We start from the raw sequence: 56,072 nt of genomic DNA, 5'->3' as shown, positions 1-56,072 counted from the left end.
GTTCTGAAAGGCAGGCCAAGGCCATACATTAGCAATCTGATGGATTTGTGGAAATACATTACCCCCTTTCTACATCTCAATCCCCAGTTTATTTTCTCTCCTGGAGAGAAACATCTCAAGTTATTTGGCCTAAAGTGATGGCAGCATGCTGTTCGATACATCTCCCTGATAGCTCAGATGGGGTTGTCTGCATACCTGCAGCCAAAACCTACGTTTAACGTCACAGCTCTTTGTGGAGAGTGAAGGTTTCTCAAAGGTGATGAATTAAGAGCGTGGTAATGTTCTTATGGGCTCTCTGGGGTTTCTTCTTGTCAGACGATGGTGAAGAGAGGGTCTAAGAATCAAAATAAGGTCAAATAAATATGTATTATAACAAAAAAAATAATCAATACAACATGTATATTTACACCATGCCAGATTCTTTTGTTAAATGATTCTGCTTCCAATGGCAGAGCTAACTAAACACAGAAATTTGCAGACTTCGCTAGGAGGCCTTATAGCTCACAATATGAACACATGATATTCAGGCAGTCTGAATATGATATGTGGAGTGCTAAGGCAGTCTGAAGTTTGAGCCCTGCTTCATTAATTTTTTGGCAGCAGTATCCCTGCAAGAGAAATGTTCAGCATGCCACATTTGGCATTGTACACCCCCTCTTATTCAGTGATTTAGCCTAGCAGAGAACAATGTTAAAGCAACAAAGGTAAAAAAAAATATAATTTCTTTCATTATGATTTGCTAAAATTATATTCCATCAAGATTTGCTTTATGAGCTTTCTATTTTTTCCTTAGTCTGATACAGATAAGGTGAAAACAAAGCTGCTTTAAATTTGGAGAAGAACCCGATACGCCTACACCTTTAGACAGGCCATTTCTAATTTCTAAATAAGAACCACATTCCCTCCATTCTAGTCGGCTGCTCTTAAGGTTCCTTGATCTTCAAACCTAAGCTGAACAATTACAGGAGGAAAATGCAATGCGACGTGCTCCTTTCAACATTTCCAGGAAAACGGTTCACCTTAGGGGAAGCTTCTTTTATTAGTAAAGTGGAACGACACCACTTATGATCATATGATAATGGTTTGGAGGTGTCGATTTGTTTTTAAGGGTTATGATGTTCATAAATGCAAGTAAGCTGATCACTATTTACACTCAACACGACTACACTCAGGCTTACACTTAGTAAAAATACACTATGCTACCAGAATCACATTGATATCGGCAGATTTTCGATCTAAAACACACACACACACACACACACACACAAAAAAAGAATATATATAATATACATACATACATACATACATCATCTAAACCGCTTATCCTTCTGGGTCGCGGTGGGGTGCTGGAGCCTATCCCAGCTGTCACTGGGCGGAAGGCAGGATACATGTAAAAACGGCTGCATTTTATTAATTCTACTGCATTTGTAATCTTATACAAATAAGTGTTACATGTTTCTGTAATACTAATTGAAGCGAATTTAGTTCCAACCATTACATTTTAGAAACGTGTGTCGGAATCAGCAGATAAGTACATGACAAACATCAGCATTGGCCCACTATTCCCATAGGCACCCCTACATAGGAGGCCACAACGTCAAGCCTTCTTAGTCTTTGAAGTGTTCTCAATTTAGAACAGAGGCAGACAACAGTAAAACTTACAAAGAAATATGAAGCATTCTAACCAAGAAGATTCAGCTTAATAACTGATGCGTGTCCCTCCTGGAGAATATTAAAATCTTGTTACCGTTCCCCCTCGGGGGGAAAATGGTATTAGTGACATGTGCATTGATGATTTGCGTTTCATTGTCAGTAACTCTACACCGCACTAAAGCAATCCAGTTCCACGTTGGACCCAATTCATGTTTGCATTAGAGCTACAAGCTTATGGATGTGCTGACAACTAGCGGTCCTCTCGGAGATCCCCGAAGTGTTCCTCTGCAATGTGGAAACACAGGTTTCACTGCTCTTGCCCCTGCCGTTAGGGGGTTACTTAGAGGGCAAAGCAACTATAGCGTTCCGGTGTTCTGAGAAAGGACAGTCCACACAGCTGTGTGCGGGGTAAATGCAAAACAAACATGCCTTGCACATGCTTCCCCTCAGCTGTCATGGCTCTTCTTTCAAAGTCCCACACTGCACCGGGCCTGGCTCACTCCCATGGCTAAATAATCGACTCTCAGCGGCGATGAGTCCCTGCACAGCCGTACTTTCAGGCAGTCTTTTTAATTAACGCCGGGACATCTGTGGATATGGATTCTGTGACAGAACAGAGCTGTCTGTGCTCAGTGTTAGTCTATCTTTGACTGGCAGGGGAAGGGGGGGTTTAGGAGCTCAGCCACAGAAGCTCAGGTCAACACTAATATGGCTGTGTTCTATTTCATAGAGGGTCGTCTATTGGAATAAACTCAAACCTCTACTGCAGACTAACAGAGGTAGGACAAGTTTAGACTGTAATGATGCTACATTTCAGGAAAAAAAAACACAAATTGTTTCTTAAAACACAAAACTGACAACTATAAAACAGAGACTGTATGGGTAAAGATAAAAACACAAATGGACGCATTGATTGTCAGACAAAAGCCTGCAGATGTCCCAAAATACGAGCGGTGCCATTTGAAGTCCATCTCTGTGCGGTCCCTTGTCACTTCTAATACTACTGAAGCAGGCATATCCAAGTACTAGAATAATATAATGCTTTTTGTGTGTGCGCATGTACAATTTTCTTTGTGCATTAATTAATTTTTGTTGTTTAGAAACACCCTTGAAAAATGTAACTAATATGTTGTAAAGTATCCTTGTGAGGAATTTAATATTATTTTGTGTGACTGAAGGTTCTTGTTAGTGTTAGTTCTATGGTGGGTTTTGGGATTAAATGTGAGTTTTTGGTATGTAAATGAACATTACAGAAAGTTCTCCAAAGCTTCAAGCTAAATGTATGGCATTTTAAATAATTATTTACTTTCAAGCTTGTTAATGTTCTATATATATTGTGTGATTTACAACAGTAAGTTATTGCACTTACGTTTTTTTCAGAATTTGATTTTTTTTTTTGGTTATTACAGATCTGGGTACAATATCACTATTAAACAGCTCATACTCAAGTTCCAAAATTTGATGATGATTTTTTTTTTTTTAAAGATCTTTTCCCATTGTTCTGGATCTCGTCAGGTCAGGTTAAAATATTTATGTTGACAATGAAAGCCCGTCTTACACAACACTGAGTGCGGCCATAATTACGCATGACTCAGCAACAAATCATACCATGTTTCCAAAACTCTCCAAGGCTCTCAATGGTTTTGTGCAAGTTATTTTGCCCCAGGACAATTCCCCCTTAAAATTGGCAGACTATTTAAAGATTCTGGTTTGTGAATCGCCATCCATTTTCAAAGCCTGTCCACCATCCTTATTCCATTCATAACTTAGGGTAATAGACGCCCAACAGAGAAGAAGAGACAGTGTGATTCTGACTGTCTTCCAGCAATGGGAAAAGAACAGACCTTTAAAATCTGACCATTTTAGGGTAAAGGAGATCTGTTTTCATATAAGTGTTTTATTTGAGAATTTGTGTGTGTGTTTTTTTCCCTCTAGATACTGATCAATAAAAAAAAATTACGTTTAACATGCTGACTGTTCTGTTTTGGTGTATTGAACCGAAGAACATTCTTTCGGGGCTCTCCCTACAAATACTATAAATAGAACATAGCTGACTACTTAAAAGCAGTTGAGATCGGAGAGCCTCCAAGAATCTCATACTAATTGAAGTTGACAAAAATACTAACTTCACCCATTTGAGCTGGTCACACTGTACAGCGTGGATTAAGAAGAGAATATTAATAACACATGACGAGTGAGCCTTAACAGTAGTGGACCCGAGTGCACTGCCCATTCACAAACAGCTCCCACCCAAATACTGAGACATTCACATTAAACACTAAGGTCTTAAATAAATGCATAGTGCGCTCTTTCGCACACAATTTTCACGAAGCAGACACGTTCAGAGCACAGCAACTGTAGCACTCCCACCGGGGCTTCCCTTGGGCTAAATAACAGACACTTCATAAGGAAGGGAGCTGCAGACAATCTGGCTCTCACTATGTAATTGGTCATTTGCTGACATTTCCAATACTCTACATGTTGCTGAAACCTCCTTACCAGATTCTCTCTTACTTTGTGAAGGAAGAGTCAGAACAGGAATACATTTCTCTTCACAAGCTCACTCCCCATAGAGATGAAATGCATTTATCTCAGACACACAGGCTCCTGCCTTTAAATCACTCACATCTGCTCCATCCCTAGACAACAGAAATGACCATGAAAAAAAGAACAGCTCAGCTTTACAATGAGATTAGACCACACAATCTCAATACATCATCAATTATATGTTTTAGAAATCCCATTTATTACACGAAATAGACCTTAAAATAAAAAAAAATAAAAAAAACAACAGGACAGTGTAAAGAAACCCAACATCTATTTAACAAAAAAAAAGTGATATGCACTCGTATTTTCAACAGGTCCCTATTAAAAGATGTTCTTTTATGGTCCAATCAGATTCTACCAAAGAACATTCAACAGAACATATGGTTTAGAATATCCCAGTCCAGTCACAAAAAGAAGTGTGTGGACTTCCTACTTGAAACAGACGGAAAAACTGCGGTAGATAAAAAAAACCCTTCCAGTATTCAGCATGTTCATAGACTAAAATGACAGTTCAAACATAAATATAAAAATGTTGCGAAAGACTCATGACTAGTGTTTACTGCACAAGTTTACTGTTTACTGCCATGTCCCTCCCCAAACACCTCAACATTTTCAGTTTCTTAACCCCACAATGTCCTAAATGCATATTCTTAAAAACAGGTTTAACTGTTAGATAAATTACACAGATATATTACCTTACTATTTCTGAACACATCATATAAATACTGGCAACAGTATCTCTGATAACAGCCAGGCTACTGTTTATCTGTCTGTGCCTCAGAACTGTTTTAAATGACTACTAGGAACCCATCCATCATGATTTTTTAGATCCTGTGTGGTTGTCACAGTGCTAGCCTTGACAGAAACAAGCGAGTATCTTCCAGTCTTTCATGAAATATGCGGGACAAGCCAACAGACAACGAAGAATTATAGAAATTATTCTCACCATCAACTCTGTACGAACCAAACGGAGAAATAACATGAGTTTAAAATTTTGCTACCTCGCCCACAATTACTTCTTCCATGATGTATGTCCAACTTATTGAATTATATTCAATGTTAATATCCTCTTGTATTTACTAATTACGGTAAGATGACTCAAGTATGATATTCTGTTTCAGACATTGCTTAGATGTTTTATTACAGTTCAGTTTAGTATATCATCGCTGTTTAAAAATAGCCTCTCCATTTTTGCTGTTTTTGTTTTGTTTTTATGTAATTTATCAGCTTCCTGCTTGCACAGTCCCACAAAATTTCATGACAACATGTTCCGAAACGGCTTAAAATACAATCTTGTTACATGAACTCAATGAAAGTTAAGAATGTTTTTTCCTTCTCCAGTAAAGATACTTCTTTGGAGACGTGAGGTTGTTCCGATCGCAATCATACAGTTACTTGCTCTCTATGGGAATCTAAGAAAAAAAGTCACCATGTTTGCTCCCAGTTAAAGTCCGTAGCACTGGTTTTCAGTGAACCCCAACTTGCCCTGTCAACCGCATCCAAGATATAAGTCCACTGTTAGTCAGTTCAGCTCACTGCTCCTCCCAGTTGCCTTAGAAGTCCGTCTTCAAGAGAGAGGACGTGGATAAAAACAGCACATTTCCTTGTACCACATAATCAAACAGAAGAACTTCACTCTTAAAGAGTCAATATCTTACAGAGAGAGAGGGAGAGAGAGCGAGAGAGCGAGAGAGAGAGAGAAAGAGAGAAAGAGAGGAAGTCAGTGAGTGCTAGAGCATCTGCAACCTGGCTTATAAGCCAAAGGCATAAAGAACAGAGGCAGGGTCCTGTCATAGGCTGCCGATGTTGGGGAAACTCTTGAGTTTCTCAGGGAAGTCGTCCTTATACAGCACGGGATCAGCACGATGTTCCACGACCTTGAGAGGCATGGTACCAAACACAGACGCAAATTTGTTTATACACTCAGACCTGAAGAGAAAGAAAGATAATCTTCATGAATCAAAAAAATGAGATACATGTACGAATAAAAAAACTGCCCTCAATAATTCTTTGAAGCAGCCAGCAGAGAAGAGCTTAAGACTGACATGTTTACTACTTTAAAGCCTCAGTCATGAGGATGCATTTAGTTTTTTAGGTTGCTGATATCCGATGAACAGTAGAAGCAATACCATCTTGGATTTGCTTGTTCTAAACAGATTTCAGCACACATGTAATTTATCTAGGATGTAAAAGTAACTCTAGACCTGTTTGTCTTATGTACACACATTCAGTTGTTTACATATAATTTGGCTCTAAGAATACGCTGACAGGTGCTTTTAAGTCATTAAGATCATGGAGAGTAACATCAGTAAATCGAAGTGAAATAATGACTGTGCATAATATTGACCAATAATTAGTAAAATATGGACCGTGGGTGGAACACCAAGCGTGAGTACAGGCTACTGGGGATCAGAACTACCAAATTCTTGGCATTCTCTGAGCTGTGCAGAGCCCAGCTTTTATGGCAGGAAACGTATTCAGAGTGAAAAGCACGACCAAAGAGACCTCATCAATCTCCCCTAAGACTCAACTCAAAGAGCTGGATGGTCTGTGAAGCCACGCTCTATTACTTATACTCTTTATTCACTCCCAAGGTCAAGCGCTCGCTCGCAGGCCAGCTGTGACTCGACCATGCTTTTCAGCGCCACTTTCAAGGGTTAAAATGATAATTAGTCTTCCTTCTTCAGGGACTGTTTTTCAGGTAAGTGAAGCTAACTAGCTAGACAGCTGTTTAGGCAAAGTTGGTTCCTTTCTATTGCCAGTTGGTAAACTCGACTGAAAAACAAGAAGGGTTATGTGAATGACTCAAGGGTTTCTATGAGGCACATAAAAATAAAACATTTTCCATTTCATTTATCAAATGCCAAATGATATAAAGTGCTGTGATATCTCTGCAGTAAAATTTCTCAAATTTCTATGTAGTTCTATGCACGTTTTGTCCACTCTGGTATATTCTTAGTTTAGTAGAACAGAACAGACACATGAAACAAGCTATTTTCTGTGCTCTGGCATAGCGTGAATCTCTCAGTGCTGTTCAGACTAGAGCTTGGCACGCAAGCCTAGCCTGTCTTGGATGGAGAACTTCTTCACTCTCTGGCTGCTGGAGGCATATCTCTCCTGTGAAGGGCCACAATGAGGCGATTGTTGGTGAAATACACAATGTGTTTCAGATGTAGGCGTAAGCCATGCCAGGGCCAGGGAACTGCCAGAGCTCGCTTTGTCCTACACGCAGAGAGCCCAATTCATACTGTACCTCTCCACCATGTGCGTCTGGTCCAAGGACAGCCCGTCTATCGCTGTGCACTCTGGACACTTGAATTTCTTACGAGGGGTCACCTACATGGAAAAATACAAGGCAAATACATTTTTACTTGTTCTTTGTCCACTTTGTGCTTCTGAAGTTTAGATGAATGAGTGTTTGTCACAAGTTACCAATTTGACACCATATGTCACTGTGCAGAAGCCAGAGACACTCTATATATAATTTCCCATCAAAGCAGCCAAAAGTTATTCATTTTTCAGGAGAATCATAAGATAACGAACTTGCATAAGGACGGGGAAGGCCAAAGGAAAATAACTGAGAAAAAACACAGCAGTTATGCAGAAGATATAGAGAAATGGGACTCCTAACAACAACGCAAGACCTGACAGACGACCAAAAAACTGTACTGAAAGCTTTCATCTTTGAGTAATATGAGAAAATCAGTTCAAAAAAAGTTCAATTCGCTGTTTCAGATCTGAAAACATCCACAGGTGTTACTATCTATCCCTTCCACTGTGAGAAGACAACTTGACACTCTGAGTTTGAATGAATGTGTAGCTGTCAAGACACAGTCAGTAAGAAAAGGAAAAAGACAAAAAAGCAAAGTTTCCAAATCAAACAAAGAAGCTGCTGATGTGCAACAATGGACTGACTATCTCACAGTCCAGACCTCAGCATCGTTCAGTGTGTTTGGGACTACTTGGCTCTCATCAAGCAGAAAGTGCAATGAACTTCTAAGACTGAACTTCGGAGGTGGAAAAAAAAAAAACAGCACATTTATTTAAAAATTAAAAGCAAGTGTCCTGAGAAGAACTCAAGCTGTAATAAAGGCAGACACACCAAATCTTGATAAGTCTGATATTATATACTTTTAAAAACATGCTTTTTACATTTTTGATGATACTACAAAAGTGAAAAACTTGTACTTGACTGGTCATCTCTGACTTCTGCAAAGTACTGTATATAAGTCTTTTAAATATTCTGATAATATTCCTGATTATAGATTGAAATGTCATGACGCACTCCTGATAAAGCACAGCACTATTACACTGACACCTGTGTATTAGTAATGAGCAGAAGCTAGCAGTGCTGTGAGTTTGTGTATGTGTCTGTACCAGGGAGAGGGAAGAGATGGCCTGATGACAGGCTATATAACTCAGATGTAATGAGAGAGAGGTGTGCCCTTGTGGCCAGGAGAAACTGTTATACTCCTTAGAATGATGATGTATGACCTGCCTCATGCTCCACATTTGAACACATACACAAACATACCTAATAAAATGGCATTCTGTAAAATATGACCAGGGAATTGGTCCAGGAGGAGGTGTGCGAAACACAGTGATGATGGGGTAAGGGGGCAGAAAACTTGTGATCTGACTGACTTGCCAGAATGCACAAGCTCTGGTGAGCTTAGGAAAACATACTGAACAGAAGAGAGGCAGCCAGTGACACCCAGATAACAGAGGTTAAGACTGGGTCTTTAAAGGGCGTTCTGCACCTGGACATAGTCACAGTCTGGAGACTGGGGGACGGGGGCGAGAGCCGATCAGAGACACCGGCGCACACTATCAGAACGTCTGCATTACTTAACTAACCACTTGTTCCCCACACCTCATGACTGTTTTTGTAAAATACAACATTGTTGGCTGTAAAAAAAAATATATTAATTTAAAAAATAAAGATAAATTGAACTGAGACATGTATACCTTTATGGGAGCCTTTCCTGTGATGTTGGCCACAAGGAAGTTCATGGCAATATCTTCACAGTTCATATGAGCATCTACCCAGTTCTTAATGTCACCTGGCATCTTGTATGTGTACAGGTAATTGAAGTACTGAAAGAGTACAGCAAGTACAGCAATATTATAAAATGAATCAGTGAAAGTACAAAGGATGCTGAATCTGTTCTCTACACAAGTACAACATCTATGCTAAAGTGGATTATCTCATTAAACAAAGAGACAGAGTGTCATTTTGATGAACGGATGCTCTCACAGAGGGCTACATAGCAGAGAGGGTGTTGTGTTACAATGAGATAACCCTCCACCTCTGAGTAATACTGAAAAGGGACAGAGAAAGAACAAGATGCATACAGGGAAGCCGAGACTGTGCAAGACTGTGCACTGGTGTATGTATGTTTGTGTCCTGTACACCTTAAATGACTTTGGGCAATATCCAGACCACCAACAAGCATGCAAACTACTTTACCTTATGGTAGAACGCAGCTCCAGTCAACACCATTGACACTTCATTAGTCCATTCAGACTCATACTTCCACTTTCCCATTTCGTGGTCCCACAAGTGTAGTCGACCAGGGTACCCCACCAGTCGGTCTGGGAATTCACGCCACACCTACAGACACAAATATCAAAATAGATACAGAACAACTTGTAGAAATAAAACTAGCCACTGTTTTAGACAAGTCACACCTCCAAACAGCAACAGATCACAAAATCACAAGATAAATCTGTGAGCTTTCTAATATCAAAGGCTGTCTGGCACACCGCGAGTTTATGATAGAGAAATCCTTGAATGTCACTGCAATGTGACACAGGAGCTTGCCTGGAAAGCCAGACACCCCTATCTCAAACTGCCTACTATTTCATACAATTACCCATAAATTATGCTCAATTCTCTCAATAGGGCATAAATGGCTGCAGGTGAGCTGCATGCAAGCCTGTAGCTACCGTCAGAGTAAGCCAAGCCTGTCAACAACCCTCACACATCAAAACCCTTGTCAGAAGCCTGCATCTATGATTGAATATAAAGGATCTAGAGGTACAGGGGGATTTAGAGTTCTCTTGGATGGGTTTATACTATGGAAAAAGGTTTAAGAGCACTGCATTAAATGCTACAGTCCCCTTTACAGGGCTTAAAGCAAGGAAAATTTCTGTGCCTGAAATGTGTTCAGGAGTTGGGAGAAAGTACGGAGGGAAGGGGTTTCATGAAATGAAGAAATTAATGAATTGAATATGAACATGTTTATTAACAAAACAAATGAAATGTGGAAACAAAACTATTAATTGCTGTACTTTTTCGAAGTAGTGGGGTCATATGACACTTACTGAGCCATAGTGTAAACAAATGCTTTTTATTAACAAAGAACATAAGTCTCTTTATGACTGTGTATGTATGTATATATATATATATATATATATATATATATATATATATATATGTACACAACCATAGTCTTGCTATGTGACAGTTAAAAAAAATATGCAAGAATATTTTCCACAGACATAAATTTAAGCAATATGCCACAAGAGGCTGTGCATTACTGCGGTCTTATCACAGGGAGGGAGGTTAATAAGCATGACACGAAGCGGAGCAGAAGAACGTTTGCCCGTAACTGTATAACGCGGTCATTTTATGATCTTTTTCACTTTTGTCGTAATATTTTCACTTTAAGTACTTTTTGCTTACCGAATTACCACCACAAGTCTTCTTCCCAAGGTGGGGCTGAACCTCAAATGACTCCCTGCTTCCTACATAGTCCACTATGTAGGAATTTAAATACTGGCTTCTGCACATCAACAGTGCATAATATAGCAAAAAATAGCCATTTGGGATTCAGCCACATCCATACTTGAATAATGCACTATTTAAATGCACAAGCTTGAATTTGAAAACTTCCAAAGCACACTATTTAGGGAGCACAGAGCTGTTTGAGATGCATGGACGTGAGCCATTCAGCCTTTTATGCTGCTGTTTTACAGTGAATCATATCGTAAGTACTTCAACTGAAGCCTGTGATAATAATGATGGAGTTGTTCAGCATGTCTGCTATCTTTTAACCTGTTGGCCAGTTGACCAGCATGGTTCTAGTTAAATTAAATAATAATTAAAACAAACGTGTCAGGCTGTCAGTTTAAACAGAAATGGGTTCTTATTTCATCAATACACTCGGTGGCCCAGGCGAGCAGCAATACAGTCAAAGATTATTCCATTAACAGCACAATTTTTCGTGACATCACGCAGAAATACAGACTTCAAGTGTTGTGAAGTGGTCAAAGGTGTGCATATATCGGGTATTTCACAACAGCTTCGAACACGACTCAGAAAATTTGATTTTAGAATGGGAACTATTCGTTTTAATAATGATCTATTTTTTTAATCTAAAACGGATCCAGCCTCGAGACGGAATTCCGGCACAGTGCCGGAGAGCTTTAAGCCATGCCTTTAGTATTATGTGCAACCCTGGTAATAAAATAGGTCACAAAAATATGCCTTTGATGTTCATTAGCCTGTTGTTCATCAGTTCATCGTACACCAAAGTAAAATTATTTAAAGAGAAAAAAATATTGCTATTTAATACTTCCTGCCCAAACTTTGCCAAGATAACATGACTGAGTCTAGCTGAATGAGATGGAATAAAACACAGGGATCTGACAACATTTAACTCTCTTCAGTACACGGCAGAGATTTTAAGTTAAGTTATCCTTTATTAATCCCACAAAGAGAAAATTCACCTCCACATTTAACCCATCTGTGCAGTGAAACACCCACATACACACCAGTCAATGCACACACTAAGGTGCCCTAAGCGCCCAGGGAGCAGGTGGGGGTTAGGTGCCTTGCTCAAGGGCACTTCAGCCAAGTCCTGCCAGCTCAGGGATCAAACCAGCAACCTTCTGGTCATAAGGCTGGTTCCCTAACCTCTAGCCCACGACTGCACCAACTTTCAGTGAAGTTTAAGTCAGGATTGCTGAGCTTGTCTGATGGCCACTGAAAATGTTATTCTACTATCAGAGAACCATTTTTGCGTGCATTTGGAGATATGCTTTATACCAGGGGTGTCCAATCTTGTCCGTAAAGGGCCGCTTCAGGTTTTCACTCCAACACAGCAGGAGGTCACCTAATGAAATGAAGACTAACTGATTAAACAAGTAGAGTCAGGTGTGCTCCAGCTTGTTTGGAGTGAAAACCTGTAGCCACACCAGCCCTTTGCGGATACGACTGGACACCCTTGCTTTAGACCACTGTCCTGCTGGAAAGCTTTCAGCTGGTAAGCCTTTTAAGTAGTAAACTGGTATAAAAGTAGCACAACTGTAGATTTAGACACTTGACCTCTGGATGCATTCAACTCTTCCAAACGTCCACCTGTGATCCTCGGAGAAAGTTCGAACATGGTTGCTGAGATTTTGCTAAATTGTGGTGTGAAGCTGTACCAAGCAAATATGACTGGCTGCATCATGTGTGAACAAAGAAGGCAATAGGTCCAAACCCATCATGTGTCTGTTATTTGATTCACTAGAATCATTGCTTGAAACATGATTAACTTTCCTCAAATATTAGGGGCTGCTACACTGTAGTGGTTACCAATGCAATACTCTTATTGAGACGTCTGTGTTCAACCCTACTTAAAGGCCAGATACAGTGATTGTGTTTGAGACTCTCCTACCTCATAACCAAACTGCAGTTCATCTGAGGTCAACATGATTATGTCGTCATCTATGGCCAACACTGCCTCTGTCTCGATCTCATCAAAAGGAAAGAAGCGATTGCTGAGCTTGTTTTCCTTGGTGCGCACCACTCTGAGAGGTACAGCAATCTTCGGCCAAAGAGACTCTGTATTCGAAAAGAGAGAGAGAGAGAGAGAGAGAGAGAGAGAGAGAGAAACTAAATGAGTTAAAAAAAATAACAGTGTGACTTTAATACACTAAGTTTCTTTTAGGGATAAAGGAAGGAGACAGTGGCAAGGTCTGTGGAAAAGAGTATGGGTGGTTCGGCCTAAACACATCACTGCCTCGGGGCACGTTTGAATGTGACCACACTGACATTCCTCGAAGGGCAGGAAAGACAACACTCTGTATTTTCAGTTGTGTAACAGCTTGGGAACCGTCCACAGCACGGAAAAAGATGGATGGCACATACTGTGTCACCTAATAAAGACACAGAGAATGACTAGCTCCACTTGGGAGGGGTGGGTGTGCGCTGTGCAAGCATACTCCTCTCCTCCTTTATTTCCTGACCCTAGCTTAAGGAATCAGAGGGAAATCTCCCAAGTGGTAGAATTAGCTCAACTCCAAGTAAGACTGTACACACCTACCCACCTCATGACACCCTGAGGATGACAAAGGTTAAAAAAAGAAAAAAAAACACTCAGCATTTCAAACATTATGCAGCTCTAAATGAAGGCTCAGACACAAAAAAACAAGCTCATCTCATGCAAGGAACCAGCTATGGCCACAATACAAGCCTACATGTCCAGTGTAGAAGAGTGTTCACAATAGTTAATAGAGAAAGGACAAAGGCAAGCACTGTTAACAAATATATTGCAATTAAACTAAAGCAAAAAAGAAAGACCACTGTCTTTATTCACACATCATTACTGTCTATTTATAGAGCTATAAAATCAGTAAGAATCCTGCCCCCTGAAAACAACCATGACACCAAAAAAGCTCTTAACGCCTATAATCACCTTCATACATTGTACTCATATTAAGCAACTGCCAAAAAAGAAACATTAAGTGAAAACGTACTTTAGCTAATAAAGTCCCCAGTGACAACCAAAGCCTCTACTCCACTGTGAGTATATTAAAACAACAAGTCTCTAGAAACATAAAAATAAATTCATTCTACAAGCACTGATTGCCAGCACGTCATTAAAAAAGACAAACAGGCCAGCCTTGGACAGCTTAAACTGCTCAAAATAAACAAACACAATCAGCGATGGCAACGAGAAGGAGGAAATCCATCCTCATCTCGGCCTGAGCCTCATGTTGACCCGCGAACAGCCCTTATTAGTTCTAATGGGTCACAAAGCTCTAGCCTGGCTCCACTGACGCCTCTAATCAAAGGCAACGGTGGCCCATTAGGCCACTTCAAAGTATATCCCAGTGTAATTACATTACTAAAATCTATTCAGAGGATATATTTAATTTCTTGTTCCTTTTCTTCCCCCCTTACTCCAAGCTGTCAGTGTAAGGGCTCCATAAACAGGCACATACCTAATCACCTTGTTAAGTGGTATCATTAGAGAGAGAGAGCCTCAATAAATAACTACTAATATCAGCTTACTTTGACACATCTCTAATAGGCCATAAATGTGTCCCGGCTGTTTGGGAGGGAGGCCGTTAGGGGAATAATCCTTTTGGTTTGACAATAAAATTAAGAGTACATGTCTGGGGAAAACAGGCCGTATATCAAAATTAAGTAAAACTTATTTAAACGGTCTTGTCTTGAGGATGTTGTGATATTCACAGCTCAGATGAAAAAAGCTAAAGCAAAAGACAAAACTACAGTTTTCTGTTTTGGTCTGGCCTATAAGCATGCCATGCTTTCTCAGACTGCTGGTGGAACACGATCTGATTTAGTATTAAAGCAGTCTATATTAATATGCTGTTTAATACACACTAAAATACAGTTAATGTACAAAAGTCAGAGAATGCCATTCATTTCCTTAATTTCCAACCAAAACAGTGATTAAGTCGCTGAAAGAAATCTTTTAATGTTACTCTGACACTGGTCTTCTTGTGTTACTGTTTCTCTGGTGTTGACCAGAGGAGCATGAGTTTCTATCATTTGCCCTAAAGGCCTCAGCAGACTTCTTGCGGAGACAACATTCGTCTGGCTTCAGCAAACAATATTACATAATTGTGGGGAAAATGAACAACCGCAGGCGTTGCGCGGGTGCTTCTTTCGCCGCGTCGTGCACACGGCATCAGGGCGAACTCTGTGGACAAAAGCATTACGTGACAAAGCCTGTGATTGGTCGGTAAAAAAAGAGGCATGCCATAAAACAAAGATGGATGACTTTGAGGGGTTTTGTTTCAGAAGAAGTACGATAAGCGCTTTGGAGGGGACACCAATATTTCTCTGTTAAACAAACAATGAATACCACCTAGATGTTAAGTCTATTATTCGGTAGAACTAACTAATATTAAGCACCAAAACATATAGGTTATTTTATATTTCGGTTTACAGGAAAATGGGGCTGAAGTTGGCTTCTTATTTGCCAGCTTCTTGTTCCAACTGTCTCGTTGCAGCTTAAATAGTGGCAGTATTCAGGAATCGCATGTTGCCATTGTGAGAACTGTGATAGAATTGTTGTCCAGCAGTCATGGAACTTGACATAAAATGCCACAGCATCACCTGCATTAGTGGAGCATCCGCAACAGGCAAAACGAAACCGCAGAAAGTACACAAGCTTGTAAGCTCGCAAAGGTGCTTTTGGCTTTGTGCCACCCTCAAGAATTTCGTTTCGCAAGAAGCAGGCTGAGGCCTTTAGGGAGCTTTCCTTGCCACTGTCGCCCCTGGTTTGTGCGCTGGGGCTTCGACCTGGACTTTTTTGCAAAGCTGCTTCGTGACGACGCCTGTTGCAAAAAGCTCTGCATAAATAAATATTGACTCGACTTGACCACCAAAGCTCACTCTCAGAAGTTGGTTGCATTTTCTGCTTCTCACAATTCAAATAATCCCAAACACATGAAATGATGTTGAGGTCTGGGCTCTGGGGTGGGCAGTCCATTGTTCTGTAAATCTATTTCCTTTTCTCTGTAATGGCTCCTCAACTGCTTCAAAACCTTTTTCAGATTTGGAGCGGTACAGCGGAGCTTGATTTTCTCTTAGCACTCAAAGACAGTTTTGGTGGTCTACCGGTTCTTGCACAGTTGTCCCATGTCTATATATCTTTTAAAATATATTTTTAACTCTAGTTTTGTTTTTTTCAATTATCTTTTCTTTAAATTTCACCTTCCTTATGCAAATGGATCATATTATATCTAAAGTCCTAAGAAATATTGCTTGAAAAATAAATAGCTTGTACTTAATGATGCTGCAAAGTAAACTAAATAAATTAATAGTGTTCTCTGACTTTTTAACAGCACTGTACTTCTAAGAATTCGGTTTATGTATGGTAATAGGATCTTCCACTTGGTTTAAGCTAATGAAAATACCGCAAGAAGATGTACACGTTCCTAAATTTAACACTATACAAGAATAACCTAATTTAAGAATGATAGCACGGCTAATATAAACAAAAGTTACAGGTGGACCCAAAATTACACAAATGAGATCATGCTATCTTTGATTGGTAGGAGTAGTATTTATTCATGAGTGGATAAATAAACGTGTGAAATGATTAATCCTATTTGAACGTATTCAAAAGGAATGATTTGAATGGTTCAGACCTTCAGGTGGGCTCTTGTTCTGGTTGTTCCACACGACCAACAGCTTGGCCAGACTGGGAACTTTAGAGATCTCAGTGATGACCCTGAAGAGACTCTCCACACGGTCGTAAGTCAGAACCACAGCAGTGAAGCCCGGTGATCGAGGAGGTATCAGTGGGAGGAAAAGTGGGTTGTTCACACTAGACCATTTCTGTTGAGAAAACACAAAAATAAACAGTGTATTTATATAAAGTAGTAAGAAATAAGGGAATTTGAGGCAAATGGTTTACTATTCGTTCCTCTAGAATTAATGCAAACATTTTCCATGACTTTAGTCTACTTAACGGTTTAATACAGAGTGAGGTAATGTGTAGTGCATGCCAGACGATGGCTTTAAATGAGAACAAGCATGATCTATTAAATTTAAAGATTACTTAGAAAACTACAAACTGGCAGCGCCGACTGGCAGATTAAAAACGTACAGGAATGTCAAGTGCCCACAACAGAGATTAAAAACGAGGTAACAAACAGCTGGAGGAGTGTGCCGTGACCTTTTAGTGTGCCAACCCATTTGCCTAAACCCTCTCCCTCAACTTGGGCAATATTCAAGCACCATTAGTCCCAGTCAGCAACAGCTTGTTCAGACTGCAAGAAGCCAAGAATTTCCTCTCAGTAATCAGGAGAAACAGAGGACACCGGACCAAAAGCTGCCCATAAAGCTGCATCTCCGCCATGGAAAAGTCTTCTCAAAACATTCGCAGATCTAACAAAATCTAATCCTTTTAATGCTTTGTGTGTAGAGGCACTACGTTCTTTACTACTACGCTCTCACTGTGAAGCTTTAGAAGGGAATGGATTAAGAGAGAGTTTTCACGCTTCCCTCAGCCGGTGTAGGTGCAATCTGGCGGCACTTTTAAGAAAAGGCCTGTATGGTGAAACCGATACAATATGTGGGCAGATATTAGGAGCTGTGTTTGTACTGGCTGAATAAAATACTTCCTTGCTTCAAGCTCTTTGTCACTACACAGCTTTAGTCCATTATTTTCCTGTTAACTTTCATATATGTCTGAATTTGATTAGAACAGTGATGTTCTTTGTGAACTGAAACGCTAACATCTGTCATCCACCAAACCTTGACCAAGACATCTAAGACTTTTAAGCATCTTGCTCTTTTGCCCCCAGGGAGAGGAAGAACCCAGAAACTGAAAACATTGTACTAGAAGCTTGTTCTAAAGGCATCGTTCGAGTACGGATATGTGAGGGGAACAACAGATCGCTTTACAATGCCTTTGCATCTGTTTGTTAAGCATTTCCGTCTTTAAGGCCTATTTTGCAGTGGAATTTTATGATTGCACTCTAGTGAACTCAGTACAGCAGGGGTGCAGATGAACCCTGGCAGGGCCAGGGTGAAGCAGGGGGTGCTGGGACGCTGTCGGCGTCAGTGGTTGTCTCCTGCCAGTGTGGGGCTTGGCTCGTCTTCCTGGCCTGCTTTAAAACAGCCTGTAAACTCCCAAAGATGCACAGACTGGAGTGGAGATCAAGTGACGCTGTAAAGTAAATACTGAGAGTGCTTAGAGGCCCTCTGATGCGGTCATGGAGATTGCTGTTCTTTACTGGCCCGAGGAAAAAGCTGAGACTGCGCGCACAGTGATCCTCGACTAGCTCACCCTGCACAACAGAGGTGATGAGGATCCAAATAACCAACTATATTAAAAAGCCACCGCCATCATGAGCGCAGGATGATAATTTATGCACGACACTGAATTTGGTAGATTTTGGCCCAATTCCATTTCACCCCTTGCCCCTACCACTTCTGTTCACGTCTAGGGGTAGGGTGCCCTGATTCTTGTTGGGATAGAGGGGGAGGGCGAAGTGTTGGGACTACATGACCCTGCAAACGGAGGTTTTTCAGAGACTCCAAACAGAGTGATATGAGAAAAAAAGAAAAACCGGTAAGATGGCGAACAAGAGACCAAAGAAACCCACAAATGTGAGAATTTTCTCCATTAAAATTTGAAGATAATCATTGTATTTTCTTAGTTTAATGTCGTTTCAGTGTATTATGGTCATTTTCTTTGTAACAAGCATAAAAAAATCAATAATAGCATGCTAAAGTCTCGGTAGCTAGCTAATTTTCCCGTTCCACCTTAAATAGTCCAGCAGTTCTAACGGCTGAACATTCAAACAAGAAGCTGGTGAATATCTGACTTCAGCTTTGTATCACGAATGAATTAGCGGTGGGAGATAATAAATAATTGCCCCCCTCTTTGAAGGCATATGATGCCCTAAATGTAACTAAAGCCCAGCAGTGAGGAGCTGAACTTTACCCTTCTGTGTCGCCTACAGAGCACCGCTTGTAGCCTGTTAATGAGGCAATGTTTTTCCCATTTCGTAGGGCAAGATTTCAACCACTACCCCTTGTAACTCAGTTCCAAGGGGTTAGGGTGACACACAAAAACAAGCAGTAGGGGTAAAAAGAAGAAATGGGACTGGGCCTTTATTAAAAGGGTGGTCATTTTGATCTCAATACACATTTTATAGGCAGCATCACTAACAAACAGTTATCTTTGCCAGAATAATCCCAAGACCCATGAGTGCAGCTTTCTACTTAACAGGAAATCAGAGTCAAGGAGTGTGTAATATTATATATGTATTTTAATAACAGTAACACAGATATCCACAATACTATCGCTGTCGAAAGAAGAATTAAAAATGTATTTGATTACCCTTAAATGTAAAGACTAAGGTGCTACAGTAGCTACTGTGAAGGACATCAACTATCTTGTACAATGTTTAGCTGCAATGTGCCGTGTTTTAACATTGAAATTAATCAAGTTATTTAGTCAAAATCATAAAAAAAATTATCTATGTTGAATAAAACATCGTTAAATGATTTTATATATTTTTGTTATGCTATTTTTTGTTATAACAAACAAAAAATAACATAGGAGTAACTCTAAAGCTTAACCTTCATAAGAATGCAAAGGTTTGTAACTATGGAAAATTTAAACATCTCTTTACCTCTCGGTTTCCACACTCTTTTGGTTTCCCCACTTACCCTGCATGCTGTGCTTTTACCTTTGGTGAATGGGGACTATAGCCCTCTATGTCTGACTAGACTGAGCAGATGAGATGCAGCAGAGCAGAAACAAACATGAGCGTCTACTGTAATACTAATAATCAGAAAATAAACTACTGAGAGTTTCAATTCACAATAAACGCTTATAAATATAAGCGACTATAAACTGAACAACTGGCCAGGGCTAAAGAGAGCACAGTGGAGCTGATTATACTAGCACTAGTTTGGGCGACTAATACCTTTGCTTACCCAAAGTCCTTATATAAAAAAGCCTGTTCACTCAACGGCCATCTTGGCAAAGCGGCCGTACAGCTTCCAGTCACACAAGACCAGGGTCCTATCTCTCTGAATGAGAGAACTAAAAACTCAAAACTTTATTACAATTTTAAAAACATATTTGAAATAACTGGTAAAATCAGTTGTAGTGTCCGACTCAATAATGCACCAAAACATGGTTTCTTGGGTAGTTCTGGCTACTGCTCTTGAGCGGATCTCCACAAATCAGCTTAAACCTAGGGGGGCTTTTCTGGCATGCGGCATAACCAGCAAGCTGATTGGCTCTTTTCAACAAAGGGTGGGATTTTCTCTGTAATCAGATGACATGTTGAGCGTTACAAGCTTTTCCATTCATTTTCCAACCAGTGACCTGTCTCTTCCTTTAAAACGTCTTTGGCTAAACACATCACAGAGCAGCTTAGATTCTGCCTTTTTGTCAAGCCCTTATATTTCCTCTTTGCTTAAGAGTATCAGTGAACTGGAATCGAACCTGTGGTGTGGTGTGTGAAGCTGTTTAAGCTAAGCTAACACTGGCCTCTGCTGCTAATGAGGACAATACATCAGAGCAAGAGTAATGTTGGCTCAGCCAAAGGCTCCACACACAAAAATACAGGTGTGCTCTGTCAGATTTGAGTCTTTATTCTTTAATCCTGTGTCAATGAAGCATCAGTGAGCCAGAATAGAGCCTGTGTTGTGGTATGAAGTCATTTTAGTCTGCTCACCAAGCTAATGCTAGCTTCTAGGGCTAACAAGGACAGTACAGTGGAACAAAAGAAGTTTAGCTACAAGCTCAGCACACAACATACGTGTGATTCCTCAGATTAGAGTCTTTATCCTCTAAACTTGAGATAATCGAGATACAGTGACCCGGAATCAAAGTTATACTGTGATGTGTGAGGCTGTAGCTTGCTAAGCTACTGCCACTAGCAAATCCCACCATCATTTACTGATTTTACCTAACAGTTAATTATACAGTCCAAACATCTCAAACAAGTTAAACATGTCAGCACAGACATATTGGCCCAATCCCATCTCACCCCTCGCCCCTACCACTCAGCCCTCTATTGTGCGCGTTCACGTCTAGGAGTAGGGTGTCCTGATTCTTGTTGAGATAGAGGGGTAGGGCGAAGTGTTAGGGCTACATGACCCTCCAAACGGAGGTTTTTCAGAGACTCCAAACAGAGAGTTATGAGAAAAAAAGAAAAAACAGCAAGATGGAGAACAAGAGACCAAAGAAACCCACAAATGTGAGAATTTTCTCTGTTAAAAATTACGATAACCACTGTTTTATCTTAGTTTAATGTCGTTTCAGTGTATTATGGTCGTTTTCTTCGTAATAAGCATAAAAAAAATCACTAATAGCTTGCTAAAATCTCGGCAGCTAGCTAGCTAACTTTCCCGTTCCACCTTAAATACTCCAGCAGTTCTGACGGCTGAAGCGCCAGAATGTAATTGCTGCACCATTTAAGGTGGAACAGGAAAATTCGAACAAGAAGCTGGTGAATATCTGACTTCAGCTTCATATCACTGAAGAATTAGGGGTGGGCGATAATAAATAATCGCCCCCCTCTTTGAAAGCATATGATGCCCTAAATGTAACTAAAGCCTAGCAGTGAGGAGCTGAATTACCGTCCTCTGCTGTCACTGAAGACGGGCCGGGTCGCCTACAGAGCAGCACTAGAAGCTGCTAATGAAGCAATGTTTTTTTGTTATTTTTTTGTTTTTGTTTTTGTTTTTTTTGTTTTTTTTAATTTGGGCATTGTTCCATTTCGTAGGGCAAGATTTCAACCGCTACCCCTAGTAACTCAGTTCCAAGGGGTTAGGCTGACACTCAATGAAATGGGACTGGGCCATTGTCTGTAGTTGCATGGCTCGTGCTGCCAGGTCATAAGCATCTCAGTTTGCATGTTTTAGTATACCGGACTGTGATAGGTTCAAGCTTATTGAGGACATACACACAAAGCTGCTACACAGCACCCTAAACTTGCTTCTTTTTTACTGGACATATGGACAAAGCCTGTATTTTCAACGGAAAACATGTACTCTACGCTGTGGTAGCAGATTTGACACGAATACCAATCTATATAATCTCAATATATTACCCTAAAACGAGTGGAATTAACCATCTAAAAACACTTTTTGAGAGCAGGAGGTCTTTAATGCACACACACTACTTTTTGGAGTGTCATTTAGATATTTATGGAGGCCACTATGGAGGTTTTAACAGAGGCCACAGAGCCTTAATAAAACCCTGCAGATGAGCTGGTAAAAGTCTGTGCACTCCAGTAAAAAACACTTCTTAGCAGTGTAGAGCTGAAAACTATTCCTGGGATTCAGGTTCAAGCATCAAACATGCCACGTGCCATCCAAGGCTCGAAGCCCCCACGAAAACAGCCGCTTTTCCTTTTGACGGGAAGGCAAATTTGGTATATGATCTACTGGTATATGAGTTCAGAGCTGAGTGTTCTCCTCAAAGCACACTAAGGCACAGAGCCCAGCGCTTGAAAAGAAGTCAGTGGCCACAGGCTTGATACAGTACTGAAAAGTGAGGTGCCTTTACCATGAGTGGTTACATTTTTGTGTCATGTACAGATATTGAAATCGAGCAATAACTTAATGGGTGCTTGACGTAAAAAATAAAAACGTTAAGCCTTACTCCGAAAGAATTTACTGTGCTCTGTGGCTGCATGTGATGCTGACATCTGTTCATGCAAGGCATTAAGTTGAACCTTTAATAAAACGTCCCTCAAAACAACAGTAATCTATAAATAAAAGAACACGTTTGATTAGCAAAAACGTTCAAAGCCCCCACACCAAGGGCTGCAGGACGAGGTGCTATTTCACAGGCAGACCAAGCTACCGAGTCCAGTGGTTAACCAGCTCCCTGGCTGTGTCCGCCACGCTCTGTCACCATAGTCTCAGCCATCCTTCGCTCAACATCAGTCAACCATCCCACTAATAAAAGGAAACTATATTACCCAATGGAAATTTCTTTGAAGTGTCTGACACTGACACACAAGCAAGAGGGGAAATAATTAAAGTACCACTGTGACATATAAGCGGTAAAGTGAATAAAGAAGAACACAGGGGTGTGGTGCATTAAAAGTCAGTCTGGGACTGAAAAAAAGCTTTGGCCTAATTGGGCAGGCTCCAGTGTGGTTCAGTTTGTGCGCTGAGCCACTGCAATTTGTCAAAGCAAACAAGAAGAAGTGTGTTTTTCAATCTAACACACTGTCAGGAAATTTGCCTGGGGCATTCAGTCTGAATTCACCTGCTATTTGGAACGTGCCACAGAAATAAATGGGTAGTGAACTTTTAGCTCCTTCCTAGAAAGGTAGATTAATACTAATCAGAGTTATGATCATATAAAATAAGCAAGCACCACTCTGTCTGCAATAGAGACCCTATCAAAAAAAAAAAAACAAGTTTGTCATTATCATGTCTAAAACGAAAGTATGGGTTGATATAATTGCCCTTGAAACCCTTGTTACTGGGTACGCTTTTGTCAAACAGTGAAAAGTGGAGGTACGGGCAGCTTGAGTGACGGTGAGGGATTGCAGGCTGTTTCATGTGGGCCGAGGGGGCTTGGCGAGTCCTGCAGCTGGGATCATGCTAGTATAGCTTTGGGATTAGGCGAAAATGGAACCCAGATGAAAACGTGGATGCCTGCTCAATCGCAGAAGTCCTATACACAAAAAAATTTACCTCCAAACTATCACTGATGCTGACAGGCAGTGAAAGCTCAAGTAAGAGTGACTAGTCTGAAATACAGCACTCTAACTGGCATAAGAGACAGCAGGTCCAGAAAATTTTGACTTTGAGCCGGACAGCAGTCAGAAAAACCCTTTCTTGTGGATTTTTTTTTACATGTGACAGCAAAAATAAAATAAAATAAAATAAATAAAACCATGAAAGTGTTATCTATATGAACAGGAGAGGCAAACAATATATGATGTATTATGTTTATCACTGTGTAAAATATCGATATTCTTCACTATTAATTTTGAGCAGTGGAAGTAGGGGTGAATTGAGCAACACAGTTGACCCAATACCCCAAAAAACAAGACTCTTTTGAGGGGGGGGCAAAAAAACAGAAGTGACCAGCCTAGATGAGTCTTCTTATATATCTGCACATTATGCATTCTAAATTACCTGATAAAGTACTTTCTAGTTTAAAAAAATGTAAAAGGACATAAACAACGCATCTGGCTTATAGTGCTTATGTTCGAGTTCCTTCAGAACTGCAACACAAAAAGCAGCCTGTCTTGACAACGTCTCCAAAAGCACCAGCAGAGCTCAAGAAATGTGCTTTCAATTATGTCCCGGTGGATATAGAATGGCAGAAAAAAAGCACTTGATTTATTTAGTGCTCTGTTCCAGTTCTGCTCAACGTGTTTCCACTGAGTATGTAGAGAAAGTATTTCATCTCTCCTCTAATGCTGGAATGGTCAAAGGACAGAAACACAGCACAATTAACCTTTCGTGAGTCTGGGTCTCTCTCCAAGATCAGAGTAACGCTGACTGATAGCAAAGGGCCGAGAAACGATGGGAGAGTAGGGCAATGTCAAGTGCGACTGCTAATGAGCTGCAAACTTCTCTCATTTCAGATTTGATAGATTGATTTTATTAGACCATGTTGGATTTTTTAAAGCGAACAGTACTATCCACAACTTAAAGAGATTATGATATTATATCAAATACTGGTTAACAGCACGGTTAATGCCTTGCCAAATTTTCATAGCGAAGGATAAATCAAATTATAAGTGTAATTTCAAATATACAGTCACACGTCTGTGGTGCAGAATTAGGTTTGCCTGACCCCTGAAGCAAAAGGGTGATTGGCAGACAAACTCGGCATGTGGTGCTGAGCTCAGAGGCTCAGACTGAGGGTGATGCCGCAGATGATTAATGCTCCCATTGCAGCAATTTCTCTACCAGGCTGTCTGCATCTCTGTACTGGCACAACTACAGTGACGGCATTAAGAATAACTGCGTTGGAGTCGATACACTGTCCAACAATTTGTCTTACCTAGTCTTTGTCTCTTTCACTTTCTTACCAAGCATCTCTCTCTTCTTTTAGAAGATAGAAGATCCACATAAAAAAAAAAATGCCCCTAAACTAAGATCAGGCCACTGCAACGTTAAAAAACAAAACAAAATAAGAAAAACAAATTTGGGTCTGATGAGAATCTGATGCAGTCACACTCCATTATCCCTGTTGTATAACAGACACACTTCATAAGGAAGGGAAGAATAAACTGCAGCTGCAAGACAGGCAGAGACATTTACTAGGCGTAATCTTTATCTGCCTCTGCTGCACACCTTTGAGTGAACCAAACTCTTTAGAACACCTCCTTATACATCAGATAGTGAGTGTGTTTGCATGCACTTAATAATTCGATAACTGCAGAAAATCAGATTTTGTCAGTAATACGATCAACGCGTTTACTTGGGTAATCAGATAATGGGGAAATTCCAGGTCTACATTAGTTGGACAGTTATCGAATTTCTGCTTTGCAACAGGCTAATAAACTCACAGAAGAAGACGTCACAAAATGTAAACCTCAAACGTCATGCTGTGGCTTTGTTTTTAAAACACTGAGCCACTTTACCTGAAAATATGAACATACATCATCTAGAATCCTTTATTTCGTCAAGCATGTAATTGGTTTCAGCGTCGCTGCTTGTTTATTTCCGGTACTGTGGTTTGTTTTCACACATGCGCAGACTGAGAAATCCGAAAGAAATCAGAGTAACAGCTTACATGCACTGAGAAATCTGATTACTGAGCTAAAATCCAGCTCTTTTTATCTGATTTCTTAATCAGGTCTAAGAAATCGGGAGTATGCTGTTTGCATGACCATTTGAAAAATCAGATAAATGCAGAAAAATTATGATCTTTGAGCGCATGTAAACACACTCAATGTGACTGTGTGCTAGCTAAATTTGTTACCGAATTAGTTGGGGATAATTTTTTCCCCTCCAATATCTACTCAATATCTGCTGATATTGGCTGGTTACCAATACCCACTGATACCAAACAACCAGCATGAATCAATAGGGCACTGCAGCATGTTCATGTTACAGTCATGATACAGTCTTCTTCAAGAGAATTCAACATGTTGTAAGAATGACTAAATTATAAATGCAGTATCATAATTAAACTGTATCATTACACCCCTAAAAACAAGTCTTTAACTTTTAATGAAATTGAATGAATATGAAATTTAAAACATATAGAAAAAAAGCACAGCTCAAACTTTTTGCACACTGACAATGATCGACAAAGGCTCACTTTTTTTTTGTAATTTTACAGACAAAATGCTCTTCTCTTCTTTGTTCTTGTTTTGTCTCTAATTTCAGCAGCGGTAAGCGTAATATTATGTGACTGTCCACAGGTTACCTGCAAGAACTACGTTCATAATTTGTCTTCTAAATTTTATCTGATTTAGTTATTAACATGCTCAACGTTAAAGTTAAACCTTTTGCTAACTCTGTACTAATTATACCAGGGACATCGCACTGTGGTCCTACAGAACCACAGTAATACATAGTCTGGTGTTTGTTTTCCTGCTCTAACACCTGAATTAGACCTGAAGTTTCACCCTAAACGCTTAATAAAAATATAACTCTCTTTTATGTAAATGATTACTTACACACTAAAGAGAATCTATATGCAAAAGTATATCGTCACTGTCTAAAGAAAAACATGCATCTCCAAAATGTTAAGTTTACAGGAGAGGGCAAAAACCTTCTTAATGTTCTATGTAAGTTAATGTAAAGAGATTTTATTCCAAGTGATTCTGGAGCATTTCTATTGATCCGTTCATCATCAAATGTTAACATAGTGTAAAAGGCAGCTGTTCAAATGATGTAGAAAAATAAAAATCAACAAAAGGAGATACATGTTTTTCTTTGGACAGCGACGATATACAAAAGGAAAATTCTAAAACATTACAGACAGGACATCAGTTGTGGGCCTACTCACCACAACTGGAGGATTGTTCCACTCTTCATATGTACGGGCTGCATAGGGGTAAATGCGATCGTTAATGATCTGCAACGTGGTCAAACCAATAGCCTTCATGGAGCGGAAGTAGGCTTCCCAGAACCAGCGAGCCTGCAGATCAACAGAGAGCAAAACATTTCAGCATTGGCATCATGTGAACAGCAACACAGAGATAGTGTCTATATATCGATACAAGACCATTCAATGTCAAAAAAATAAATAGAAAAATAATTAGGCAGGAGACCAAAGCAGTGGAATGGTCCTTGTGTCTTTATGACCCACAACACATTTTCAAAGGCTATGCAGCCCATTAAAGTCTGGTGACATGACTGCAGGGACCACTCTGGATTGTTACGAGCACTTCAGCCCATCAGTCTTTCAGCCTTTTCCACTGAAGTGGCACGGGTCCAGATCTGCAGTGTGACTAGGGCAAGAGCTCAAGTGCAAAGGTCAAGCTATATTACTTCTTGTCAACCCCAAGGCCAACAATTCAATTCTTTAACTCTGGCCATGAAAGTTGCACACTACCACAAATGTAGCTGTTTAGATATTTGCAGATAATAATAATAATATTAATAATGATAATAACAATTTTTATTTATATAGCACTTTTCATGCCGGTGGCAGCTCAAAGAGCTTTACAGACAGGTGACAAAACATAGTTATACAAGAAATCATTAGTGTTTATTTAGAATCAGAAGAAAATGAAACAGATCAAATTAGAAGGTAAACACAGCGAGACGTAGAGTTTTAATTAAATACTGAGTTAAAGAGATATGATTTTAGATGCTTCTTAAAAGTGAGTACTGAGGTTGACTGTCTAATGAAAGGTGGAATTGAGTTCCACAGTTTAGAAGCAGAACAACTGAAAGAGCCTCTCCATGTTTTCTGTATTTTACAGAGGGTATTTGTAAAAGGCCACTATCTGCAGATCTTAGATTACGTGCCGGAAGCTAAACAGACAGACACTCTGTGATGCAAGCAGTGCTTTAAGGTCATTTTGAGCTTTAAAAACTAGTAGAACTTTAAAATCTATCCTGAATGATACAGACAGCCAGTGCAGCTCTTTTAAAACAGGAGTGATCTGATCTCTCTGTGTTGTTTTTGTTAGGATGCTGCCACTTTTTGCACGAGTTGTAAGGGACGTATAGTTTTCTTAGGAAGTCCAGTAATAAGATCATTACAGTGATCAACTCTGCTGTAACAAATACATGAACGAGTTTCTCTGCGTCGCTCTGAGAGAGAAAAGGCTGAACTTTAGTGATATTTCTCAGATGATAAAAAGCTACTTTAGTTACTAGTTACTGTGTTTACATGCAGACAAAACAGAGCTCAGAATCACACCCAGGTTTCCTACTTCAGGTTTGGTATATGAAGCTAAAGAACCAAGTTTCTCATAAATCATTTTTCTCTGAGTTTCTGAACCAACGATCAATATTTCAGTTTTTTCATGATTTAATTGCACAAAATGTGACATCCACTGAGAAATACATGACTCACAGCTGGTTAGTCTCTCTACAGAGTCTTGATCTTCAGAAGGAATGGAAATGTATAACTGGTTGTCGTCAGTGCAGCTATGAAAATTTATACTATGCTTCCTAATGACATCACCTAGAGGTAGCATGTACAAAGAGAAAAAGCAAAGGCCCTAAGACTGAACCTTGAGGGACTCCACAAGAAATGGCAAGTCTTTTTGATGAATGATACAAGATACAAGGCAACTGCTGCTCAGATGTGATGTAAGATGTGAATGACACTAATGTTTTTTGAGTTTATTTAATCAGTACTTGTGTCCTCTCCTGTGCAATGAGTTTGATGCTAGTTGGTTTTGTGAAAACTGTGCTAAATGCTGAGACAAGCTGTGTTTTCCAAGGATAATGAGGTTTAAATGTCAGCAACATGGAAGTATTTTAAAGTGGAAAATAAAAACAGCCTGTCTAATATCTGCAATGTTAGTGTTTTACTCAAGTCAAATCAAGAGGCTTTTATTGTTATTCCATCTATGTACAAGTACACAGTGGAGCGAAATTACGTTCCTCCAGGAACAACATGGTGCAACAAGGAACAAAATAATACATCTGCACATTTGCACTTTGTACTGTAAGTGTGCAAAACATTAAACTAGAAACAATACAATAGATATGATAATTAAAACAATGTATGTACGTGTAATGTATGTGTGTGAGGTGATTTTCATTTTTTTCCCAGTTTTCAGGGTTTTTTTACTGTAGTCAAAGTACCTGCCTTTCATCAAAACACAGTTGAACTGGCTACTTGGGATTAATGTGTTTACTTGGATACAGTTTTTAATATAGTAATGTATGGGAAACTCATCTTGGTGTTCATTTACTTGCTCAGATATTCAGAAAAGGTACATGTTGTAATGCAATAAATTGTGACTTGTAAAAGTAATGTTTTTGACTGCAACGCAGAATCCCAAAAAATGTCCCTATAAACAGCTAATACCGCATGCCGTGTTAACAAAATGGCAACATATAAGCAAAGCTATATGATGACAAATTTGTACAATGCAACTCCAAAGTCCTTTCTGTAAATTTACTGGTATGTTTAACTGCATGCATCTGTAACACAAAGATGAATCTAAACTAAGGCCCAATCCCATTTCACCCCTCGCCCCTACCACTTAGCCCTCTGTTGTGCACGTTCACGTCTAGGAGTAGGGTGTCCCGATTTTTGTTGAGATAGAGGGGGAGAGCGAAGTGTTAGGACTACATGACCCTCCAAACGGAGGTTTTTCAGAGACTCCAAACAGAGAGTTATGAGAAAAAAAGAAACCAGCAAGATGGCTGAACAAGAGACCAAAGAAACCCACAAATGTGAGAACTTTCTCTGTTAAAAATTTCAATAACCATCATATTATCTTAGTTCAATGTTTTATGGTCATTTTCTTCATAACAAGCATAAAAAAAAAATCACTAATAGCATACTAATGTCTCGGTAGCTAGCTAGCTAACTTTCCCGTTCCACCTTAAATAGTCCAGCAGTTCTGACACCTGAGGCGCCACAATGCAACTGCTGCCATTTAAGGTGGAACGGGAAAATTCAAACAAGAACCTGGTGAATATCTGACTTCAGCTTCATATCACTGAAGAATTAGCAGCGGATGATAATAAATAATTGCTCCCCTCTTTGAAGGCATATGATGCCCTGAATTTAACCAAAGCCCAGCAGTGAGGAGCTGAACTTTACCCTCTTCTGCTTTCACTGAAGGCGGGCCAGTTTGCCTACAGAGCAGCACTAGTAGCTGTTAATGAAGTAATGTTTTTTTTTGTTTTGTTTTTTTTCCCCATTTGAGGGTTGTCGCATTTCGTAGTGCAAGATTTCAACCACTACTTGGAATTGAGTTCCAAGGGGTTAGGGTGACACTTGAAAATGGGGTAGGGGTAAAAAGAAGAAATGGGATTGGGCCTAAATCGTCAGGTCTGGTCTCTTATGCTAGCTGCAAGTAACAGACTGCATTTTCTCTTTCTGATAACAATATGATATTTTTTCATTGGAGTATTTAAATTACATTTGTTTAAAAATGTAGATATTAAAATACCAGAAATCGTTAAAATGGCCTCCCTACCTGTCACAGACAAAATTTTGTACATTCCTAAAATGTTTTTCCTAAAAGACATTCCTAATAAACACCCTAAATCTGGCATCAGTCAATTCATACATAACACCTAATCTAATACAGCACTTTCACGAACTTTCACGAAAATTACTGCCTTGAAACTTGAGAGCATTGTCAACTTAGTGAAACAGTGTTGCTACAAGAGCCTGTCTTTTCAGCCCACTTCTGTTAATCCATTAACAAATTCAAAGCCCCACTGTGCAGGGAGAGGAGTCCATAAGAGTTAATTACCCATAAAACAGTGTTATCTCCTGCTAGGAGGTTCCATGCCACAGTGACCTAGCTCCACTACGCCGGGTCCTGCGTGACCCCACACTCTTTAACATCAGCTTGAGGTCGAGCCTCAGCCCAGCTCAATGTCCGGCATATGGAAGGGCTTTGCAATTGAACACCTCCAATGATTGACATAGCTAAAATGCAGCGTACAGTTCCTTTCATGTAATGGAATAAAGAGAAAATAAAGGAGTTTAATTCACCGAGAAATAAAAAGATTAAAAAAGGAAAAAGCTGGTAGTGAAAGTAATAACTCTTCACCAAACACTAGATCAAGAGGGGGTCCTGTGGTGTGAGGCTGAGGTCAATGGTGTTCTCTGCCCACAGGTTCCTTTCGTCGTCGAGCAGATCGTTTTATTGACTGGCATGTTTGTTGTCATATGGTCTACAGAGAGCTCCGAGCAGCACATTAGGGGAGCGCTCTCTCCTCTCCCCTTCACGGCCCCCGCGGGGCTGGCCCTTAAACGCTTTAGAAATACAACAACACAAAAACAGCTTTTCTTTTTATGGAGAAGGGAAGAGGATTCAAAAAACCGTTCTGATCCCAGGGGGAGTGCAGCCGCCCATAAATCAGCCCGTGATGAAAGTTTCCTTTCCGACCGGGAGGAGGGAGAGAAAACCGCACCCACTAAGTTTCGAACCCGCCCCATTCAAACGCCAGCAAGAATTTTTATGAGGGAAGAGAGAGAGGCTTGCATGAGAAGCAAGAGAACCGACTGCTCTTCTGTCACAGTCACAGGCACATAAAACTCTCAAATCTCACAACAACTGTCCTGTAAGGACCCTAACATCCCATTACAACGACTACATTTTTAACGCACAAGATAACAGTGATTGTTGCAAATAATTAAACCAGAATATTACATTATCATGTTTAAGAGGACTGCAGGGCACGTATTCTTTAAAGAAGAGTAAATAAATATTTGTTTTACAGTCATTTTTTTGCAAAGGTCTATTTATGGGTGAGGCATTTTTAAAACCACAACTCTGAGTCCCTCGATGTCATGAAGAAAACATGCAAGCCTACACCCCACGAATATCAGCGCTGTGAGAGAAAGTCATTCCTGTCTGCCCTGCCTGTCTCCAGCACCATTCAGCCAAAGCTCTTACATGGCTTCACACAGGATTACTGCAGCACAGCGCCACAGTGCTTTGATTGACTCGGACTCCTACCCCTCCCTAACGAGGCGCGTATGGGTTCTATTCTAAAGGGCTGACCCAAACAATGCTCTAGGAAGTTTCTCTCCAGCACATTTTGTAGAACATGGCTGAGAAGCCAATCTGGACCGCTGTTAACATCCAGCAGCTGTTTAGCACTTAGCTAACAAATTGTTTAACCTAAATCAGTGCTGCCTCCTCAAATGCAAAAACAAGGTGGTTTTCCTGCTATAAATGCATATTGCTACTGCTTACAGAGGCAGGCCGTTTTCTTTTTCACCACAATTACGACATCACAAGCAGCAGTGCGACCATCTTAAAGAAGTGGAAGATCACTTAGGGCACCACAAATTACAGTTAACAAAAGGAGACCAGACCACACATCTTAAAAGAGCGCGTTTACAGAGTTGATCATGGGTGCTAGAGTTCTATGAAACATGCAACCTCTAAACAAGGGACCGTGACAAATACAGTGGTGACTTTGCCTGAAGTCTTGGATATTGAACGTCGCACGACGAGGAGAAAATAGGCAATTGCACCCTCTGTTGGTGAAAAATGAAATGGCACAATTCTTCCTTAAAGCCACCGAATTTCCTCATGGTGCTAAAAACATTTATGTGACCGAGGCATGTATAAGGATGCAAGTTTATGCACCAATAAAGTCAGCAATTATATTTGAGCTGCTTCTTTTTTATGCACTGACACGAGGGAGAAAGGGGAGAAAAAAAAAGAACTAATAAGCGCAAGTGTGGGATGATGAATTATAGCTAACAGTATCACAATACATCATAATTCCTGAGTAAGTTATCTCTATCCTGCTGCAACACTGGAGCTGGGCCTCAGCACTGTACTCACACATTAAAAGAACATAAAACCTCTTCATCAAAAAGAGCGATTAGCTCATTTACATTAACAGTGTCGAGGGAACTATTGTCTGACAAGTACTGAATAAAAATAGTTATTGCATCTCTTCTTTGGGCGATGTAACTGAATGGACTGAACAAAGCGTTTCACATTCATTCGCTTTGGCAACGGGCATAAAGTTAAGGTTAAACAAATACACAAAACACACTGTGTGGTTAACCACGTGCTTTGATAAAAGTATATCACAGATTGTCAGAATTGCCTTTTATCATTATTAAGTACAGTAGAAGAAAATACATCTTCAGAAAATCAAAAGCACATACTTAAAGGCATATTATTTTTGGCACCAGCCCGTCTGTCTAAGTGTATTATGTTCACAATGGAACTAACACTCCATTGAGGCGGACACATTTTGAAGGAGCACAGAGAGGAATGTTACTGCAGCAGACTAGAGGTCATGACTCCTTTACCCTTACCTTCACACTGTATTAAACTTGAGATGACAGCTTGCACTTCTGTCAGTGAGGCCAACTACACTGTGCTTTACGTTTCAACAGCATTTGGCACTGGTTAGGAACTGTTACACTGATGATTAGTTGTGGTTTGCTTTCTCCCCCCCCATGCAAAATGCAGGCCTTACCCACTGCACTGTATCGACAGTTACAAGATATTTTTTAAAAGCTTTCCCTCTAAACTGAGGTGATTGCTTATCTGCCCCACACACACTTTCATGCATTACAACAACCTTTTTTACCTGTCTCTGCATTTCCTCCACCTGTCTGTGAGGAATGCTTTTTAAAATTGTGTACATCTCTGGCAGCTTCTCTTCAGGAATTACCACGGATGCCCTGAAAACACAAACGTACAAATTAAAAAAAATATATCACAAATTACTATAAAATACAATATCTACTGAATTACAAGCCTTGCTCTGGAATAAAGTGTATAAAAGTGAATGCCAGTATGTTGTCGCCTCATGACAGAGTATTTACTGTACTGTAGATACAGTGACAAGCTCAAATGGAGCTACAGCCTTGAGACGATTTAAACACGAACAGCTAAATCTTTTAAACTCCACAAAAGAGCACTCGGGCAGAAAGTACGCTAACTTCTATTTCCAGGAAAGTGTGAATTAATCTTACATTTAGAAAAAAAAGAAGGTTAAAATATTTGGTAACACTTCACTGTAGGGTGCTGTCCATAAGGCTACATGACACCTACATAAGCTTGTCTTGACAGCTGACATAACCCTACATAAATGTTTAGAAATGCTTATTACAATAGGTGTCATCTGTCAAACGCTACTTTAGCTAACTTTGATCAAAACTGGCTAATGTAACCTTTATAACGAATGACGCCTATTAGAATAAGTAAATACATAAACGTTTGTGTAGGGTTCTGTCAGTTGATATGACAAGCGTATGTAGGTGTCATGTAGCCTTATGGACAGTGCCCTACAGTAAAGTGTTACTAAATATTCACAGGCTAAAAATATTTGCAAACCGCAAAATGATAACTTATCATTTTGGGCCAAATTCAGTTTCAAATAAGTTTCAGCCTAGACTAAAAAGAATTACCAATAGAGATTCACAACTGGTACTGCAGTGTAGTGTAAGACTATGCTTAACCTACGTCTGAGAAAACGACGTATAGAAAGAAAACACCACAGGAACAGAATGGAGAAAAATGGCAAAGGGTCCGGATCAGAAACTTTTAAAATGTTTGCATCAGTGTAAAAAGACATTACACAACCAGGACTTATTTGATCTCCATTCTATGGTAGCATATATGAAGCAGGTCTGTTTTTGGCTGCTCTCCAATTGCAGCATGCCAATAGAAAGAGTTAGTGCAAAAGCATCAAGGAATCTTCCGTTTTGCCGTTACAAGTCATGTTGCCACAGAATATTATGGAGCAACTTCTCTTTTTACTCTTTGGCTGCACTCTATTGGACAAAGTAAATACAGTGTAACCGTTGAGGAAGATGAGGAAGGAAGAATCAGCATGTAAAACCCGTTAGAAAGAGAAGAAGAAAGAGAAGAATCTGTTGTTTTAATATTATCAATTATTATTGTTTTTATTTTTGGTTATAATGATATCAAATAATTATTGTCCAAATAGTGGAAAATGAATTTGGCTCCATATTACCCATCTCTGCAAGACACGTGATGATTATACCTTTTCCAATCCAGCACCTCAGAGAAGGGCAGAATATAGGAATCTGCCATGATGACGGGAACACAACCTGCCTGCAGCACATCACTCAGAGTGGCTTGCCCAAGTCGAGCTCCACGCAGCACCACACAGAAAGACGACTCCTACAACACAATCAGCAGAGATGCATTAAATGACTCACTAACAAACAAGTTTGTTCTACTTAAAGCGGAGGCCCACAGTCATTTCTACACAATGCAACACTATTCTTTGAGAATAACCTGTGTTGGCAATGTGGGCTACGCTTGACATGCCAAGTAAAAGCGGGTGGAAGGTAAATCAGATTTGGGTTACGTCCTGACTGTGGAGGGTGCTCTTGCAGACGCTGGGCCTCTGCTCCTCCCCCTGCAGGCCCTTTCCCCTGTGGAACATCTCCCAGATGTGCTGCTGCACCCAGTCCACATGATAAGCATGCTTCCTGTCTAGACAGGGCTGGACAGGAGATGCACCGCGGACAGCCACAGCTATTATGGCAGCTTATACCAAGAGATACATGTGCTGGGGTTGGCAAAGATCACCACTAAACCACTAATTTCATATCAAAGTTTATCCTGTATGACAAAATCACCTTAAAATAAACATACAGAATGAAGATAAAATAAAAAACAACAGAATGAGGGCAAGGCTTTGTGATAATATATCGCTGCTGTGAGAAGAAAACCTTATATCTCCATTTTAGTCGTTTTTCAGTTTTTGACATCATTTAAAAAGACCTGTTGGCCTTTACATTGTGTGTAAATTTCATGATGAATGAACTAAAATAAACGGCCCACAATGACATGGGAAAAAATCTGGTTCCATTGACTTACATGAAAAGTAAAGTATGTTTTTTCCTTCTCCTGTAAAGTTACTACTTTGGAGATACAAGGTTTTCTTCTGACAACAGCGAAATTCATACATATATATAAAAAAAAATTCAAGATTGCAATGTTAATTCAAATGCAGACTAATTTTCCTGGCCCACTGGGACGGCTTCTCTAAACTACAAGCTAAACCATTAAGGCATTTTACTATTTTTAATAATAGTAACCTGGGAAAAAGAACATCACTGAAGAAACACTTAAAGCATTGCTTTACTGATTTACTGGTTATGGCTCGACCCTCACCTGTAGGATCTGGGGGTAGTCGTACACCTGGCCCTTGTAGCAGCGTTTCCTGGCCGAGGCCATGCCCTGAGACAGGTTACTGCACTTATCTAAAAGGAGCAGGGCCTCTCCATTTTCTTCTTTCAGTCTCTCCAGCTCTGTGCGGTACTCTCGATGAATGGCTGTCTGAGAGGACAAGATAAAGTAGCGCCGGGGCCTGAAAACAAGCATAAGAAGTTATGACGACCTGGCTCTGCTCTAAATGATTAATGGATGAAGCAAGCAAACGAAGAGAAGAAAAGGCACACTGGACAAAAACTCACCCTGGTTGTTTTTCAGGAAGGTCAACCTCTGCTGACAATGGACTGTACACAGGGATGCTGACATCATAGCCTTGTCTATAGGTCCATGTGGAGAAACCTCCCCCAGCTAGTAAAGCTCTGGGCAACAAAAAGCATATCAAACTTTTACTGCTGAGAAACAAAGTTCATAAGGCCATACTATTTTTTTTTACGGCTGACATCTGACAGAGCATCCGAGTGTTTGCAGCAAAACGTGTGAGCATGTTCTTATAACGCTCCTTGGTTTCATTACTGCTGCTATGCATTCTCACTCAAACTAAATTAAACCAATTAAACTTAAACTAACATGAACTGTGATACAGGACACTGATTACAAAACTGAACTATAGCAAGTGAAAAGAATGCTGCGAATATGGACACGCAACATACGCCGTCTTTTTATCTACCCACACACATGCACACGCTAGCAGCTGGTTCTGATGAGGCTGCACGCCAAATGGAGCACAGCTGGATGAGCCCAGGAAATTCCCTACAGCTCCAGATAAGTGTTCATCGTTTCAGGGCTTTCTAGTACATAAAACTCACCTTTTCCACCCAAAACAAGAGGGCTGCCAAGGGAGAGGCTGGGAAACATGGCCTATATAGAAGTAAATACCTGGAGATTATGTATGTCTCCTCTAGGCACAAGAGAGCTGTCCCCCTTTCATGGCTGCTCTTAGCTGCACCTTTGATCTCGATTTGGAATATGCCGCTTCCCAAGTAACACATGGAAGCCACTGTATATTGTCACAGACCATAAATTAAACTATGAAATTAAATTGCTGAAGGAAATGCAAAGATGTATAAAGGAAACTGTAAAACCAAATTTTTGCTTAAGCTTATAGACATTACCATCATGTGAATCTATCATTTTGAATATGATAACCTGCTCGCAACTTCTTTAAAGAACAGAGGAAGGACATGCAAATCGCTGCTGTCGGAAGAAACCTCGTATGTCCATTTGTGTCATTTTTCAGTTTTTGACACATTTTGAAAATGCCTTTTGGCCTTTATGTTGTGTGTAAACTTTATGAAGAAAGGACCAACAGAAACGGCCCAAAATGACTTGGAAAAATTTTTGGTTCTTATTGACTTACATTAAAAGTAGAGTAGGGTTTTTTCCTTCTCCTGTAAAGTTACCATTTTGGAGATACAAGGTTTTCTTCCGACAACAGCGAAACAAAAAAGGGCCAGCTTTATCCAGTCTTTGGCTAGAAGAGCCATGTTTAAAATTGGACAAAGAGTCAATACAGCATATACCTAGACATATGAAATACAGTATGCTTGAAGTGCTTTGTAATTTCCCTACAGTTCTCCAGCTGCATTTGAGAAAGATGAAGTGTAAGTCTGTGCTTCCCTCTAGTGGCCTGAAGCATTCAACACTTACATGTTTTCCCTCCATCCCAAATATATATATCCAAAAGCATTGGAAATGGAATGCATAATACTACAAAATCAAAGGAAAGAGATAGCTTGAGGAACAAACTCCTTTGCACAGCTGGCTAGGTGAAAAAATGATGGGAATAATCATAAATTAATAAACTTAATCATATCCTTTTTCATAGACTGAAAGTAAAGTATGCATCTGTGTATAAATACCATGTCCCCTGAATAGTCTGTCTGTTTTGAATGGTCGTGAATGTTTTAAAAAAGCAATAATAATAGTAAATCAGGGTTTTCCATATGCAAATTCTGTTCTCTTTAAAGTTATACACGCTCATATGGAAAAACTATGAGATTTTTGGACTTTATGTTCCACCAGAGGGCACTGCAAAGCTGTTTCTTAATTGTTTAGTCCCAAGAAGGAAGCACACTACAGCTGGCTAAAGGCTACCACACACCAGCCAAGAAGCTACGCACTGCACTGCCAGGTCTCTGGTGCTGGGTAGCAAATAGTACTAAGCAAAGCTGTAGCACACAGGAAGCGCTGCATAAAAGCCACAGATAAAAAAGAAAATGAACTAAATTTTTACACTCATGCTGAGAAAGACTTAATAGAATAAAACATTGTTAATTTATGAAACTTTTGGTTTTGGTATCAAACTGGTTTGGTATTATCTAACTAACTCTTCATGACTGCCAGCTAAAAGGTGAAATACGATGTGAGTAGTGTAGTAACATTAGCCGAGGTGAAAACAGACAATTAGCATTTGTCTGTCTTAAAAGACCTTAGTTTTAGAAGATTTTGTGGTCTGGGTTTAATATACAGTACTACAGTAATAATGTTACGATACTGAGTGGCATTACTGTGTCTGGTGGCATATACTATATAGACCGATCAGGCATGACATTATGACCAAGCTCATTGTCCATTTTATCAGCTCCACTTACTATATAGGTGCACTTTGTAGTTCTACAGTTACAGACTGTAGTCCATCTGTTTCTCTGCATTCTTTGTTAGCCCCCTTTTACCCTGTTCTTCAGTGGTCAGGACCCCCATGGACCCTCACAGAGCAGGTACTATTTGGGTGGTGGATCATTCTCAGCACTGCAGGGACGCTGACGTGGTGGTGGTGTGTTAGTGTGTGTTGTGCTGGTACGAGTGGGATCTACAGCCTGTAACTGTAGAACTACAAAGTGCACCTATGTAGTAAGTGGAGCTGATAAAATGGACAATGAGCGTAGAAACAAGAGGTGGTCATAATGTTATATCTGAGGTACCTGATGTACATGTTATATCATGGTGTACATAAACACACATTTTTTATTTGTAGCTGTGAATCTGAAATTGAACACCAGTTATTTGAATGAACAGATTTTAATTAAACTGAGGAATGTGGACCGTCAGGAACCACAGCCGCCTGCACACCCGGAACTGCAAAGTAATTACACTTGTATTTCACTCACGTCAAAAGCCAAAAAAACAGGTCTTTTCAGGAAGACCTAATGACAGTCAAAAAAAGGATGATTAAGTATGCAAACGTAACTGGGTCACAGGCACAGACACTGGGTACTAGGAGTTAAACCAACTCACCATATGCCTCACCACTCAACCAACAGTGAAACATTTACATGATAATGGGAGGCAGACGTGCTGTCAAATCATCTAGAGTTCCAGGGCCGGTTGCACCAGCTGTAAGTCGGATCAAATGTAGGCTATTTTTAACGTAAATGTTTCCGTGTTACTAAATCAAAATGGGATGTTCACACAAACTAGCTTTAACTTTGAGCTTTGTTATTACAGCACTACTGAGAAAACATTTTGAGAACTGCTTATGGTACAATATTTCAAAGTATGGTGGAGTTACCCTTCAGAACTATATATTTTTAAAACAATTTCAAACAAAAATGACAGATTTTGCCTCAGAATTCTCAGAATTCAGAATCTCACCGGCGATTTTGGGAGAACGTTCCTTTTGTCATGGGCCAGAAAATACATCCACTACTATAAGCTGTCCCATTTCTGTCTGTAACAGGTGTTCACTGATAAAATGCTACTAAAATTCTACTAAAGATCGGTAACAGAGCTTGGTTGTGTCACTGTATAATCGTCAGACACATTACAATTTTGATCATACAACAGTTTGTCCCGGCCACGCAAGCTGATTGGTTGAGAAGCGGTTTTTCACAAACACTGTATCACTCCGCTGAGACGCCGTTGCTAAGCAACGACTTTGACCGCTGCAGGAGACGCTCGAGCCATTTGAACGTTTTTACTTCTTACTTTGCCACAAACAGAAAATGGACACTTTTAAGATCACATTTGACCGACAGCCGATTTGGTCAGACTCTGAAGACGAGACGACACTAAATTCCCAAACTGTCATCACCACTGAGCAGCTTTTCAGTCGGCAGCTGTGACAGAAGACCAGCTAAACAACCTGGAATCAGCCAGAAATGAACCCAACACCATTCGCCAAACTAAATGGGCTGTAAGATGCTTTACAGACTGGCTGGAACAAAACAACATTAATACTGATCTGGCAAAAACTGACAAAACTGAGCTGAACTTGATATTGCGGCAGTTTTATGGCTCAGTCTATACTTCAAAAGGCGAGGCTTACAGCAGACTGTGCAGCGAGTGGGCGGAGCTCGTTACTCTGACGCAGCAACAAGCTGCCTGTTAAGGAACTATAATTTGGTGAAGGAACTGCGAACATTAAAACATATTAAACGCCGCGTTCACGGCCCAGTTTATTAATTTATTACTGTATTTATTTAACTGTTGTATAAAAGCATTAGAACACTCGAGGAGTGTGTTATCGCCAATAACATCACAGCTGTGATGATCTACGGCGACCAAATCACAGCTGTGATGCTATTCCGTGATAACACACTCCCGCTCGGGTTCTATTGCTTATATATACCATTTATACCGGTGGCACATTCATTACTGAAGTACAGTTATATGCAAAAGTTTGGGTACCCCTGGTCAAATTGTTTTGCTGATTTTCTAAGTGAAAATAAGTTCATGTCCTCTACAGAGAACACACTCCTGTACATTTTATTAAAATTGCTGTTTATTTGCTGAATTCCACTTTTTTTTTGTCCAAAGAAAAACATCAAGCCCTGAACAACCTCCACTTTGTGGGACCAACCTGTCTCTGGGCACATCCAAGGCTGTGTTGTAGTCTGGAGGTCCCCCTGGTAACATGTTGAAGAGTAAGTGATTCATCCCTTTGTCCCACCTGAAAACATACAGGCAGACAAAATGAATATGTAGGACAGCTGTAGACGTTCCTGAACACAACGGCAATTGTTGCTACTCTTCCCGATTTTGAGGTGTCTCGAATTTTTTGCAGAAAATAAATACAACATATATGAAGCCCAGAGTAAAAGGGTAACTGCTACCTCATTATTATGTAAATGTGGCTGACTGACTGAAGTCAATGATCTAGCAGTACCTTACAAAACTAGACGACAAGTCTGTCAAGCACCAAAATATAATCCACCAGGCTTCACTGCCCATCGAGATGCAGAGATGCTAAACCAGGCTCTACGAAACATTCTAACCTTGTGACACTGTAACCTTCCAAGCTACAAGTACAAAAGGATGCTAGAATTAGGTATCGAAATTAGGGACTTGTGTTGCCACTTTATGACGTAAATAACGTGAGCAAATAATGCTTGTTTATATTGCACGTTTGGCCAATAAAAAGCACTGGAAATGTGTGTTTGTGTTCAACTGCCCCACACAATGCGAGCTTCAGATTGAAAAGAAGGCTAATGTCACTGTAAAGAAATCAGGATCATGATTGATGCGTCCCTCATAATTATTAATAACAGGCATGATATCAAAATTTTACACAGAGTTAATTTTTACAGAAGAAAAAAAGCGCATGTTTTTAGCACACTGAAACTTTCGCTCCAATGCGCTCTTTTACTCGTGGTAAGAAGACAATGTGGAAGAAGGAATTAATTCATTGAGCAGTAACATAAAGTTATTTCTTTTTTTTAAGCTAGTGTGACTCACAGACAAATACGCTGAAATATGCAATCTCAGTGTCTCACTAAACCAACTTTACACTTTTCCAGTGTCTTCACCATTTTCGCAATATCTCTATAACATTTCATCACATTTCATATTTTCCAGGTGTTTTTTATGACTCAAAAACTAACATATAAATTCCATGTTTTCTAGGCTGGGCGGAAAAACTATTTATCTAAAGCTACAGCTGAAAATCTGGAGCTAGAAAGTGGAAATAAATCCTTGGCTCTATTACTTCGTTATACTTTTAAAACTACTCGATTTGAAATGCTCTGGTAGTTTTAAAGGTCATTCAACAGGTTTCTGCATGCATGAAATGTTCTGAGCACTGGATAGGAAAGGCTGAACATGCAGTAGATGTAGATGATATAGCATATAATAGCTAAGATAATGATATCAAATGGTTTCAAATGATGCCCATCCATAGCACGCACTATTTAGATTTCCAAAATTCATCCAATTATTTTCGTCTGTATTCACCAAATAAATAAGCAAATTTGACTCTTCCTATTACAGCATTTTCATATGCACGGATACACAGCCTAGATGTCTTAAAACAGAGTAATGTAAACAGGATTATGTCGTGTACCTGGGTAACATGGCTAGAGCCTGGGCCGTTTCCCGGATACGCAGGGAATTCTGGTTAAGCACATCAATTGAAGGGACAAACAGGCATGCACGTGTGACATCATCCGTGTAGAAGTCACTGTCCGAGATGGCGCTCAGCAGGTCATTATACTCCCGGGACAGACCAGTGCTGCTGATAGGCACTCCCACCTCATCCACAAACCGCTGGAGAGGGTAGATATACACCTGGACATACAAGTTCAAAGCTCAGCAAGTTTACAAATGAAGCATTACATTATAAACATATCAAGTGAAAACTCATCAAAAGTTACTAATGGACGATTCCACTGTTTTAGCCAGTCAAATATTGAAAAAAGCTGAGCTGAACCTGATACTACAACAATATTTGTGGCTCTAATAATGAAAAAGGCTACTACTTTTTTGGGCAGAAGGCATTGCTAATATTAAAGTACTATTAACTGATACAACATCCAGTTTCTTCGCTTTACTTTTCTCTTTATTTTGCAGAACTGTCGTATGAAAACAATAGAAATATTGCTTTTAACTAATAATATTACAGCTCATGTCTGTGAACGAATCACAGCTGTGATGTTATTCACAATAACACACTTCCTCTTGTGTTACAGTGATTAAATAAGATAGAAGAATAAACCTGAACTTGAAACAACTGTGACAGATTTGCTCTAATCTCACCTTAATTCTGTTTTTGGGATTGTAGCCACAGCGGTAGACATCAAAACAGGTGTGCATGCGACAGCTGAGGTCTCCCCGCTCAGGAATAGGGCTGGACACGGGCAGCTTGACCAGCGGAGCATCGTGCACACTGCGACGGTCAAGAGTCCATTCTGGGGAGGACTCGATCGAGTGTGGCCAGAACTGGAACATCCCAGTTGCAATCAACCCCAGCAACACGACGGAGAAGAGGGTGATGTAGTAGATGCGGTGCTTGGTCTTCATGCGGGGTATCAGAGCAGGGCCCCGAGAGCTGTACTTCACTGAGGCACACATAATGAGGCCAAAGCCCTGTAACGTACACCAGAAGATGTAACAAAGACACGTTATGGAACAAAGCTCAACTGACTGACAAAGAGTAAATGATGTGATATAACTTCTGGATTACACTGTCATAACAATAATAATTACAGCAACAGCGTAAAGGGGAACTCCATCGATTTTGCAAAATGAATTAATCACTTAACGGTTTCGATGTAAACAAAATCATACAGAGTGGTTTGGTGTGAAATGCGCCTTTCTAGGGAAATTTACCGAGTCAGAATTGTTCATCATTGTAGTACTAGGAACCAGACGTCGTTATGTCTACACTACAAATGTCACAATTTTATCTGCTCTCCAAAATGAACAGTGAACTTACATGTGTCTTGTAAGTTATATGTCATAGTGATAATGGTAAAATATTGCTAAAATGAAAAAATTGGGTACTTTTTTTTTCCTTACAATGCCCTGCATGTACCTCTCTGCACTGGGCACGTTTTGGAAAACAGTCAGACTGCAGAGCCACAGGTTTACACACCCGTAGTTTCACTCCTGCAGAAACTGGAATCAAAGTAAGAAGCGTTCATGAACTAAATAAATTAGTCGTCGTTATCCACCGTGCAAATATTAGCTATATCTATGTATGTATGTATGTATGTATGTATGTATCTCTCTCTCTCTCTCTCTCTATCTATATCTATATATCTATATATATATCTATATATCTATATATATATATATATATATATATATATATATATATATATATATATATATATATAAGCAAGTAGCTTGTTGTTGACACCATCTATAAACTGCAGGTCCTTCGTGTTTTCTGGTTCAAATTGATATGGATCTACAGCATTTTGGAAACAGACCTCCTCCGAATGCTCTGCAATCTTCCAAAATAGGCAAGAAAACCGTAAAAGTAATCTGTAAACAAAAGCTGCTGGCGTTACAACAAAAGCACGTTAGCTTGTGCACACTGATCCCAGTTGAACTCAATTGGTTTTTAGAGGAAACACGAAACTAAACCTGGAGATACCTCAGGTATCAAGCCATGCATTCATAACCATTGTGTGTAATAACTTAATGGGATGTAGCTTTCAGAGTCATTATATGTGTCAGATTCTGGTTCCTAGTATTATAATGGTAAAAAATTCTGACTCCATAAATTTCTCTAGAAAAGCGCATTTCACACCGAACCACTCTGAATGACTTAGTTCACATCTAAACCATTGAGTGATTAAGTAATTTTGCAAAATCGGTGGAGTTCCCCTTTAAGTAGAATTGCTATATATATTACTGACTAGCCAGCTAAAAGGAAATTTAACCAATTTGTCATAAGTTCTGCACAATTAAATGGTTGGAAACATTCAGAGTGGATTCTAGAGAAATTTACACAGTCAGAATTTTTTACAGTGGTGGTCATATTAAGCAAACATCTGAAGTGTTTTTAATGTCTCTAAAAGCTGCTTCACAGACAGATACTACATGAAATGGTTAAAAATACGCTGCCTGATGTGTGATATACTGTTTTACAATACATTTTAGACAAGAGTTTCGCATAAAACCGAGTCTATTAACAGCAGAAGGTACATGCAGGCTGTTTTAAGACAAAATAGTCACTAAAGAAACCTTTTTTTATCATGGGTTTACTATTATCAACAATACAAATAAAAACTCAGAAGAGGTGTGTAGGTTCACTGGTCGTTTTGGACAGTAAATAAAATGCCAATATTTGCATTGTAAACATTATGTCCCCTGGTTCCTGCCACCACTATTGTAAAGAGCCAGTAAATTTCTCTACAATGCACCACATCACATTAAACTACTCTACATCTTAACTATTTAGTGTAACTATGCAGACTTTTTGGAAAATTCTTTTGATTTCTTATTTATTTTTCTAAGAGGCTGTTACAAAACAAAGTTTCTGCGGAGTTGTAAAGTCTTTTCCATTGAGTATTTTCCTATTTCACCTCGGCTATAATACTGATATTTCACTGAGGGTACTGAACAGTAATGAAGTTGAACTGAGGCCTTCGGGAAAGAGAAACGATTCTACATTCCTGACGAGGAGTCAAATCACAGTGAAACGAGTCAGGCAGGCACCGTACAGCATCGGACACACTCATTACTCTCAATATTACTGTCAGATGTTTAGTGAGGGGAATGAAATGGTCTTTTTGTCTAACAACATTCAACATTAATGTTAATCTTTTAAAGACAGAAACCAAACGTGTCTCCCACTAAATATAACCCAAACGGCTCTCTCTCTCTCTCTGATGGGACTACACCGATCAGGCGTAACATTATGACCACCTCCTTGTTTCTACGCTCATTAACACTGACGTGGTGGCGGTGTGCTAGTGTGTGTTGTGCTGGCACGAGTGAATCAGACACAGCAGTGCTGCTGGAGTTTTTAAACACTCTGTCCACTCTATTGGACACTCCTACCTTGTAGATGTCAGAGACGATAGCTCATCTGCTGCTGCACAGTTTGTGTTGGTCATCCTCTAGTCCTTCATCAGTGGTCACAGGACGCTGCCCACAGGACGCTGTTGGCTGGATATTTTTGGCTGGTGGACTATTCTCAGTCCAGCAGTGACACTGAGGTGTTTAAAAACTCCAGCAGCACTGCTGTGTCTGATCCACTCAGACCAGAACAACACACACTAACACACCACCACCACTTCAGTGTCACTGCAGTGCTGAGAATGATCCACCACCCAAACAGTACCTGCTCTGTGAGGGTCCATGGGGGTCCTGAGCACTGAAGAACAGGGTAAAAGGGGGCTAACAACGTATGCAGAGAAACAGATGGACTACAGTCTGTAACTGTAGAACTACAAAGTGCACCTATATAGTAAGTGGAGCTGATAAAATGGACAATGAGCGTAGAAACAAGGAGGAGGTCATAATGCTACGCCTGATCGGTGTATAATTAAGCGGGCAGGTGGGCGACTCTCAAAGTGGTCAGACAGCTAAAACGTATTTATTAAATAAATAACGATTTCTTTTTAAACTGAAGTCGTAACGTATGTTATTCAGCGTTATTATGTAGATGTATATCTCACATTTAGGCTCACGGGAGGAGAAATCTCAGCAATGACTTACCAGCTATGTATGCTGTGTTTATACCGAGCTAAGCCAGTGGCATGCAGAAAAACCCGTTCATATCAGAATTCCTCTGCACGGCAATTTAGGAATTTCAGGTTATTCATATGGGAAAAATGACTAAGGAATATTCGATAATATTACAGAGTAGGTAATATGTAACGTTACTGACCTGGCTAACTCAGTAGGGAGACTATTTCCAAAGGATGGAGAGACAGAAACGTCTCTCACGTTAGCCAGCAGGCTAGTTGTTGTTCAGAGACCGGCGGAATTTGAGAATGAATTATTTGCCAACGTATAACTTTGCCGTGTGTTGGTTAATGTCTGACACCGTACCGAAGACCTGCGAATAAAATAAGTGAACTAACTGCCGTATGTTTGTTTATCTCGCGTCACCCAACACCCTTTACGTTTGGTTAGCCAGCAAGTTAGCCGGCTAGCTATCCACCAGAAAACAAACAGCCTACCGTGGCTCGTCCCGTGACTGCACCGCTGAAAACGTCGACAAACTAATTCATAGTTGCCCGGTAAAGTGAACCACAGACTGTTCGGTGTCTAGATGTTTTTCTTTCACAATTCCATTCGCATTCCTTAGACGGGAATGTACACAACAGCTGCTCTGAGTGGAAGAAAATCCGCACATTCCTCTTCTCAGCGCTGAACCGAGAGGGTTGTACCGCCATCTGCTGGAGCGGACGCTTCACGCCTCCCTCCGTCTGAATACTACATACTGATTATGATCACCAGGGTAAGGCTTAGATACTCATAAGCCTTTCCAAAGCAAATCAAATCACGTTTATTGTCACATCACATTACACAGGTGCGAAGGTGAGTGACAATATTAGGTGCGTAGAACCCTTGTAGTACTTTTAGCGTTATATATATATATATATATATATATATATATATATATATATATAATTCAGGCATAATATTATGACCACCTCCTTGTTTCTACACTCACCGTCCATTTTATCAGCTCCACTTACTATATAGGTGCACTTTGTAGTTCTACAGTTACAGACTGTAGTCCATCTGTTTCTCTGCATAATTTTTTGTCACATTTGTACAAAAGCAGTATAAAGCAGAACAGATATAGTTAAGTCAGATAACAAATTGCATAAAAATTTAAAATTTAAACAACAAAGTTTAAAAAAAAGAAAAAGAAAGAAAGCCAGGGGAATGAACACGTTTTCACAGAAACAAATTAAATAAGGTGCATATTTTCATTGTTTTGACAGCTTTTTTGTTTTTGGGGAGGGTAATAGAAGTTGTGTATTGTTTAGCTTCTATTTCGAATTTGAGAAAATCTGGTTTGGAGTGAGTAAATTTGCATTAATGTATATGAAATTTTGCCAAAAGAATGATCAAATTAATAATGTAATATTCTTTGACTTTATTATTTTTATAATGACTGAAGCCAAACAACACACTATCCAAAGAGAGATTAAAATCAGGGTTGATACAATCCATGATAAATCTACATTTTCTCTGCATACTTTGTCAGCCCCCTTTTACCCTGTTCTTCAGTGGTCAGGACCCCCACCACAGCCCGCCTTAGGTTTGTGTAGCTTAGTGACATCAAAGTGATGCGCAGTAGCTTTAGCTCACATTTAGCAATATTAGTATTATACCTCTTTAACGACCTCGTAATTCAGAGGATCCAGTGTTATTCGGGAGAAGAATGTTCACAGGACAAAACGTATTGGGCTCTGAACACTTTTATTTAACACAGGGGGCGATAGAGGCAACTTTTCGAAAACCCTATTCATTCTGGCCATAGAGAAATGGAGCTCAGACCTGTGAGCTGTTTACGTTGCCATGGTTACAATCACAGCGTGGCCTGAGCAGGTACTATTTGGGTGGTGGATCATTCTCAGCACTGCAGTAACACTGACGTGGTGGTGGTGTGTTAGTATGTGTTGCGCTGGTCTGAGTGGATCAGACACAGCAGTGCTGTTGGAGTTTATAAACACCTCAGTGTCACTGCTGGACTGAGAATAGTCCACCACCCAAATAGTACCTGCTCTGTGAGGGTCCATGGGGGTCTCTGACTTTACATCTACAAGGTGGACTGACAAGGTAGGAGTGTCTAACAGAGTGGACAGTGAGTGGACAGAGTGTTTAAAAACTCCAGCAGCACTGCTGTGTCTGATCCACTCGTACCAGCACAACACACACTAACACACCACCACCACGTCAGTGTTACTGCAGTGCTGAGAATGATCCACCACCCAAACAGTACCTGCTCTGTGAGGGTCCATGGGGGTCCTGACCACTGAAGAACAGGGTAAAAGGGGGCTAACAAATTATGCAGAGAAACAAATGGACTACAGTCTGTAACTACAAAGTGCTCCTATATGTTAAGGCCTGAATGGTGTTTTTATTGACGTTTATAGCTTTTAGCTCCTTTTGAATATTTTTCATATCTGACTTCGATTAATGATCATTAGTTCACAAATCTGGAGGATTATTGAGATAGTTTTCATATTTGCAGACCAGCTGCACCTTTTACTGACTGCATAAATATGAAGGTACAACGTTTAATTTGACGTTTAAAATAAAGGCTAATGTTTAATAATAATAATAATAATAATAATAATAATAATAATAATCGACTGATTAACTGTGTAGATTTAGTGTTTGAATATTACATTGTGACTGTCTTTATTTAATAGGACATTTATTCGGATTTGTTCTAAGAAAAATAGACTTAAATATACATTACGTTTGTATAATTAAAATATGATCTACACCCTGAATAGCACAATATTAGAATAACTTTGTCTAAAACCATATTTTAATTACATTCCACCCCACACAAAAGTCTGTGCACGTCACTGTTTACAACACTATTTAGACCAAACTGTAAGCAGCACCTGCCCATATATTATAGATGATAGACTTTATTACTGCTTTAATGCATTATAGATTGTTTAATGCTTTTCTGAAAACCCCACCCCTCCTGAGTGAAAGGGATTAATAACTTTACCCCCCTTTATCTCCTAGTGATCAGTCTAATGAGCTGCTAATGGATGCGTGGGGACTGTATTCTTTACTCTGTGTAACAGCCAGTGACTGTAAAATACAGCATACTATCATAAATACATTTGGACAAAATGTTCTGCTTTTATTCAGCAGGCAGTCAAGCTCAGTTTACTCTTTCAAAAACAACAGAAAATGTAACTTTTTACTTGTTTTGTATATGTATTTTCTTATATGTGTTATTGTCTGTTTTTATTTATTTATTTATTTATTTATTTATTTATTAGGACTCCAAGCTGCTCCGAGGACTAACTGGCTACTTTATTAGAAACACCTACCTTGTGCTTCCACTCCAGTTTATTAAAAACACCTACTTTGTGCTTCCACTCAATGGCCACTTTATTAGAAACACCCATCTTGTGTTTCCACTCAGTGGCCACTTTTTTAGAAACACCTACCTCACACAAACAGCATTAACAGATGAGCTATAGTCTCTAACTGTTCACCAGCATAGTGGAGCTACAAGAGAGGGGTTTCTAATAAAGTGGCCACTGTGTTATCATAACACACTGAGAGAGAATTAGCTTCCACAAGAAATCTTTGTGTGCTGTAATCTGTGAAATCTTTGGTTGCACCCAAAGGGAATTCCACCGATTTTCAAATTCCCTACAAATCAAAACCACCAGTGAACCTACATGTGTTGTTTGAGTTTTATAGGAATGTTGACGATGGGGAAATCTGAACGTTTTCTCCACTCCGATTCATCCATTCAGGGAAGCGGGCCGACAAACAACCTACACTACAATAGGCCCAATCCCATTTCACCCCTCGCCCCTACCACTCAGCCCTTAGCCCTCTGTTTTGCACGTTCACGTCTAGGGGCAGTGTGTCCCAGTTTTTGTTGAGATAGAGGGGTAGGGCGAAGTGTTAGAGCTACATGACCCTCCAAACAGAGGTTTTTCAGAGACTCCCAACAAAGTGATATGAGAAAAAAAGAAAACCTGCAAGAAGGCTGACAAGCATAAAAATATAGCATGCTAATGTCTCGGTAGCTAGCTAGCTAACTTTCCCGTTCCACCTTAAATAGTCCAACAGTTCTGACGCCTGAAGCGCCAGATAGTCACTGCTGCACTATTTAAGGTGGAACGGGAAAATTTGAACAAGAATCTGGTGAATATCTGACTTCAGCTTCGGATCACTGAAGAATTAGCGGTGGGCGATAATAAATAATGGCCCCCCTCTTTGAAGGCATATGATGCCCTAAATGTAACTAAAGCCCAGCAGTGAGGAGCTGAACTTTACCCTCTTCTGCTTTCACTGCAGACTGGCAGGGTCGCCTACAGAGCAGCGCTGGTAGCTGTTAATGAAGTAATGTAATTGAGGGTCCCATTTCATAGGACAAGATTTTAACCACCACACCTTGTAACTCAGTTCCAAGGGGTTAGGGTGACACTTGAAAACAAGGGGTAGGGCTAAAAAGAAGAAATGGGATGGGCCTATATGTTGTTCTGCACTTTGTGTGTAATTACACATTTCCACCAGAGAGGTCTCCAAATCCCCAAAATGTACACACTGCAGCTTTAAGCAAACTAAATTCATATACAAAACACCCTACTAACATAAACAGATTACTTACATTATAGTGTTGTCATCTATCAAAATATCACAGCTGTAAGCAGCACAAGAGATGGTCTGGGAAAAAAAAAACATTACATTTAATAAATAACAAGCAATATGGGAGTGTTGACAAATTCTGTTTCATTTTTTCATTCACAGCCACTAGATGGCGCTGCGGTAGCGGACTGAAAACGCCAAAGGGAACAGCAGAGAATCTACAGACCACACCCGCTCTCCTAAACACTGCTTTATCTTAAATAACAGAGACATCTGTCACAGAAAAAGTTTGTTCTTTGAAAACTGGTGCAGGAGCAATATTCTACTGGTAAGTCCACTGCTAAATGATGATGGTCAATTCTATTCACACTCTGATTTTCTACTTAAATATAAAAGGCCTACTGAAATCAGCACAAAATAATTACAGTAGCAGAAGCTACTCCTGAGGCTGTCTCACAACAGATAAACAGTGTCAACCCTTCATAACCGTAATAGAGCTTCAATCACTGGAATTAGCATAAGTGAAGAACGATTTAATAATAGACGCGTTAGAGACCTGTGTATCTCATACCTGCAGTGCACTCTCAGTGGGCTTCGAAATTGATTGGAAGAAGGTATGGACCATATCAAAGAAATCACATACAAAATCATTCATAAATTTACCCTGGCAACAGTATCGTCTCAAAATACAATCTACAGCTCCACTTACTATATAGGTGCACTTTGTAGTTCTACAGTTACAGACTGTAGTCCATCTGTTTCTCTGCATACTTTGTTAGCCCCCTTTTACCCTGTTCTTCAGTGGTCAGGACCCCCATGGACCCTCACAGAGCAGGTACTGTTTGGGTGGTGGATCATTGTCAGCACTGCAGTAACACTGACGTGGTGGTGGTGTGTTCGTGTGTGTTGTGCTGGTCTGAGTGGATCAGACACATCAGTGCTGCTGGAGTTCTAAACACCTCAGTGTCACTGCTGGACTGAGAATGATCCACCACCCAAATAGTACCTGCTCTGTGAGGGTCCATGGGGGTCTCTGACTTTACTTCTACAAGGTAGAAGTGTCTAACAGAGTGCACAATGAGTGGACACAATGTTTAAAAACTCCAGCAGCACTGCTGTGTCTGATTCACTCGTACCAGCAAAACACACACTAACACACCACCACCACGTCAGTGTTACTGCAGTGCTGAGAATGATCCACCACCCAAATAGTACCTGCTCTGTGAGGGTCCATGGGGGTCCTGACCATTGAAGATCAGGGTAAAAGGGGGCTAACAAAGTATCAGAGAAACAGATGGACTACAGTCTGTAACTGTAGAACTACAAAGTGCTTAACATAGTTTATGTTTGTAATATTATTTTCCATTAAATCACACACACCAGTCATTAAAAGTGAAAACGCACCATGTACATAAAGAAGCTATAAAGATCCGTTTGTATCTGTCCATATAACATGATTTCAGTCCTCTGGCTCATCCAGGTGGTCTTTAGGAAACTTAAAACAGGCAGAAATGTTCTTCCTGGAGAGACGTTCCTCTATGATCTCATTCCATACATGCCGTTCTTGTTCAGTGTTTGTCTGATTGTGGACTCATGGAAACTGACATTAGCCAGAGTAACAGAGCCTAAAGATCCTTAGATGTTAGTCTGGGGTTCCTTGTGATCTCCCAGAATATTCTACACTTTATCTTGGAGTCATTTTCATTGGATGGCCACTCCACGTCTGCCTGAATGTGGACCAGAGAGACCCAAACTGATGAGAAATAGTTTTATTACCACTTCCAACCTAAAGAGCACTGGCAAATAATGTTCTGAGGTTCTTAGAAATCTCGTTTGACTGCAGCATGGCATGCAGTAGCAGATGTGTGTGGTAAAGACCAGACTTTGATGGTGAGGGCTCAGGTTGATGTTTTTTAAATAGGGTAGGGTCAGCCACACTCACACCTGATTGTCACCTGCTGGAACCTCCTGATCCTAATTATTACTTACACCACCCCGATAATTCTAAAGGATATTTAATGTTGAATAACTTTGTATAATAAATGGATCAAAAACTATATAATTGTTTGTGTTGTTTGTTTTATTGGGTTCTCTTTAACTACTGTAATGACAAAAAATATCTGATCATCATATTTTAGGTCACATTCATGTAGAAACTCACAAAATGATAAAGCGTTCATAAACTTTTAAGCAGCACTTTATATGGTAAGAGCACCTGATAAACTGGCAAGTGAGTAAATGGCTGTTAAAGTATTTAGCCAGAATATCAGATTTCATAATGGTTGATAGTATGTGACCAATTCACTGATCCCACTCCTGTGGAATGTCTGGCATTTACAAAAACTGTTCAGAAGTGACAAACAGCACTCCAGTCAGTCAGAGTGAAGAATTGTGGGGGTTTGCTGTTTAGGTGCTTCTACTATCCTGGTCATTCTACAGAAACGTCCATTTTTGTGTCCCTAGCATTTACAGATATATTACAGATAGATATGTTAGGGTTACAATTTATTTACATTTTAAAATAAAACAATTAGATAGTTTAACAATCACACCTTCTTGATCCATCAATTTAGCAATATTGGTTTTTAAATCAATCATATAGAATTCCAAGCACCACAAACGAGCTCGTCCCCACAGTCATGTGTAAAGGCTGAGGCCATATTTTGAAGTAAAAAACACATCTTTCTGCAATTTTAACTACAATAATCTGTACATGACTATGGAATATTTAAATAAATGACATAAAAAAATCCAAATAAATATTATAAAATATATAATGAAAGTTGTTGAAATAAAGATCACACTGATGACATCACTTGACTTCCTTGTACCTGTTTTCTGAGGATCTATGAAGAAAAGCTCATGGTGAGTCCACTGTGTCTTTCAGTTATCAGAGATTTTCTCATTCAGCTCATGATTTCGTATGAAGCTTTTAGCTGAAGTCACTGGTGTGACCGACTTTATTCTGAAAAAACAGAATACAAATGGATTAAATTACATATTTTAGTGGATGTTCCATGATTGAAATGTGGTTTGATGCTCTGTAGCAGCCATTTTGTGCAATGCATTAAAAATGTCTCTGGTGTTACCTTTATTATGTGTTACACCCATGAGGATCGGTAACACCAGTGACTCCTATGGAGAGACAGAAAAGTGGACGTTTCTGTAGAATGTCTCATCCACAGACAAAGGCTTTTCCCATAGAACACTGTTTACAGCAAGCCGACAGTCACTTAGGGATTCAGAAATTAGGATGTACCAAAGCATCCAATCAGGTAGTATGTGAGGAGTAGTTAGAGCAGCTTTTCACATCTTTTCAGATAAAACTGAGTTCCTCTGCTGTTTGTTTTTAACAGTTTTCCTGTGGAATGTGTAATGAAGTATATAAGAGCTCCCTCTTCCTTGATACGTGGTCTATATGTCTTTAAAAACCTTCCTGCACAAGGATCACAAAAGGAGCTCATAAGATCAAAACACATCAGTTATCAGCCTGGAAATTAGTACCTTTTTAAAAGACTTTCCAGACAGCAATGCACCAACGTATTTACATTGACCAATGACTAATCATTTGTGCAGTTGAGTGTTTATTAATGCTCATCACCTTCCCTCACACATTGCAGTGTGGATCTATAAAAAACTTGTTTTTCATATTCTTCAAATAGGGAAAGCCGGTTGGCTGGCATAGTTTTTACTCTGGGCTGTATATCTCGGGCATACTACACATGAGGATAACCCAACTCGCAGCAACGAAAGCTGAACATCTTAAACGCTAAAAAACAGACACTTTTAATATCAGGAAACATTTTCTGGAATAAGTGCAGTCAGGACAGGATTCATGTTGTACACTTGTGCCAACCAGCCCCAACATGGTGTATAGTTTCAAAGAATGAAGCAACAAATTAAAAAATCAGAGCTTTTAACAAAAAACCAAAACACAAATGTAAACATTCAACAGCAACCAATCAATTAAACATTAGGAATGCTTCATTTATCAGTGGCTTCTATAAAAGACCAATAAGAAAATGAGGACATTTTACCATTGTTTTTATTGTTACCCTATATTAAAATATTACAATTCATTATAAACCATATTTTTCTATTTAGTGAACTAAATGTTGTCTTTTAAAAATTTAAAGTTTATGCTGATTAAAAAAAAACATTTAATACATTAATAGTTTTGTTTTAAAGTCATGTTTTCATCTTGATAGACTCACTAATCACATGGCCTAAAGCAGAGAAGTACAACAACTTGTTATATAAAAATTGAATATGAAGTGATGTAGTACAGCACAGTGTTCTGGTTGTATAAGCGTGCTATTTAGTATGTTCACAGCATACGTTAGTGATAATAGCCCTACACTTGGCAAGGCTGACACATGTGCCAACCAACCCCAGGATCAATGTGCCAACCAACCAAGTGGCCTGTCGTCCAAAACATCTCAGATTTTCCTTTCACCTGATGGTGGCAGCAGTTCTGTAAAAATCACAGTGTAATGCACTGCACTGTGTTAACGAAGTTACCGAAAGTTTAAGAGCCTTTATTCTCTGACTAAACCTGCAGCTTCATTTACTGAATAACATTTAGTCAAAATTACAGCTATAAAGCACAAACTGAGAATTAATTTAATATCACTAGACATTAAACGTTTTTTAAATCATTTCCCAATAATATTCTGGCCCTCAGGAATGATGACATGGTCCGATCTGGCCCTCTTTGAAAAAGGTTTGGACGTCCCTGGTGTAGACCACAGTGTATACTGGTTACGCGAAGCCCCCTGCATCAGTTCCTACTATTGGGTTAAATCAAGTTAGTTCTGCCAGTGAAGTGAGCTCAG

General features: G+C 39.7%; 1 protein-coding gene across 1 annotated transcript; it reads right to left on the bottom strand.

Moving 5' to 3' along the window:
* Positions 1 to 4,217: 4,217 nt before the first annotated feature.
* ext2 (exostosin glycosyltransferase 2) lies at positions 4,218 to 47,317 on the bottom strand. Its single transcript, XM_036586333.1, has 15 exons — positions 47,106 to 47,317; positions 43,222 to 43,551; positions 42,530 to 42,753; positions 41,051 to 41,140; positions 36,495 to 36,611; positions 36,193 to 36,388; positions 35,051 to 35,190; positions 33,629 to 33,722; positions 26,919 to 27,050; positions 16,597 to 16,786; positions 12,867 to 13,033; positions 9,671 to 9,814; positions 9,169 to 9,297; positions 7,454 to 7,536; positions 4,218 to 6,129 (listed from the first exon to the last, which is right to left on the bottom strand). The coding sequence occupies exons 2-15, from the start codon at positions 43,534 to 43,536 to the stop codon at positions 5,991 to 5,993; spliced, it is 2,160 nt and encodes a 719-aa protein (XP_036442226.1). The 5' UTR covers positions 43,537 to 43,551; positions 47,106 to 47,317; the 3' UTR covers positions 4,218 to 5,990.
* Between the last annotated feature and the right edge of the window lie 8,755 nt (positions 47,318 to 56,072).

This window comes from Colossoma macropomum, unplaced genomic scaffold, assembly GCF_904425465.1.
Source record: "Colossoma macropomum unplaced genomic scaffold, Colossoma_macropomum, whole genome shotgun sequence".
Taxonomy (NCBI): Eukaryota; Metazoa; Chordata; class Actinopteri; order Characiformes; family Serrasalmidae; genus Colossoma; species Colossoma macropomum.
Note: the sequence above shows the minus strand (reverse complement) of the source record. Positions and strands in the feature narration are given on the sequence as shown.

What these genes read in the sequence shown, in the direction of transcription:
- ext2 (XM_036586333.1), bottom strand. Translation starts at nt 43,536, where the DNA reads ATGTGTGCCTCAGTGAAGTACAGCTCTCGGGGCCCTGCTCTGATACCC. An exon ending in GAGGTGCTGGATTGGAAAAG is followed by an intron (nt 33,723 to 35,050) that starts GTATAATCATCA and finishes TTGTGTTTTCAG; the next exon opens with GGCATCCGTGGTAATTCCTG. An exon ending in AACTGCAGTTTGGTTATGAG is followed by an intron (nt 9,815 to 12,866) that starts GTAGGAGAGTCT and finishes TTGTGTCTGTAG; the next exon opens with GTGTGGCGTGAATTCCCAGA.